The sequence below is a fragment of the Lithobates pipiens genome, unplaced genomic scaffold (assembly GCF_037356315.1).
Source record: "Lithobates pipiens isolate NorthernLeopardFrog02 unplaced genomic scaffold, aLitPip1_a1.2 Scaffold_22, whole genome shotgun sequence".
In the NCBI taxonomy this organism is placed as follows: domain Eukaryota; kingdom Metazoa; phylum Chordata; class Amphibia; order Anura; family Ranidae; genus Lithobates; species Lithobates pipiens.
The window spans coordinates 118,450,371-118,522,459 of record NW_027507784.1 but is presented as its reverse complement, the minus strand read 5'-3'; the positions used below and the strand labels follow the sequence as shown (position 1 = coordinate 118,522,459).

Sequence of the window (72,089 nt, the reverse complement as noted above, 5' to 3'; positions counted from 1 at the left end):
CTGTGCTGTCCTTATGGAGATTAACCCCCTCTATTTGTTCGGTTTACCATTAACACTGAAAGTGAAAGTAAAAGAAAATCCTAAATTTTGGGTTGTCCCCAGAAAATTAATTGAAGAGAAATCCTCCAATGGGGACACTGGTTCTGGAGACCTGGGGCCCCCAAGGGATTTCCTGAATTTGCACGGATTTCCTCTAACTTCCTGTTTGGCAATGGGGCAGGAAATTAAGGGAAATCTCCGCAATGGGACACAGATGGCAAAAAATAAACTAACAGGGGTTATGCCTCTCCCTTACTCTATCCAAAATGAAGAAACAAGTTTTGTCTATAGTTATACTTTAATTACACCAGTGGTCAGTGGAGAAATACCCTCTTACATTATTAGAGAAGAGCTCCCTTTACACTGGTGGTCAGGAGAGATATGCCTCCTTTACCTAAATAGTAAAAGAACAGCACCCATTACATTAGTGTTCAGTGGAGAAGAGCCCTATAACATTGGTAATCCGGTTTCTTACCTGAGAAATGAGAAGCTCCACTGCTTCTGTACCTCTAGCTTTGCCAAGTGAGGATGAATGGGACATCAATATGCCCAGCACAGCTTATGCACTGTAATTCACTACAGAGAACCTTTTGTTTGCCCCTGGGGCAGCAAACTCTCGCCCAGTCATGGTTTGTTACAGAAGTAGTCCATTTATCTTAATGAGTGAGGCTTTCTCATGTGCCGTAGTGCTTGGATTGTCAGCTCCAAATATTGGCAGGCGATGAGCAGACTGATAATATAAATTAGAGCCTTCTTTTGGTTTGTACTATGTTAATCATTGGTATCTGTATCAATTCAGTTGTTGTTTAAAAGAAGCATGGGCACAGAAAGCTAATTATTCTGTATAGCTGGTTAGATCATCTGCTAATTTGCATACTGTATATACAGCCCCCAAGCAAATTTGCCATTTGATATTATTGGAAAGTTTTTTGCGTAGGCTTAAGTTTTATATATTCAGTATTTGAATTGTGGAGAATGGGGACCAGATTTAAAAAAAAAAATGTATGGAGAGCAGTGCCATCTGCAGGTAAAATTCAGTACTATATTTGAATAAAGGGCAATACGAAGTTGCAGTCAAAGAAAGAATTATCAGTTAGTTATAATGTCCTTTATATATACACATTTACACAAAGATGTATTAAAACACATTCAGAGATCAATCAAAACAATCTATCTGCATATATTATATTTGTATTAATAGAATACAGGAAAGACAAAATGCATGGAATACTATGATGTTAGAAAATGGACAATGAACTTTTTTTCTAAGAATGTTTGGCATCTTCCTAATGATGTATAAATGGACACATTCTGATGTCAAAAGTAAATGTTTAACATTCAACATTCCCTAGTGTGCTCTTTTTCATTAACTTTACATGACCTTTAATTAATAAAATGGTGGTTTAAATTATAGCCGCACTTTCACTTTGAATTATACATTTCAATTTGTCTTCCCAGCGTATAAAAGTAATGCTAATATGATGGGTTATATCTGCTGAAGAGAAGCCTCCTTTAAGGCTACACGTCCCCTGCTAACTAGATTTGCAACTTGCTTTGCCGTGGGCAAGCTCCACACTAATATTATTTGATAGATATGCTCATAAGGGCAGAGACATTCTGATGAGAACAGCGAGGTGTGAAAAAGGTCTTTACGTCAAATTGGAACAACAACCATTTAACGGGCGTGGAGGCCTTCAACACCATCTGTCTTCCACATATGATACAGTTTTAACATCTCCCCTGGCTTTTTGACAATTCACACCTTAAATCACGTAAATTGAAGGATTAACACCTATGAAGGCTTTTGGACACCAAAGATAGGGGTAGTTCCACAACTTTCACATCTCCTGTTCAATAACATCTGCCTTCCCAATGTACTTCAAGAGTAACTCCAATTGTGGGGAAAGAAACAATCCCCTCGGGGGGATCAATGTACATTGTAAGGATTTTTACAATTACAACTTTTTTTTTTTTTACAGATTTCTACCCATTTCTGCTCTGAAGAAAAAGCTGTACGTTCCACCAAGTTTTGGGATACTGATTCTGAATGGGAGTGACCATTTCGTTTTTGTCAGCTGGTGGTCTGAAAAGCTGCAGTGTCGGTATCCTATTAAATGTTATGAACCCTTAGGTGAATCTCGTCAAAAATGACATTCTTGTTGCAGAGAGTACTTAAAATCCACCTTGTATCTTAGTACAGAGTTCTCCACACAAGCAGGAAATTGAAATTATAATTCTGGGGTCATTGACTTTATAGAAAATTACAGTGGCTGCAGTTTGAAAAGCAAAAGTACATTTTAATAACATTTATTTACAACATATCTTTGTACGATTTATGTAGGATAGTGTGTGTCGCACATTTTCTCTGTACCAAAACACAATGGGGGTTTTTTACTAAAGGAAAATCCACTTTGCACTGTAAGACCCCTTTCCCACCAGGGCGTTTTGCAGGCGCTATAGCGTTAGAAATAGTGCCTGCAATCCGCCCTAAGACCCCTTTCACACTGGGGCGTTTTTCAGGCGTTTTTCATACGCTTTAGCGTTAAAAAATACGCCTGAAAGAAGCCGCAACTGCAATCCCAATGTAAAAGCCCGAGTGCTTTCACACCAATATCCCTTTCATACTGGGGCGTTTTTGAGGCGCTTCAGCGTTAAAAAAAGCGCCTGAAAGAAGCTGCAACTGCAATCCCAATGTAAAAGCCCGAGTGCTTTCACACCAAGGCGCTGCGCTGGCAGGGCGTCAAAAAAAGTCCTGCAAGCAGCTTCTTTGCAGCGCTTTTGGAGCGGTGAATACAACGCTCCTAAAGCGCCCCTTCCCATTGAAATCAATGGGAAGCGCCTGTAAAACGCCAGAAAAACGCCTGAAAAACGGCGGGTGTGGGTGCTTTTAACCCTTTATTTGGCCACTAGCAGGGGTTAAAAGCGCCCCAATAACGCTCGAAAAAACGCTGGTAAAATGCTGCTAGTTTAAGCGGCGCTTTACGAGCGTTTTTCGGGCGCTGACATTGTGAAAGGGCTCTTAAAGCACTCGGGCTTTCACATTGGGACTGCAGATGAGGCTTCTTTCAAGCGATTTACAGGAGCTTTTTTTAACGCTAAAGCGCCTGAAAAACGCCCCAGTGTGAAAGGGGTCTAAAGAAGCTGCACCATTATGTGTAGTGTGAGGACGTCAGGAAAAAGTCCTGCCAGTAGCTTCTTTGCAGCAGTGTGTTTACCGCTCCTCCGCCGCTGCTCCCCATTGAAATCAATGGGGCAGCGCTGTAATACCGCCGGCAAAACGCCGCTATTGCAGCGTATTGCCGGTGGTTTTAACCCTTTCTCGCCCGCTAGCGGGGGTAAAAGTGCCCCGCTAGCAGCCGAAATGCGCCACAAATCCGGCGATAAAACGCCGCAAAAAATAGCGCCATTTTACCGCCCGCGCTATGGGCGGTGTGGTGTGAAAGGGGTCTAAGTGCACTTGGAAGTAAAGTCGCTGTAGATCCAAGGGGGACATGCAAGGAAAATAGAAAATAGCATTTTAGCTTGCACATGATTGGATGACGAAATCAGCAGAGCTTCCCCTCATTTCAGATCTACCCCTTAGATTTAGAGCGACTGCACTTCCAAATGCACTTGCAGTGCAAAGTGGATTTGCCTTTCGTAAATAACCCCCAATGTCTTGATACATAGAAAAGAATGCAATAGATACATCTAGCTCATCCCTTTAATATGGACTAAGTCTTGTGTAGCAATTGTACACGCCATATAATAAAAAACATAAATGGTTATAACCCTCAGCCATGAAATATGAACAAAGCATATCTTTCTATAGTGTGTACTTGTACAGAGTCCAGAGCCCCAAGTGTCATTTCTGCCTGCTGCCATGTTTTTCTGCTATCTGCATGAGTCACTTCTGACAGGTTTTCCTGACATAAAGAGAAAAAGTGGGACAGGGGAGGGATCTCCAGCACACAGCCTGTGATTTACAACCTTAGATGTGTTCTCCTCACCGAGAGCTGCAGTGTGTAATTTCAGCTCTACGCACACTGCTTTCTGACAGCTCAGACAAGCTGCAAACATTCTGCACTTTGAACAGATGTACAGTAGAAAAGAGAACTGCAGATAGACATGAAACAAATCCTCCTCCATAAGTTGTACCTGTATGTGTTTCACCTAAAGCCTATAACTTCACTAGGTATACAGTACATATGTAAGGGTTTACAACCACTTAAGGAGGAACTGCATTCTGCTCCCATAATTTGCAATAAAAACATCTTTGCCATTCTGAAGCTGCCAAGTGGCTGGAGGAAATACTATTTTATATATACTGCAATTCTGTCATTATCAAATATGCTGCATCTCCCTCCACTGAGTCTGGCTGCAACCATTTTAACTGTGGACAACTGAAGCTGCTGCCTGTTCGCTTCCTGGATTTACACAGAGGGACACCTCCAGCTCTGCAGCCCTCATTGGCCCTCTTATGACTCATTCCCACCCCTCCTGGCAAACTCACAAGAGTGAGAGAGATTGTGCATGATGTCATAAGCCTAGGCTTTTTTACCAGACAAGAAACAGGAAGTGGGCTGTATAAGGTATTTACTGTCAAAAAAATATATAAATTTAAAAAAATTATTAGAGATAACTTTTTTATTTAATTTACTATCCAAAGTTAAAACAAGGGCAGGACATTTAATAGCTGCAAAGTTGAAAAATATATGACTGAAAGTCCACTTTAAGTTTCTGGTGACCACATGGAAGCTGCGTAGGTAATGGTCTGGTGCTAGGTTATTGGACATAGCAAAAAGGAGGTGAAAGCGCAGTACAGGAGTGAGCAAATTGATTTGCACAGGTCAGAACTCACAGGAAATTTGACTGTTAAAGTACAGTTCTACAATTTGCACCTATGGACTTCCCATCTAATAGCTTTAAAAGCTCCTAGAGGGCAGGGACATATGTGAATGTACAGTATTTAAAGCGCTGTGTAATAAAACAAGAAAAATAAGGTTTGGTAAAACAGGTTCCATGGGCTGATAATTTACAGAACTGCAAGTGCCAGATGGACAGTAGGAGGAACCAGAGCATGGCAAGGCATCTGATGCTCCAAAAAGGTTTGAATGCCAGAGAGGCTTTGCAAAGTTACAGTGTTGGAATGGAGGGGAGGGAGGAGAAAAGAGCTGCTGAAGAGGCAAGTATATACAATCTTATAATAAAGTGACCTGCTGAAATGAACACTTTTGGGCTCAATGTCGCCAGGCATTATTTTCAAAGAGCATCTGACATGAAAATGTTGCATTTGACCTGCAGTTCAAACATTTTATACATGCTGCATGCAAAGCAGGCCAAATGCAGCCTTTTGATTGCCATGTTTACTGCTCAACTAAAGGCAATAGGATTTTTTGCTGACCTGCAATTCTTTGGTTTACCTGTAAAATCCATTTGAGTGTAATCACTGTAATCACAGGGTATTTTTATATCCTTTACAGTAAGTTTATGCTGCCATCTGCAACCTCTCCCCCCAAGGCATAACACCTTCCAGCTAGACAAGGCTTCGGTTTTTGTAGCAAGCCATGAATAATAAAAAGGAAGAGGGGTGGTATATACCTGTGTCCTGTGAAATTCCCAGAAAAAGTATTTTACAGGTAAACCAAAAATATAATTTTCTTTATTGAACATCCCAGGATACAGGAATCTTCATATAGGAATGTCCCAAAGCACTGAATAAGAGGGGAAGGGCAACAGGCCAACTGTCCCCAAGCAACTAAACCAAACAGGTTAAAACATCACAGTGCAGCCTGCAAAACTCACTGGCCTCAGTGGTTTAAACATGCACTTGGTAAAACACTCCTGTAGAGTAAGCCGCCCCTGAAAATTATGGAACTTTGCTCTTTAGACCATAAGCTTAAGAAATAAGCAGAGATCCATTGAGGAATGTTATATTTGGAAGCTGAGCAACTCTTCCTTGGGCAGGAAGCGCGAAAAGGGAATCCGGATGGACAAACTGCAATACCCGACCACGTAAAACCTGATAGCACAAACCACATCCAAGGTGTGTGGAGCCTTGTCAAAATCTAAGGCTTAGGATAGAGACAACACAATGGGGTTGATTTACTAAAAGGCAAATCCACTGTGCACTACAAGTGCACTTGGAAGTGCGGTCACTGCAGATCTGAGGGGAACACACAACGGAGAGGAAAAAAAAAGCATTTTTGCTTGCATATGATTGGATGATAGAAATCAGCATCTCATACTAGCACATTATATGACACTTACATGCAAACAAAGCCTGTGCTGTCCATCTTTGCCGGTCTTTGTTCCGGGGGCCGCAGCCACATGACATGCATCACATTAAATATTTACTTTTTTTGGTTGCAACATGACAAAATGTTGAAAATTTGGGACCAGAGCATCTACTGCAACAAAATGAATAATTCATGGTCCTGCACAAGTTTTTGAACCTGGACACCAGAAGATCCACATCCAGGGTTCCCCATGTTCAATACCTCTGGGTGAAAAGTCCACTTCCTGGGGACAGTCGATGGCTAAAAAAATCTGCCTGCCAATTTCCAAAGCCTGGAATGTGGACAGTGGAAAGTGCAGGATTATGAAATTACACCCAAGACAAATACGAGATGCACTCCATTCTGAGCTGCCCCACTTCTGCCTGATCTCCTTAACTTATTTATGTCCCTGCTGGGGAAAGGCCACCACAGACACCAATTCCATCCAGAACTTCTGCAGAGAAACCTTGCTGAGTCTCAAACCCACAAACAATCCACGATGGCTCAAAAGTGATATGGTCCAGAAATATTTAGAAAGAACAAAAGGTGGATAAAGCACCTGGACCAGATGGCATCCACCCACAGATCCTAAAAGAATTGAGCCCTGTAATTTCAAGGCCATGGTTTCTAATATTTAGGGACTTGTTAACCACTTCAGCTGGACCACTTGGTTGGCCAAAGACCAGAAAGTTTTTTGCGATTCGGCACTGCGTCGCTTCAACTGACAATTGCACGGTCATGCGATGTGGCTCCCAAACAAAATTGATGTCCTTTTTTTCCCCCCACAAATAGAGCCGTCTTTTGATGGCATTTGACCACCTCTGCGGGATTTATTTTTTGCGCTATAAACAAAAAAAAAAAACAATATTTTTTACTATAATAAATATCCCCCAAAAAATATATAAAACATTTATTTTTCTCAATTTAGGCCGATACGTATTATAATACGCAATAAATACGTAATACGCAATAAGATACGCAATAAATGAAAAAGTTGCGCAAAAGTTATAGAATCTACTAAATAGGGGATAGTTTTATGGCATTTTTATAAAAAAAATTTTTACTAGCAATGGTGGCGATCTGCGATTTTTATCGTGACTGCAACATTATGGCAGACAGATCGGACACTTTTGGGCCCATTCACAATTATACAGCGATCAGTACAATTAAAAATGCACCGATTACTGTGTAAATGTGACTGGCAGTGAAGAAGTTAACCAGTAGAGGGGCGCTGCAGGTGTAGGTGTGTCCTAGGGAGTGATTCTAACTGTGGGGTGGGATGGGCTACGTGACACGACACTGATCACTGCTCCCGATCACAGGGAGCTGTGATCAGTGTCCTGTCACTAGGAAGAATGGGGAAATGCATGTTTATATCAGCATTTCCCCGTTCTTCCTTTCCAGGAGACAATCGTGGGGTATACACACGGACATCAAGTCTGCGGGACCCGCAATCACACTCCCGGCAGTAACTATAGTGAGCATAGGATTTATCGAAATTGATTTGGAGGTTGGAAATGGTCTGGAAGTCTCTCAAGTCCTTCAGTAGGTTTGTGTGTGTGATATGAGGTTCTGAAAGAGAGTAGTATGTCGTCTGCAAAAGCTGTGACTTTGAATTCATGTTTAGGGGGTTGAGATTCATTTAACGTTTGGGTTATTTCAGAGGCTGTTGAGAAATGGTTCCAAAGGGAGTACATAGAGAAGAGGTGAGAGGGGGCAGCCCTGGCGTGTTCCATTTCTGACAGGGAAGGCATTTGACAGGCAGCCATTGACTTTCACTTGTGCTGTGGGGTTTGTATAGAGCAGGGATATGAAATTAGTGGACCTCCAGCTGTTGCAGAACTACAAGTCCCATGAGGCATAGCAAGCCTCTGACAGCCACAAGCATGACACCCAGAGGCATGATGGGACCTGTAGTTTTGCAACAGCTGGAGGTCCGCTAATTGCATATCCCTGGTATAGAGCGTTAGGATTAGGTTGAGTATATTGTCCCCGAGGCCTATCGACCGTAGGGTCTTGGTCATGTAGTCCCAGGCCACCCCGTCAATTGCCTTCTCCGCGTCTAGTGAAAGGAAGAAACCCTTCTGTTTAGATGAGTTTAGGTAGGAGTGAATGTTGATGGCTTTGATGGTATTATCTCTGGCTTCTTGGCCAGGGATGAAGCCAACCTGGTCTGTCAATATTAGATGTGGGATGAGTGGGAGAAGGCGACTGGATAGAATTTTTGCAAGAGTTTTGGTGTCTACGTTAAGGAGGGAGATTGGGCGGTAGTTGGAGACTGAGGTTTGATCCTTCCCTTTCTTTGGTAGCACAGTTATGTGGGCTTCTAAAAGGCGATGTGAGGGGGTTGTTGTTGAGGTGATAGAGTTGAAGGCGTCTAAGAGGGGGGTGTTAAGTGTGTTTTGGAATGTTTTGTAGTATACAGCAGGAAAGCCGTCTGGGCCTGGGCTCTTTCCTGTTTTCATTTGTTTGATTGCTTATGAAAGTTCTTCCCCTGAGATAGGGCTTTCAAGGGAGAGGGCTAGGTCTTGTGGTATTGGCTTGGGGGCACATTGTTTCAAAAATTCTCTGAGAGTGGTCCTAGGTTCTTGGGAGTTTTGGTGTAAGTTCGAATGTGGGATGTTGTACAAGTTGTGATAGTACTGCTTGAAGCAAGAAGCTATGTCTATGTTACTTGTGGCGAGAGAGCCATCGGGTTTCTTGATTTGTCTTATCGTATTCCCTGCTTTTTTCACCTGCAGGGCTCTGGCCAAAAGCACTCCACTTTTGTTACTGTGTTTGTGAAATAATTTACATGCCAAGGCAAATTTCTGTCTCATTCTGGTTTAGTTCATCCAATAGGAGTGATTGCGCATGTGTGAGTTCCTGTAGGGTGTGTATAGCTAGTGTCTTTTTATGTGTTGCTTCTAGGGTTTTAATTTGATTTATTAATCCTTGGATGTGGGCTTGTCTCTGTGGTTTACATTTGGCGGTGAGTGGTAGGATTTCCCCTCTAAACTTACATTTGTGTGCTTCCCGTTGGGTAATGGGGTGCGTGGCAGGTGTGTTTAGTTGGAATAAAGAGTCCAAGCACAAATGTATGTGATCTAAATTGGATTGGTCTGTCAATAACGAGGCATCTAGACGCCAGATTTTTGGGAAGGTGAGCGAAATGGAAATGGGGTGGTGGTCTGAAAAGAACATAGGTTAGATCATGGCTTTAATTAAGAATTGTAGGTCCTGTTGAGTTCTGAAAAAGTAGTAAATCCTGGAGTATCTGTCATGTGGGGCAGAGAAGTAGTAGTTCTTTTCTTTTGGGTGTAATGTACACCATGAGTCATGTAGGAGTAGATTGTGGATTGGAGAACGGATCTGGCGCAATGCTCAGTAGTGAATGGATGAGGCCCCTGTGGATGAATCTAGGATGGGGTTTAGGGAGGCGTTGAAATCACCCCCCCCCCCCCCCCCCCAAATATCACCATTCCCGATTGAAATGAGGATAGGAGGGAGGCTACTTTGCGAAAGAAGGGGACATGCTTCACATTGGGAGCATAGATGTTGGCCAGGGTGCTTGGTCTATGATGTAGGAAGCCTTTGATGAAGAGATAGCGGCCTTCCGGGTCTGCCAGAAAGTCTGTTATCTCAATAGGGCAATTTATGGCAAATAAAATAGAAACTCCCTTTGATTTGGCTAGCAGGTTTGATGCATGGAAAGCTTTAGTAAAATGAATGTTGTCTAGTGTCGGTATACAGTTTGATCTGAAGTGTGTTTCTTGCAGTTAAATGTCTGCCCTGTGGTTTTTCATCGATGAGAGTACTTGTGAGCATTTTTCAGACGTTTAGGCCTTTTGTGTTAAGGGAGAGAATTTTAACCTTGAGGGGAGTTTATGAAGTTTCTGGAGGCATGGTTTAGTTAAAGTTGTATTAGGACGTGTCCTGATGGCGTGAAGTGGGGTATAGCGTGGTGTGTATAAGCCCTACAGAGAAAGGGGAGAGGGAGGGGGGATGATTAGGGAAGAGGTGAAGGAGAATGGGGGGGGGGTGATTAAGTGGAGAGTCGGGAGTTAAGATGGTATTGTGAGTGATGGCGCAAAGGGTATGGGGAAAGACAGTACCGGATGATGAGGTAGACCAGCTACTCTTCCTGGGTCCACAAGGGATTTCCGGATGTAGTCAGCAGAAATTCAAAGAATCTGCTGTGTGGGAAGGTGGAAGGTTCAGTTGTGGCGAGTCTAGCCCCGTCTTGAAGGGCTAAGGATCATAGGTCAGAGGATAGGCGAAATGCATTATGGAGAGGGTGGGAGGTATCGACATATACACTAGGCGAGAGGTGTTATGTTGGTGTTGCGGTATGGCAACTCAGTGTATATAGTTGAAAGGCATCACTAGTTTTGTCATTTAGTGAGGAACAATGAAATATAGCCGAAGAAAAGACGTAGCTTAAAAGAAAAAAAAAAAAAAGAAAAATCGAGGAGCAGCCCAAAGTGGTGCTTTAACAGTTAAACTGTATGACATCATTATAGGGTGCCATTCTGTGTTACCTGTCTTTGGAGGTGCATCAAGGAGTTGACGTGTTGATGTTGAGACATGTAACAAGCCCTGTATGCTGGGCTTAGGTATCTAGGGTTTTAGCTCGATAGTATGTTGATCCAGTAAAGTGGGGGAAAATAGGTTGGGAATGGTGTTGTAGAGGCTCCTGCAGCGCCATGGGTGGACGTGTGGAGTATAGCAGCAGCTCTTACAACAGTATGCTATTCCAGGACAAGAGGGAGTCTGGTGAAGTTGAATAAAATCGTGTTTTGAAGGTAGGGTGATGTAGGCAAGTATGGTGGAGAGGTAGTATTTGTGATTCAGACTATGCAATAGTGCGCAAGGGCAAGTGTCCAACATGCCCGTGTGCGCATATGCAATCTCTCCCCTTCTTACCTCTCCCCTCTCTTACCTGGAATTTAAAGGCTTTTTTTAGGTCCCTCCATCTTATCCTGTGTGATTACTGATATAGCAACATCAGAAACATACACGTAAAATTTTTTGTGCAATTGGTATGATAGTGTCCGTATTAGCACTTCAAGCTTAGATTAAAAGTGATGATTTGCTGAAGGTCGGTAGGCTCAGTGGTTGAAATGGTGACCTGGCTCCACCTTGTCTTCTTCGGCCTTGCTAGGCAGGATTTTCGCTTCAGGTAGCGTCAACATTGGGTTGGAAGAATGAGGGTCTCTAAGCTTCTTGCAGTAGGGGTGCAACCAATAATATGGGTCCTTGCGTAGGCCCTTGTGTATATAAAAGGGTGTGGGTTAACTGCAGTTCAGATTATTATGTGAGGGCGAGGATTGTCTATCTTAGGTGCAGATTGCACCTTGTAAGGCGAGTTTTGGGGTGGGTTTTTAGTGGTCCATCTATTGGCTCCTCTAGAGTTGGGGGCAGGTGTATTGCCCCATTTGATTGTAGGTCCTGTAGTGTTATGGCGGGGGGCGCTATCTACAGGTAGAAGGTACCTTGTGGGGACAAAGGCTTTCAGCTTTTGGAAATGGGAAATACCAAGGCTTGAGGGAATGACATGTCTGTCGGACAAAGTAATCTGGGTTCCGGTCTCCCTTAACCATCTTAGTCGGTATAAATTCCTCTTTTAAGCTGGCGTTTGGCCTCAAAACGAGAGCCAGAGGATCAAGCGGCCATTCTCTTCCAGCGCCAAGCCACCCGGATTTCTTTTTATAAGGTGGCAAGTAAAACCTTGGACAGGGGGGTGGCTGTGGACATGGTATACCTGGATTTTGCAAAAGCATTTGACAGTCCCCCACATACAGGGCACGTGTAAGGTAATGTCTAAGGATCAAATTTGTAAATGGATAGAAAACTGGCTGAAAAGACAGAATTCAGAGAGTAGTCGTTAACGACTTTTACTCTGAATGGGCTAAAGTTGTCAGTGGTGTAGCCCAAAAGGTTCAGTGCTGGGACCCTTACTTTTAAATATCTTTATTAAGGATATAGGATTTGGGATTATAAGTAACATTTCTGTCTTTGCAGATGACACTAAGCTATACAGTGGAATAACATCCTTACAGTTACAATTTACAAGCAACCACACTGCACTGTCCAATTGGACAACTAAGTGGCAAATGAGGTTTAATGTTGATAAATGTAACGTTATGCACTTAGAGGCCAACAATATGCATGCATCATACATACCGGGGGGGGGTGGGGGGGTTGGGAGTACAACCGGGGTTCAATAATAGCATGCAATGCAAAGCTGCGGTTTCCAAGGCGAGCAAAGTCCCTTTTATTGAGCGGTATAGACTTCAGAGAGATATTTTGCCCCTCTACAAATTATTCATAAGACCGCATCTGGAATATGCAGTTGAGTTTTGGGCACCAGTTCTCAAAAAAGATATCTGGGAACTGGAGAAAGTGCAGAGAAGGGCAACCAAACTGATAAAAAGACATGGAGAAGCTCAGCTATGGAGGAAAGATTAGAGGAACTGAATCTATTCCCTCTTGAGAAGAAGATTAACCACTTACAGACCAGACCATTTTGCTGGCTAAAGACCAGACAACTTTTTGCGATTCAGCACTGCGCCACTTTAACTGACAATTGCGCGGTCATGCGACATGGCTCCCAAACAAAATTTACATCCTTTTTTTCCCCCCACAAATAGGAGCTTTCTTTTGGTGGTATTTGATCACCCTGAGGTTTTTATTTTTTGCACAAAACAAAGAGCGACAATTTTGAAAAAAAAAAAAACACATTTTTTACTTTGTTATAATAAATATCCCATATATATATATATATATATTTTCTCCCTCAGTTTAGGCCAATACGTATTCTACATATTTTTGGTAAAAAAAATAAAAATAAATAATCGCAATAAGCGATTGATTGGATGGCACAAAAGTTATAGCGTTTACAAAATAGAGGATAGTTTTATGGCATTTTTATAAAAAAAATTTTTTTTTACTAGTAATGGAGGCGATCAGCAATTTTTATTGTGACTGCGACATGGCGGACACAATCGGACATTTGACAAATTTTTTGGGGCCATTGTCATTTATACAGCAATCTCTTCTATACAAATGCACCGATTCCTGTGTAAATGACACTGGCAGTGAAGGGGTTAACCAGTGGGTGGCAATGTAGGGGTTAAGTGTTCCTAGGGGTGTGTTACTAACTGTGAGGGGGCTGGGCTTTCTTTTAGTGAACACTGATCTCTGCTCCAATCACATGGAGCAGAGATCAGCGTCACTTGTTGCTAGGCAGAATGGGGAGATGCCGTTTACAATGGCATCTCTCCGTTCAGCCACCCCATGAGACGATCGCGGGTATGCCCGCAGCGATCGAGTCCGCGGGACCTGCGACCGGACTCACGGGGGTCCCGACCAGCACGCGTGCGCGCCGCCCCGCCAGCATGCTCGCAATGGCAGGGCGGCATTAAAGATTGGACGTACCTGTACGCCAATATGCCTGCCCGTGCCATTCTGCCGACGTACATCGGCGTGCGCCGGTCGGGAAGTGGTTAAAGGGGATATGTACAAATACTAAGGTGTTCCAATTGTGAACTTGGCGTTTTTTTTTTTAAAGAAAATAAGGGTCATCTTCTGATCTCTTCCTCAACAATCTAAACTTATGAGGTTGGGACCAGATGCTGTGAGAGGAATGGGGGAGTCATTGGTAGAGCTATGAGCCATAAGTAGATGAAAAGCAGAGCTACTTAGCTCCTCGTTCTGGCAATCTGTTTGAATTAACTAGGTAACTTAAATAATTATGGCAAACCCATACATGTTGAGCGTCCCCTTCTCACCCTCCTTTTTTTCTTACGACCCCCCTTATATCCATTGTTAACTCCCTCCTTGAGACAGTGTACAAGATAGAGTTTAACTCTGGGTTGTGTCCAGAGATTGTTGGCATTGCACAGAGATGAGAATATAGCTAATGAAAACCGTTTCTAGTTTACAAGGTTATTTATCATTGCACTTTAAAAACGTAATGCGCTGAGGAGAGGACTACTGGGTGTGCCTCCTCTTCCCCTTGATATTCCCTTACTTTGCTCCCCCCCCCCCCCCCCCGATAATTCTTTTTGATAAATGACTTTGTTATACTGTTGATGATATTTTGTATTTTTTTTCTGAAAATAATAATTATTATATTCAACCTTAAAAAAGGTCATCACAAGAGGACAAGGGGGCACTCTTTACACCTAGATGAGAGAAAAAAAAAAAAAAAATCTTCAAAATACAGAAAGGTTTCTTCACAGTAAGAGCTGCGAAAACGTGAAATAGACTCCCTCCAGAGGTGGTTCTGGCAAGTTCAGTAGATTTTTTTTAAAGCAATCTGAACGCCAGAACCACCTCTGGAGGGAGTCTATTCCACATATCCACCGCTCTTACTGTGAAGAAACCTTTCCATATTTGGAGATTTTTATTTTTTAAAGCAAAGGGCCTGGATTCTTTCCTAAAATGTACAGAATATAACTGGGTACTAACATTTATAGGTAAAGTTGATCCAGAGAAAATCCAATTGCCTCTCTGGAATCCGGAAGGAATTTTCCCCCTTCTGTAAAAATTGGAGAACTTACTGGGGTTTTCTGCTTTCCTCTGGCTCAATTGTGGGTGAAGGATTGTGTATATGGGATTGTATTTTTATTTATTGGTTGAACTAGATGGAATTGTGTCTTTTTTCAACCTGACTATGTAACCAAGCAGTTAAGAGCACTTGGAATTCCTCCAAATTTCTTCCAGTTTTGGTCCTGTCCACCAGTAGGATTCTTCTCTTATCATGCGACAGGCCCAGACCTTAAAGTGGAACTTCACTCTCAGTCAACATTGACTAATTGTAATCCCTACACTGCTAGCATTAGTAAATGAATGGTAGTGTATATTATATTTACTTGTCTTAATTTTTATTTACATGTCTTCATTTACTTGATTTACCCAGGGCCAGCCCAAGACCTTGTGCTGCTTGGGCCCAGCAATAAAAATCTGCCTGCCCCCACCCAAAAAACAAAACCACCAAAAAGGCCCCACAGTTATTTTATATCATTACAATTAAAACCAAAATAAATTAGGAAGTCAGATTTACATGCAAACAGTGGTGATGAGGTTCAGACAGAGGTGTGGCTTAGACACAGGCAGTCTTCACCCATCATAGGGAGCAACGCTTCACATGCTGGGAGGGGAGAGAGCGCGAGAGAGGGAGCTTTGGGGGGGGGGGGCAGAGTCCCTAAACCTTTCCCTTATTTTGTAGACACCAAGTTTTGCGCAAACCAATCAATATATGCTTATTGCAATTTTTACCAAAATTATATAGCAGAATACATACTGGCCTAAACTGAAAACCGCGGAGGTGATCAAATACCACCAAAAGAAAAGGGGTGTGTGTGTGTGTGCCGCCATCAATTTTGTTTGGGTACACCACACTACCATGCAATTGTCAAAGTGCCGCATCGCAAAAAATGGTCTGTCATTAAGGGGGTAAATCCTTCATGGGCTGAAGTGGTTAAACGGCAATGTCATGCGAACACATCATCATCTCCCTAGATGCGACTATTTCAGGGTTTCAAACCAAGAGATGTTCTCAAACAGGTGTTATTGCTTCGTGGCAAATGCTTTTAATAGCCTATTTTGGATGAAAATATGATATAATTAAAAGTATTGCTTCAGCATACTATATTGAAAGAACACAGATAGTATAGCGTGAAAAAAAAAAATTGCTGTTCACAGATTTATTAGAAAAAAGGGTAAAACAGTTCCATATATTAAAGCAGTGTACATTCAAAAACAGAGGGGGGAGGGGGAGTAAGCACTCTTAAAATCATTTATGGTATAAAACAATACAACGTAAAGACATGGACACAAGTAGAACACCAGGAAAACCTTATTTTGAAAAAGAATGGATGAAGGTTAGAACTTCCATCACCAGGTCAGAAAGGGTAGAAAATTTCTCCAGTCAGGGACACAGACCGCAAGAGAAAGTTTTTGTTGCCGTATGCCTCCCAATTGAGAGGGGTACTAACTCTTCCCAACTTTATCCAAAACGAAGTATTTAGCTGGAGTTCTACTTTAAAATGAGTAGTGCATTTGTTTGCATTGCATTATTCATAGGACAGGCAGAGAAGACCAGATGATTTATGTAAAGATTCAAATTGTCCATCAGAATTGATAAGCAAGGTTTCCTTGTTTGCCTCTATAATTCAAATGTATTAGGTTGATGTCAGGGTGGCAAAAACATTAATTTTTTCCCCCCCTTGCTATACAAATAAAAGGCAGGTCCGGTGTATTTTTGAACTGCCAAAATGTGGTTATAGAACTAACCAAGAACCATGGCAGTGAATTCAGTGTATTGTATTGGCTGAGAGCCAGCTACCATCCAAACACGTACTCCATAGCTTTAGATACTAGACCTTCATCTTTTTTAGGCGTCTGCTTGTCAGATAACACCTGCAAAAAATAAATACAGAATATCTTAAAATAACTACAGTATTTAGACAGGCCTATGGTTTTATACAAACTTATTAAAACAGCTTAGATATGAGAGCTCTAATAAACGGCATGCAGGACCTAGACAGCAAAAAAAAAAAAAAGGGGGGGGGGGGGGGGGAGGTAGGAAGCATGGCAAACAACTTCTAAAAACACCCATAAGGAAACAGTTTAAAAGAACCTTAATAAAAACACTCAGATGGCTGCATGACGCTACATGCTGAAGGGAACCCGGGCAAAAGAAAACGACCAACTACAGAAATGGATTATCCAGCCAAAAGGTTTTACTCAGTAGGTAATCCAAGTGACATGAATATCCTGGGTTTAGTCAGGCAAGCACTTCTGTACTACAATATTGAAAGTTTTGGTCTCCCACAGTAAAATACAAAAAATAAAAACACCTTTGGTGGGGGGGGGTTGGGTGGTGATGCATAGATGGGCTTATAGTAGGTCTGATGCCAGAAATTCCATTAGATTTTTGATACACAAAACATAAATAAATATGGTTTAGAGAAATGAAGTCTTGCATTGGGCAGATTAAGTTGGTTCAAGGCATTCATTAAATCTGCCACCTTTCAATGGGAGGCTGGCAGATTGGAAGGCAAAAAGTAGGGGGCAGACACTCATTTGTATCCCTTTGGAATGACAGATTGGACCCAGGAGGTCCAGGACATATCAAATCCAGACTGACCAAAGCGACAGACATCCCTCACACTTAAGAGTGGAGGTGCCCCTTCATTGTGAGGAAAGCTTCTAGGTAGCTTGATGGACTTGAGAGTCCAAGGTGTGAAGCCTTGGTATAGAGGTAGACACCTGGAGAAAGTGAAAGGATTTTTTTTTTTGCAGAGAAGTAGTAGCAATAGGAATAGGAGACTTGGGCTTTTTCTTGTGGTGTTAAAGCACATCAGCTTGAAGCTGGAAAGCACAAGAAGAACTCACAAATCTAAGAGTAAACCTTGACAGGAATAGGAAGAAACCTGGCCCTTATAGTGCTGATAGCCAAAGCTGGTCTAGATCCAACTCCGGAACTGCATGAGTGTAAAATTAGGGTAGAGGCCAGGACACCAATTGAAGTAGATGTCTATCATCAAGAAAGCCAAGGACGCAGCCTTTAGTAATTGTGGAAATGACAAAATTCTGAGATGCCAGTTTTTCAAATCCTGGGCTTCAGTCACGCCATTAAAGCCAGCCACCATGGTAACTCTGTCTTTAAAACAAAAACATCCTATCTGGTTAAGTGCATGTAGCATTTGCCAATCATATCCTTGGGGCAGTGTGCAGCAATGAAGTCACCTCTATGCCCTCTTCACGTGAGAAGCAGACAAAGAAGCAGAGTCATAGGTTAGAGTGTACCGATCCCATGGAGTCACCAGAGCATCTACTGCTTCCCAAACGATACAATCCCTATGTTGATAGAAACTGGTCTAGTTTTGTTGAAACTGGAAGTCAGGTCCACATGCCGAATCCCCCACCTGCACAGGTTATGAACACAACTCTTGGTATAGGGTCAAATTATCCTGGTCCAGATGCCTACCAAATGTCTATGCCTAGGGAACACAGTGGGCAAAGCAGGAATGTGAAGTTCTGCCCATGACAGGACCAAATCTACCTCTCTAGCTGCATCAAGACTTTTGGTTCCCCCCTTAAGTGTTGATATATGCCACCAATATGGCACTTTTCATAGTTTCATAGTTCGTAAGGTTGAATAAAGACACCAGTCCATCTAGTTCAACCTGAGTGAGTGTCTACAATTGCCCCTATCCCTGTACATTGCACACTCACATCAGTCCCTACCCTCAAGGAGCCCACAATCCAAGGTCCCCATTCTTATACTAGGGCCAATTTACCAACCTGCATGTCTTTGGATTGTGGGAGGAAACCGGAGTACCCGGAGGAAACCCACGCAGGCACAGGGAGAACATGCAAACTCCAGGAAGGTAGTGTCGTGGTTGGGATTTGAACCAGCATCCTCTTCTTACTGCTAGGTGAGAGTGTTAACCACTACACCACTGTGCCACCCACTTTTAAGACCTGCCAGCAGGATATGCCAACACTGAAGAGACAAATTTCCACGACACAAGCCTAATGCAAGAACCAAGTCCCCTGGGATCCTTCCCAGCCCGACATCTGTCATGAGAATCTTTCAGAAGACAGGAAAGACTTCCCAGATTCCTGAGTCATCAGGTCAGTGACCGGAGCCTTTGGTGCTCCGTACCAAATGAGATCCAAGAAACCCAAGAGTAAAAAAAGCACTGGTAGAAGCAACAGCCTGATCCCTCTGTTCCAGAGGGGTGCATCCTGAATAAGAACCAAAATAGGTCCCAATTTGGGAAAAATAGCAGGGCAGGGGTAAGCTCATCAAAGGAAAAAAAAAATGGAGCAATGAACAGTCTCACAGCTGATGGATCATAAGCCACTAATGCCATGGGCAAATCAAATACAGAATCAGTGGAAGATGGTGCAAGGGCCCCTGCTGGGTAAGGTACAAGTGTCAGTCAGCATACCCGGATAAATTGAACCATGAAGTCTTGCACTTACTCTAGTAAAAATCTCAGTCAAAAATGTCAGAAGAGCCAATAAAAAAAAAAAAAAAAAAAAAAAAAAGAGGACTGCAATGACAATATAGACTCAAGTAGCTGAGGGCAACAGGATTGCAGGCTGCAGAAGTCAGCATCAGTAGGCATACTGCAAGCCGTCCAGGAGCCATTAGTAGAGTGAGCCAGGGTCAAACATTGCAACAAAACTGCCCCCGGTGTCCAGCATTAAACATGTTACAACTGAGTGGAATTAATACAATGTAGGGCTCAGAGTAAAAAGGCAAGGTCTCATGCATTAATGAAATTGAAAAATCTGGCGAGGTCAGACAGCCAAAGTCACTGTAGGCGGGCAACAAAAGCAGATTGAAAATTAAAGTTTCAAGTGCCATGTCAAACAAGCAGGAAACAGAATTTTAAAAAAGGTCCTAGGGGCATATGTAAAGGAGGTAGCTCCCAATGTTCTGCCTGAGAAGCCCACTCACAGAGTGAGTCTTCAGAGACAGGGCAAGTGGTTATGCAATGATAGCAGTTCTGGACCTGCAAAAGGCTCCCCAACTAACCTATTTCAGAATGTATTCTCTAAAGCACCCAAGGTGAAATCTAGTGCCCAAAGTCCATTTCCAGGCTACCCCCACAATGTCCACACCAGCAGGGGCTGGGTGTGGTATTCCAAAAGTAAGGCTGCACTGGATAGCTGCAATGTAAGAGAATCTATAGCAATGATAAAAGGAAAGGCTTTATTTAAAGAGAAAAATCTGGGGAAAAAAAAAAGTAGGACAAAAAAAAAAAAAAAATAGGTTAGTATTAAACATAGAGATGAAGAGAATATGCTCATCATACTAGGGCACTAGTAGAAAAATGAGGCATGATGGTAGTAGGAGGGGTTATCCAGGGCTGGCCTACAGTTTTTTTTTTGTTGCCAGTGTTTAGTCACCCCATAGGCAGGAATAGAGCCTGAAGGTGAAAAACTTGCTGCGTCCCTCGATGGGTGAAGGGTTTTGTTTAACGAACGCAGGAAGAATACATAAACAATTTTGGGTCAAAAATATAAAAAAGGTATAACCACATAAAAGATAGATAAGGGATGTTATGAAAGTTCCTAACAAAGTCAAAAGAAAATTGTATAGTACTACTGGTTTTTCCAATTTTTTTATTTTTTAACAAAAAAACTAAATAACTAACACAAACCGCAAGGTATTTCTTTAAGGCCTCATGCACACGAGACGCAGGTGAAAACTCTGCTCAAAAAAAGCTGAAACGCGTGTTTTTCCGCATTTGCGTTTATAAAGATATCATGTAGACCCTCCCCAAGCTCTCAAAGCATGTTTTTTTAAACTATTTCTGCTATTTTGATCAGAGTGAGCAGCAGCAGCATAGAGAGCAGTTTTACACTTGCATTTGCCTCTCTTTCTGTGGTATATATTTTGAAATGGATCCCATATTGAATATATGTCAGGAAATGCTCCTGATGTTGCTCTTGATGAGACAGCAACGTTGGCGCAAATTTCGTGAGAGGTCCAGAGTCAGAGCTCAATCGATATTGGACCCATCCGTTGATGGGACAGCGAATGTCCGTTGGATATTTCACAAACATGTATGTGCAGCTGCGTACCTACCCCGACAAGTTTTTTAATTTTAGCCGGATGTCCATTGTCACATTTGATCTGCTCTTAGAAAAAGTGCGACCTGGTCTGACATTCGTGGACACCAATATGAGAAACCATGTGTCACCAGAGGAACGTCTGTTGGTAACGATCAGGTATGTGTACATATTTATAAAATATATTTATCTTTAGATGTACAGATGAATTTTTTTCTCTGTCCTTTATTTTTTAAAAAAAATAATGTCTATTTATAGCAAATTATCCAATTTTTTAAAATGTCTAAAATTTTCTTGTGGCAATTTTTAACATGTTTTCATTATTTCTCATATAAAAAACATTAAAATAGTTAATTATTTATTTATTTTTTAATTTTAATATATGTTTATTCATTTTTTCTAGTTTCAAAATTGTTTTATTTAAAAGCAAATCTATGTTAGATTGTTTATAATTGTTTTAAATTTATTTGGCCAATTTTTTAATATATTTTTAACATGTTAAAAATTGCCACAAGAAAATTTTCGATATTTAAAAAAAATTGGATAATTTGCTATAAATAGACATTTTAAAAAAAAATAAAGGACAGAGAAAAAAAATTCATCTGTACATCTATAAATATATTTTATAAATATATACACATACCTGATAGTTACCAACAGACGTTCCTCTGGTGACACACTGTTTCTCATATTGGTGTCCACGAATGTCAGACCAGGTCGTACTTTTTCTAAGAGCAGATCAAATGTGACAATGGACATCCGGCTAAAAATTAAAAAAAAACTTGTCGGGGTAGGTACGCAGCTGCACATACATGTTTTATATTTTTATCGTGAAATATGTATTAATATATTTTAATTCTTTGCTGCTGTATATGGTAGTATAATATTTGTTAATGCCTTATTAAAATATCCAGAATCCTAACCCTAACCATTCATCCTAACACTAACCACTAACCCTACCCCTAACAGCTAACCCCATCCCTTACACTAACCCTAAACAACCCTAACCCTAATCCAACCCTTAATCCTAAACAATAACCCTAACGGATAACCACTTACCATAACACCCAACCCTAATGACCAAATTACATTGCCGCAGATGGTCACAGTTGACTTTGAGGCCATGTATCTCTGATGCAGAAAAGTGCATGACATGACATTGGGGTTCCTGGCAATAATTGGCCCCAAAAGTCGGGTCACAAAATGTAATTCTCTGATGCAGAAAAGTGCATGACATTTTGCGACCCGACTTTGGGGCCCCCTATCTCGGGGTCACCTGGTGATAGGAACTCCAAATTTGGATATGTTGTAGTGCTAGATCCACAGTGTCTGCATACCAAATTTCCTTGCAATAAGTGGCGCCAAGATATGGGCCCCCAAAGTCGGGTCACAAAATGTCACTCAGATCATATTTTAGTTTTCAGGTCCAAAAAATTGGGTTCCTTTAAAAAACGCATATAAATGCAAACCCGGCTAAACGCGGGTGCCGCGTTTTGCGTCTGAAACGTGGACATTTTTACGTCTGAACCCATTTGCTTCTGGAAAAAACGAGGTTAAAACGCAACTGCATAAAAACGGCAAAAAACAAGACTGTGTGCATGGACACATAGGATAACATTGAATGAGTTCAGGGGCAGTTGAAAAAAGTGTCCAACTGCATCTGAACACACGTTTAACTGCGTCTCGTGTGCATGAGGCCTAAGTCGCCCTACCTGAGAGTCAGTGGAGGCTGTTCTCAAAGCAAATGCCAATTGTCTGGCTGTAATGCTGACTTTTGACCCAATATGTTGGGCCACTGACTCACAAAAATGCAGATAAGACTTCTGACACTTTGCTGATGTCAACAATTGTTCTGTGTCAGTGGTTCCAAGGACTGAAGCCAGATGTTCAACAACCAGACAAATAGCAATTACAGAAGTCCTCAAAAGTAGGTCTTAAACCTAAAAAGGGAGGAAGAACAAACCAATAGTTATGCAACAGTATGCTACACACTCAGAATATACACGGATTCTTCATTACTGTTGCTTGCTTAGGGTTCTATAGATAGTTAATCAAAAAACCTCAAAAGTAAATCAACGAGATACCATCGTCCCAACATGTATATGAAGAAAACTGGGCATAGCCCAGGACAACCAAGAGGAAATGATCTTGAAGAGATAGATTTCCTATTGGTTCAGTGGGAATAGGGACTATTGCGGTATCAAAAATTAATGTAAGACAAACATTAAAACACAATTACATTTTATTATAATTTGATCCATAAGAGATAATACAAAGACATTGCTGTAGCAGAACCACATTATAAATCCAATCACAGGACCCAATTGGTTCAAATTCTAAACAATTAAATATTTAGATATTTTACGGAGATGCAGAGATGACGCATAAATCCGACCGGTTTCGCGGTACTAAGAACACCGCTTCCTCAGGGAACGTCACTTTTACAAATCTAGTATGAGAAATATATATATAAATATGCAGCAATGCCATATACAGTGTCAGTACAGTTTTTCATAAGAGAAAAGATGACAATAACAGTAGTATTTAATAAGCGATACATCAAAATTACATTAAAAACGCAGTGTTGGATCATGACTCACCCCTGGAACTCCCAACCCACAGCAAGCAAGCGACCTATTGCGAGACACCCTCAAAACAGGGTGCCCCCCCTCCGGGCGGACATGGGGGGCAAAGTGGAGAGGCTCTACACAGCACGTATAAGGACTGAAAGAAAGGGGGATGTAATAGTCTATTTAAATAATGTCCAGTGAACAAAAATATATATGTATCAAGGACCATGGGTTGATAAAATAGTATGAAAGAATAAGTATAGAAGTAAACAGATAAGATCTTTTATACCAACAACAAGCACCCAGTGGGCCATGGTCACTACAGTAGTGTGCGCCTCAAAAGATCGCTATTATTAAGGCAAAAAAACATACCCTCAATAGAGTGGATAGTTAAGTCAAATACTTCTAAGATGTCACCAGGTATGGTATATAAGAGATGTCCACAGTTTCAATTACAAGTTTTTTTCTGATTCAGAATAGAAAATAAATGTAATCAATCAATGACAAATCATTAAAAACGGCCAGGAAGAAACTTGTACACATAACTGGAACATATGTGAGGTCAAGATAAGAGGACAGTACCTGGAGCTTGAAGGTCCTACGTGTTGCTCGTCTCCACACAGGCAGCGCTCTGACGATTTGAATCTCGAGCGCGCCCTTTAAGCCCCCGACCCGGAAGTAGTCAGAGCGCAGTGTTGCGCTCTTTAATACTGTCCCCGTGTCACGGCGCATGCGCAGATCCATTCGTGCGCACGGCCGAACTATTCCCCATAGACAGAAGACCAGGGGGAGTGTCAGGGGGCGTGACTGGGCGGGGATCTGTGTAACACAAGATCCCCGTTCAACATCGCCTCAACCAGGCAGGGATCAGTCCGGGTCTGGCAGTCTGCGCATTGTGTTGCGCTCCCATATATAAGGCTGCAGATGGTAACTGCAGCTAAACGAGAGGTGTGAAAATCACACCAGAGTGCCACATGTCCGCCCGAGGGGGGGAGAATAAACTCCTCAGGTCCGTCCAGCTGCAGGACGGGAAAGAACCGATAGGGGAAAAGCAAAAGCAGGGTCATGATCCAAGACTATGAGAATACAAAATTCACTGCTGTAAATGGGCCGGGGAGTGTCGCAGTGCCGCGGGCCCACGCCACCAAGCGGGGCGGCCACAAGGGTCACCCTCACCTAGCGGCTCAGGTCAGCAGCAAGCGACAGTCACCAGACCACATCAGCTGAACCATATCAATAAATGAAAATCCAAATAAGAAAAAATGTCCTCAGAATAGCACCTGTATCAGCTAGGTTCCACATTTAAAGGGGAACCCAAGGTTTTTTGCTTTGGATTTGATTTAAAAATTGTTATGTAGTAATATAGTAACAAACAATCAGTGTATCCGGGCGGGTATTAGCGTCTGGCGGCAGAGAATTCTAATAATGAAAAAATAATCAGAGGGGGAAGAGGGGGGGGGGGGGGGGGAGGGGGTAAAGAAAAAGAGAAAAAGAAGAGAAAGGCAGAAGAAAAAGTGGGAAGACAAAGAGGGAGAGAAAGGAAAAGAAAGATGAAGGGGAGAAGAAAAAGAGGGGAGAGGTAGGTAACATTTCCCTCACAAAGACCCTCTTCAATCCAGTGCCCTCAACCCAATACATAATTTTAGGTTATTGCATACAATTTTAAGGGAAGACAGTATACAATGTGCTTATGTACCGTATAGCATCCTTAAAGAAAACATTTGTAAGAATGGGCTTCATTTAAGCCAGGGGGGGTAAGAGCATTCAACCGCTCTATCCATAATGCCTCACGTCTCAAAATGGCCTGATCCCAGTTACCCCCTCTGGGGTCCTGTGGGATAACTTCAAGGACAAGAAATTTTACTAAGTCAAATTGGAATTTGTGGTGTATACCCACATGGCGGCCTACCGTGGTCATTTTCCCATTGGTTGAATAGTAGAGGTGGTCACCCAGGCGCTGGCGTAGTTCCCTGATGGTCTTCCCTACATAGAATGCTTTGCAGGTGCAGACCATCAGGTAAACCAGCCCCCGGGTGCCACAATCGGCATGGTGTAGAGGCCGAAAAGTCTCTCCATTCGGTAGTAATGTAACCCCTCCTTCTTGGATCCATGGACATTTGGAACATTGGCCACATTTATAGGTACCTTTAGGTCCCTCCGGAAACCCAGAGGGCGTTTGATAGTGGCTTTTTGTTAATTTATCACGGAGAGAGGTGGCTTTTTTAAAAACTAATTCCGGGGTAGGCTTGACGTAATTTCCTAGTATGTGATGTTCAGTCAATAAGTGCCAATGTTGAGACAAAACATGCCGAAGTTGTTGGTGGTGAGCAGAGTATTTTGTTATTATTTTGGTGGTAGAGGGCTGTTGTATACGGGGAGGGCCATAGAGCAATGACTGACGACTACGGGAAGATGCTTTATTAAAAGCCTTTCTAAGATTAGTGAGGCTGTAGCCTCTAGCTAGCAGGCGGTCTCGCAACAAATTAGCCTGTCTGTGAAAATCCTCGTCCTCAGAGCAGTTCCGCCTCAACCTCAGGTACTGGGCAAAGGGGATACTGCGAACCAGAGGGCGGGGATGTGCACTGGAGGCATATAGAATCGTGTTTCCGGCAGTGGGTTTGCGGTAAAGGTCAGTAGTAAGAGAACCCGAAGGATGTTTCAGGATATTTAAATCTAGGAATGAAATATTGTTATTGTTCGCCGTATAAGTAAACTGTAGATTGTATTGGTTTTTATTGAGGACGTTGATGAAACTGTCAAGATCCAATCTAGTGCCGGACCACACAATGAATAAGTCATCAATGTAACGGTACCAGCACAAGACTGAATCCAAAAAAGGTTGCAAATTATCCTCCCCAAAGACAAATCTTTCCCACGCCCCAAGGTAAAGATTAGCATAAGAGGGGGCGCAGGAAGTGCCCATGGCCACCCCCTGTTTTTGTAAGAATAGCTGATCATTGAATAGAAAATAGTTTCTCGTGAGGATAAATTTAAGCAGTTTCAAAATAAAACAATTGAGTGGCCAGGAGGCCGAGACCTGTTCCTTTAGGAACGTTTCAACCATCCCGACACCCTGCTCGTGGGGGATACTCGAGTATAAAGCCTCGACATATATATTTTTGTTCACTGGACATTATTTAAATAGACTATTACATCCCCCTTTCTTTCAGTCCTTATACGTGCTGTGTAGAGCCTCTCCACTTTGCCCCCCATGTCCGCCCGGAGGGGGGGCACCCTGTTTTGAGGGTGTCTCGCAATAGGTCGCTTGCTTGCTGTGGGTTGGGAGTTCCAGGGGTGAGTCATGATCCAACACTGCGTTTTTAATGTAATTTTGATGTATCGCTTATTAAATACTACTGTTATTGTCATCTTTTCTCTTATGAAAAACTGTACTGACACTGTATATGGCATTGCTGCATATTTATATATATATTTCTCATACTAGATTTGTAAAAGTGACGTTCCCTGAGGAAGCGGTGTTCTTAGTACCGCGAAACCGGTCGGATTTATGCGTCATCTCTGCATCTCCGTAAAATATCTAAATATTTAATTGTTTAGAATTTGAACCAATTGGGTCCTGTGATTGGATTTATAATGTGGTTCTGCTACAGCAATGTCTTTGTATTATCTCTTATGGATCAAATTATAATAAAATGTAATTGTGTTTTAATGTTTGTCTTACATTAATTTTTGATACCGCAATAGTCCCTATTCCCACTGAACCAATAGGAAATCTATCTCTTCAAGATCATTTCCTCTTGGTTGTCCTGGGCTATGCCCAGTTTTCTTCATAGGGTTCTATAGAGTTATCAAATATTCACCACCATCTCAAAAATCAGACTTACCTGGTATTCACTAGTTGAAGCTTTATAAGCAGCAGCAAGAGGTCTCATTGTTGATCTTGGTGTAGACACTGCTTGGGTAGGGGTACCTAATGTTTTAATTGGTGGCGTGAAGATACCGTTGACTGAAGACAATGAGGTCTTTTCACCGCTTTCCATTATGCTCTAAAAAATGTGAAAATATACATATCACATGTGGTCATTGGCAAAGTGCATTTTACTGTAAATGACTATTACAGAATGAGGAATTTTTTCTCAAACAGTTATTAATGTCCACATGCGGCTCTAAATGAACAGTAGACCCAAGGAGGGAGAGTTTATAAACCCATCACCAGCTTCAATGTGTATGGGAAAGCACACCAGATGGAAATCCAACCGGCTTACCAGACAGCTGTGAAAAGAAGGCATGTAATAGACAGACCAAGACCACAGCTCTGTTCTCCAGCTTTGAATAGCGGGTGTGTAGAATACAACCCAGACATACACTCATACAGCCACATTTTCTTGAACTCCCATATGAGATGTTGAGACATCCAACCAAACAGCCAGCAGTAACCAGTGAAATAATGCAGCCAACAGTGAAGTCCATATGACAATATAAACATTTTATTTGTAATAACTTAAAATTTTTAGTACAGGAAAAAGCACATCATGGTGTCCAAATGGTCATGGCTCTCGGCATGCTAGTGTGAGCCCGTCTGACATGTTTCATCCAACAGGATTTAGTCAGAGGCCGGCATTGTGGTCTTGGTCTGTCTATTACATGCCTTCTCTTACAGCTGTCTGGCAAGCAGATTGAATTTCCAGGTGGTGCTGTGTGCTTTCCCATACACACCGAAGCTGGCGACTGGTTTATCAATACTCCCTTCTTGGATCTACTGTTCATTTAGAGCCACATGTGGACTTTTATTTTATTTTTCTGATCAACAAATTGTGCTGGGGGGGGGGGGGGGGAGTTTTCTTGCAAATAAGGGCATCTTTGAGGGAAGGATGGTGGGGGGGCGTTTCCCACCCCCCCTCTTATTTAGCTTTTCCATGATTGCCATTATAAATATGCCAATTTACACAGCCAGCCAGAATACATTAAACTGCACCTCTACTAGGTAAATTGCCCATCAATGCTGAAAAGGGATTACTGCTGTAAAGAAATGAATAAATATAGTCCTTGGTTGTGGAAAATTACGTTCTTAGGCACATCATAAAACGTTGCATAGTAAGGGCATTTCATACTGTAAGCCTAGGTTCATGCTGACAGCCGGATTGAAATAGTACACGTTGAGCTGAATGCACACGATTTCATACCCACATCAGTCAGACTTCAGAGACACCTGTGAGGGTTCCTGCACAGATGTCTATTGAAATCGGCAAATGTAGTAAAGAAACCTCTTTTGGGAATTGGTGCGGCTCCACAAAGTCAGTGTCGCACCAATTCGGGCGTTTTCATTGCTGGCAATAGCCGCCGGTTTGGCATGTGATTTGACATACCAAATCGCATTAATGTGAAGCTAGCCTTAGCCTCAAAATATGGTATACCTTTTCCCTAATCCACTACAGCTTTGTCACTTTGTCTAGTTCGTAAATGCCTTGTCCCCACTTTCTCTAAGGTGACACCCATCACCACAAATAAAATGAAGGCTTACCAGAAAGCCAGCAACCACCCTTATTCAGGGAGGTCACAAAGCACTTTGTTGTATCTGTGATCCACAGAGAAGATGTCCTGAAGTCTCTCCCCAGTAGCCTCAGAAGATACACACCAGGAATTTCACAGCTGATCAGGGTGTGGCGTTTTAGAAAAGCCTCAGAGGCGGACTATATTAGGGAGACAAAAGACTCCACCAGCATAATATTGTCTCTTTGCAGTTTATTAGTAGCAGTGCATATACACAGGATAGCAAAAAGTTCAAGCTGAGGACAAGTCTCAATTTGTTGGCTTTCTGGCAAGCCTTCATTTTATTTGGGTATCACGCTGCAAAGCATTTATTTGACCATCATTTCCAATGCACCCCCTCTTCACAGGAATTCTTCTGATTAAAATCAGTTGCACATGAACTTTTCCTCCCTTTTTTATTTGCACGGTCTTTGCACTTGTGATATTATAGTGCACATATGTTATGATTTCATTTTAAACTGTCCCAATTAATGCACTTTATTATACAATTTTTGGATGTATTCACATGAATTGCACTTTTTGCCCTAGCGCTGCACTTTTATTTAAGCATTTTTCTTTGCGCCCGATATCTGGGTTATAGTGCTTAGCTGCTGGCTATTTTATGTACCAAGCTCTTTACACTTATAAAAAAATAAAAAATAAAGTCCGATACAACTGTGTACAGAACAAACAAAAACACACAACTAAAACAACCTCACCTTATCTATGCACGGCTTCACACCAATCATGATGCAGTCACCAAATATCTTGCCATCCTTACTTAAAGCCTTCCTGGCTTGTAATTTGGACTGATATTGCACATGCATCCAATTTCCAGTATTGGACATCTGTAAAAGAAGGGGAAATTACTATCCACATATAAACACATTAATTAGCATTAGGGAAGGTGGTCCAAGGACCTAACACACACTTACCACATGTTTTATTATATTCCCATACTGTGCAAACTGCAACAGAATATACGATGCGGAGGCCTGTGGAAACCTAAAAGTCAAACAAACATTTTTCAAATTAAAAAAAGGTTTCATTCAAATACTGAAAAAAATAAATACATGCCAACATCAACAGGACTGATCTCCATATCAGCTCACTAAGACCCCTTTCACACTGGGGCGTTTTTCAGGCGTTTTTCAAGCGCTTTAGCGTTAAAAAAAGCGCCTGTAAAGTGCTTGAAATAAGCCTCATCCGCAGTCCCAATGTGAAATGTCAGCGCCCGAAAAACGTTCGTAAAGCGCCGCTTAAACTAGCAGCGCTTTACCAGCGTTTTTTGAGCGTTAATGGGGCGGTTTTAACCTCTGCTAGTGGCCAAATAAAGGGTTAAAAGCGCCCACAAAACGCTGCTGCCAATAGCGTTTTTCAGGCGTTTTACAAGCGCTTCCCATTGATTTCAATGGGAAGGGGCGTTTTAGGAGCGTTGTATTCACCGCTCCAAAAGCGCTGTAAAGAAGCTGCTTGCAGGACTTGGACGCTCTGCCAGCGCAGCGCCTTGGTGTGAAAGCACTCGGGCTTTTACATTGGGATTGCAGTTGCAGCTTCTTTCAGGCGCTTTTTTTAACGCTAAAGCGCCTGAAAAACGCCCCAGTGTGAAAGGGATCTTGGTGTGAAAGCACTCGGGCTTTTACATTGGGATTGCAGTTGCAGCTTCTTTCAGGCGCTTTTTTTTTTTTAACGCTAAAGCGCCTGAAAAACGCCCCAGTGTGAAAGGGATCTTGGTGTGAAAGCACTCAGGCTTTTACATTGGGATTGCAGTTGCAGCTTCTTTCAGGCGCTTTTTTTTAACGCTAAAGCGCATGAAAAGCGCATGAAAAACGCCCCAGTGTGAAAGGGGTCTAAACCTACAGTAGGTATTAGTGATGGCTCGGTCACAGAATGAGTAGATATCACAAAATCAATTATATGTACCATCACCCCTATGCACTAAACCATATGACTAAATCAGATCAGGCCTAAAGAATGGCCATTTTTTTACACCATTCAGCTCCTGATAGTACAAAGTACACGCGGTGCTGTCACATCTTCTGAGGCGCTCTGTAACGCTAGCTTTGACATATTAAAAAAAAAAAAAAAAAAAAAAAGGGAGGGATCAACTAGATCTAGATAAGTCGATTTTAAAAAAACATTGATTGAATGCATTTTGTAATTATATGTGTATTGGGGAAAACATTTGCATTACATATGCAAGATCGGGTTCCTTCATGGCAGTGCTACACAAGGGTTGAGCTTTTCTGCTCCTTTAGACAATGAAAGTCTGAGAAGACTACTCCCTGAAAATGCGCTGAAAGCAACCGATTTATTTTGACCAGTTGCTGAAAAGGAAGGCAGGGCCCTAGAGCGAACACTCCATTGATTAATTGACAACTAAGCGATTATGAAAAAAAATAGTTATCAACTATTTTCATAATCGAGCAGACGATTAGTTAGCCTGCATACAGAATGCATTGTTTACATAACAGGAAATACAGTGAAGCACACATACAGCTCAGTACATGTCAGTAAGTGCCTGAGATTTTGTGAATGTGCGAGGAGCAATGCCTCTTGGGACACGTAGTCCTGGGCAGGAAGGGAGTGGTTTTAAAAAGGCAGAAGTTTTTTTTTTTTTTACCTTGCTATAGGGGCGCTCTATACTACACACCTTCTGCAAATTCCTTTGACCAAGAAATTTTCTGTTCTGCTCCTTTGAATTTTCCTGCCACTGTGGTCAAAAACGAACATCGATTTGACCCCACTAACTATTAGAAAGATCGACCGTTCTTAAAATGTAAATTACATTGCTTTTAATGGCCAGCATAAGTGACAGCAGGCACAGGTAGCTTTGCTTTTATCACCTGCCTATGACAAGAGAGTCTGTCATACTTCTGTCTGAAAATCAACAAAACAGACTTTACATTTTTTCCTTCTTTAACCACTTCCTTCCCCACCCATTGTCTTATGATGTCCACAGATGAGATCACCTATCCTGTGTGGGCGTCATGATGTCCTCAGGCTTCCAGGAGCCTGATGCGAATGCCCAATGTCCGCCAGGCGATCGCTCGTTATAGAGCAGGACCATGAATCTGTGTGTGCAAACACACAGATCCTCATCCTTTCAGGGGAGAGGAGGCAAATAGTGTGTTCATACTAAGCATGAACACCGATTGGTCTCCTCCCCTAGGCAGTCCCATTCTCTCCCCCCCCCCCCCCCCAGTTAGAATCACTCCCTAGGTAAACACATTTAACACCTTGATCACCCCATAGTGTTAACTCCTTTCCTGCCTGTGACATTCATACAGTAATCAGTGCATCCTGCCTGTGACATTCATACAGTAATCAGTGCATTTTTATAGCACTGATCACTATAACTGTCAGTGGTCCCAAAAAAAAAAAAAGTGTCTGATATGTCCACTGCAATGTCAGTCATGATGAAAATAATATTAATAATAACAACCATAAATCACCTATTTTATAGGCGCTATATCTTTTGTGCAAATCAATATATGCTTATTGCGATTTTTTGCGCATGCGCAGTACACAGCGGACACTATCCGATGGGGGACCATATATGAGAGGAGACCGGCAGGGAAGCCTTCCAGCTTTACAGCCAGTTTCTTACTGTGCATGCGCTATGTGAATGGCCCGAAGTCTCCTGGGACATGCGTGTCCCAGAAGGTTGGGGGGGGTGGGGGGGTTTGAAGGACAGCGTGTACACATGCCCTGTGCACTAGTTTTGGACATGTGTAGAATGCACAGTGCCCACAACTGGTAAAGAGTCAGAGATGAATGTAAAATCAGTGTTGCTCAGAATATAACCCATTTTGTACCTGGAAAATCAGTGCAATGCAGAACATTAACGTATACAAGATCTGTTTAAAAAAAATCCCTCCTGTATTCATCCCTCATCATTTATAACAGTCAACCATTAACACATCACTGTTGGAAATCTTCCTTGCACCATCGATAAAGCATATTTAAATAGATATGACACAAAGCACATATATAGACATTATCGGATATTCCCTGTGGGAGGAAAAATATTTCTGGAGACAGAAATAAATAAATAAAAAATAACCCACACAACTCACCCATAGACTGTCACCCACGTATCATCCAAGTGGTCTTCAGATGTCAATGCATCACCTTGTGTATAAAATGGATCTAGCTGAGCAGGTGACAGGGTCGCTTTTCTACTCTGATTGATGGTTGCTGGGCTAAAGACGCTTGAATCTGTTTGCAAGCAATGAAATATTTTACACACAGGCAACATTTTCTAACTCGCTTTCAAAGACCATAATCACAACATTTGACAGTGTGCTTCTGGGGCCGCTCACATGCCCCTGGCAAACTTGTCATGTTCGGACAAGCAGTGGTGCCTGTACAGTCATGAATTTCTCAGAAATATGACCTTCCTTCACGTAGCTCCAGCTGCACTCATTCATGCTGTACAGGCCACAGGGCTTAAGTGAATGAGCCCTTGATATTGTCATGTGTGCAAACCCGATTTATAAACCATACTTCTGATTAAGTCAGGGTTATATTGAAGCAAGCTATTAAGGGGCTATCTTTAATCAGCTTGACAGGGCTTTGCAATGAAAAAGAGGATACTTTTAGGTAATTTGAGAGCCATTAACTGAATGCCACCCAAAACGTATCTAGTTTGCAAATCCAGGAAAAACGTGTTAAACCAAAACTTTCTCAGAACACTGACAACTATTGTCACAACTGTGCATGCCCATGTTTTGTTTAAACGAGATTGTAGAACAAATCTAATCAAAATGGTTGTGTAATGAATAAGCAATTGCAGAATCCTGTTTTTTCCACTGAACTCTTGTATCATAAGGGTTTGCTCTACATAATCCTAAACACGGTCAATTTGTTTAAAAGAATTCTGCATGTTTTGTAGGATGCAACAACATGTTAAGTTTTACTCATAAGTTAGATGAGCATCAGGCCACATTTTTATAAATCAGTCACAGAAAAATAAAACACTAAAGCCTTCACATACAGAAATCAAAAATGTTTCTATTCATTATTTAACCTATGACATGCATAAATCGATAAAAAAAACTAAATATTTGTGGTCTTCACCCCTTGCCTTTAAAACCCACAGTAATTCTTCAGGTTTATTTATTTTTTAAAGTGAAAGAGAGAGAAGGAGAAGTTTACCTTTCATAGCATATAAAGTAGTGTAGCACAGCAAAAAGCGACATTGAATCAAATTTTAGATATATGGAGTGGAGCATAGTGACATTCATCTGAGTCACACGTGGTGAGGTGGTGAGCTGTAGATGTTTGTTACAGCTTTGATCTTGTAAGCGTTTACGTATAGCGGGGTGAATCAAATATATCCATACGGAACAAACCATGTTTGCCTTTTTTGCTTTACATAATAAAGATCGGAGCCATTTGTTCTCGGTGAGACAACAGCCTGCTGCTTCCTTTTTCCATGTGGAGCAAGGAGAGGAAGTGATCCATTCAATTAGAGGATAAGAAGTGGAGTTGTTTCATTTGGATGCGAGGAGATATTGGCTTTTTTTTTTTGATCTATCTTTTTTACACAGGTGTGCGGGCAATTTATTCTGATAGAAGACTGACATTGTTTTTTCTCACACTGGTTGTTGGATACACTGCTGAACTTTTCACAGAGAACTTGGGGGACTTTTGTTGATATTTATTTTTTCTTTGATTCAATGTTGATTTTTGCTGCACTACACTGATTTATACTTTATTTCTTTGAGGTGTTGTGAAATTACTTTTCCACTGGTTGTTCGGACAGCAAGCCATTAATAGCATATACATTTTATTGTTCTCTGCGCCAATTGATACAATTTCATTTTTCACCTTTCATATCACGTTACATCCATATTCAGGGTGTGACATGTTACAGATGTGCCAACTCCTGCTAGATGCAGACACTGTCTGTCCTAACAAAGAGTTAGAGATATCACGGCTTGGGTGTTACATTGTACGCAAAAACACTGCATCAGTTTGTCCCTCTTATTACACTTTGAAAGTGCTCAGAATAGTTTATAATAGACATGTGCAGAGTAAAATATTTCGTTTCGGAATTTCGTTTTCGTCTGAAAACTTAATTTATTTAGTTACTCCCGAAATTCGTTTTTATTTATTTCATTTTTCGTTCAAAAATTGCATTCGTCCGAAAATCCACATGAATCACGGTCGAATCTGTCTTTGAAGGCTTATGGAGTCTGTCGAATGTATAAAGAAGATTCGACAGAGCTAGTATATAGCATACTTTAGAACCCTATTAAAGTCTATGGGACTCCAACGTTCAAAATCTAAAGTGCTCATTTTAAAGGCTAATTTGCAAGTTACTGTCCTAAAAAGTGTTTGGGGACCTGGGTCCTGCCCCAGGGGACATGGATCAATGCAAAAAAAAGTTTTAAAAACGGCCGTTTTTTCGGTAGCAGTGATTTTAATAATGATTAAAGTGAAACAATAAAAGTGTAATATTCCTTTAAATTTCGTAGGGGGGGGTTGTCTATAGTATGCCTGTGAAGGGGCGCATGTTTCCCGTGCTTAGAATTGTCCCTGCACAAAGTGTCATTAATGCAGGAAAAAAAGTCCTTTAAAATCACTCGCAGCTATAATGAATTGTCAGCTCCCGTAATACAGAGAACACTCATTGAAAGTCATTGATAAAAAAATAAATAAATAAATAAAAAAGCGTGGGGGTCCCCCAAATTCAATTACCAGGCCCTTCAGGTCTGGTATGGATATTAAGGGGAACCCTGCCTCAAATTTAAGAAAAAATTTGACGTGGGGTTCCCCCTAAATATCCATAACCAGACCCTTCAGGTCTGGTATGGATATTAAGGGGAACCCCGCGTCAAATTTAAAAAAAAATTGACGTGGGGTTCCCCCTAAAAATCCATACCAGACCCTTTATCCGAGCACGCAACCTGGCAGGCCGCAGGAAAAGAGGGGGGGACGAGAGAGCGGCCCCCCCTCCCTCCTGAACCGTACCAGGCCACATGCCCTCAACATTGGGAGGATGCTTTGGGGGTCTGTGACCCCTCAAAGCACCTTGTCCCCATGTTGATGAGGACAAGGGCCTCATCCCCACAACCCTGGCCGGTGGTTGTGGAGGTCTGCGGGCGGGGGGCTTATCAGAATCTGGAAGCCCCCTTTAATAAGGGGACCCCCAGATCCCGGCCCCCCCCCCTGTTTGAAATGGTAAGGGGGTACAAAAGTACCCCTACCATTTCACAAAGAAAGTGTAAAAAATGTTTAAATAAAACAAACACACTTTTGAAAAATTCCTTTATTAAAAATAAAAAAAAGATTCCAGCGGCGGTAATCCACTCTTGCTATCCATCGACGGACGGTCATCTCTCCAGCGATGTCTAATATCATCCAGCGCAGCGCAGCATCCTTCTTCTGTCTCCGTGGAGGAGACACTACAGACATTCCGGCGGCTGACGTTTGTTATATACGGAGGGCGGGGCCACCCGTCACCTGACCCCGCCCCCCTCTGACGCAAGGGGAAACCCGGGGTTCCCCGTGACGTAGGGGTGACCCCGCCCCCCTCTGATGTAACGGAAACCTGCCTGTGTTACATCAGAGGGGTGCGGGTCACCCCTACGTCACAGGGAACCCCGGGTTTCCCCTTGCGTCAGAGGGGGGCGGGGTCAGGTGACGGGTGGCCCCGCCCTCCGTATATAACAAACGTCAGCCGCCGGAATGCCTGTAGTGTCTCCTCCACGGAGACAGAAGAAGGATGCTGCGCTGCGCTGGATGATATTAGACATCGCTGGAGAGATGACCGTCCGTCGATGGATAGCAAGAGTGGATTACCGCCGCTGGAATCTTTTTTTTATTTTTAATAAAGGAATTTTTCAAAAGTGTGTTTGTTTTATTTAAACATTTTTTACACTTTCTTTGTGAAATGGTAGGGGTACTTTTGTACCCCCTTACCATTTCAAACAGGGGGGGGGCCGGGATCTGGGGGTCCCCTTATTAAAGGGGGCTTCCAGATTCTGATAAGCCCCCCGCCCGCAGACCTCCACAACCACCGGCCAGGGTTGTGGGGATGAGGCCCTTGTCCTCATCAACATGGGGACAAGGTGCTTTGAGGGGTCACAGACCCCCAAAGCATCCTCCCAATGTTGAGGGCATGTGGCCTGGTACGGTTCAGGAGGGAGGGGGGGCCGCTCTCTCGTCCCCCCCTCTTTTCCTGCGGCCTGCCAGGTTGCGTGCTCGGATAAAGGGTCTGGTATGGATTTTTAGGGGGAACCCCACGTCAATTTTTTTTTTAATTTGACGCGGGGTTCCCCTTAATATCCATACCAGACCTGAAGGGTCTGGTTATGGATATTTAGGGGGAACCCCACGTCAAATTTTTTCTTAAATTTGAGGCAGGGTTCCCCTTAATATCCATACCAGACCTGAAGGGCCTGGTAATTGAATTTGGGGGACCCCCACGCTTTTTTTTTATTTATTTATTTATTTTTTTATCAATGACTTTCAATGAGTGTTCTCTGTATTACAGAGCCGACAATTCATTATAGCTGCGAGTGATTTTAAAGAACTTTTTTTCCTGCATAAATGACACTTTGTGCAGGGACAATTCTAAGCACGGGAAACATGCGCCCCTTCACAGGCATACTATAGACAACCCCCCCCTACGAAATTTAAAGGAATATTACACTTTTATTGTTTCACTTTAATCATTATTAAAATCACTGCTCCCGAAAAAACGGCCGTTTTTAAAACTTTTTTTTGCATTGATACATGTCCCCTGGGGCAGGACCCGGGTCCCCAAACACTTTTTAGGACAGTATCTTGCAGAATCTTTTCTCTCTGTCAAATCTTTTTTCTCTGTCGAATATTTTCTCTATATAATCTTGGACTAATAGAGGTAAGGTTAGGCACATTCGAACACAGGTTCTATAGACACAGATTGTTGTCAGAGTCATGTCGAATCTCCTATTCTATATCGAACTGTTGTAACAATGAAAACGAAAATAAAGCATTTATTTATGTCGGATCTTTCGTTTTTCGGATTTTGTGCTTTCGTTATCGTTTGTCAAAACGAAAACAAAAATAGCTGAAATTCGGACGAAAATGCATTCGGACGAAAACGAATGCACATGTCTAGTTTATAATCCTGTGTAGAACCTGCTCCAAACAACTAGACAGGTAAAAGGTTTTAAAGTCGGGCTGTTACTGGGGAAAAAAAATAAATAAATAATTAAAATCGAACACGGAAATCTTAATTGATTCAACTAATTTGTTATTAATTATAAACGCACATACAGATCCAACTTTTAGCTGATCTCCTTGCATTGCAACTCTGAATTAGTCAGTGGTAAATGTGGTATACACTATATACAATCACCCGACGCTAGTTAGTTTCCACAATCCATGACTTAACTTCACACAAATATGTTTTAAATTCAAACTGTAGCACTGACCCAAGTCTTTTTTTTTTTTTTTATTAACCTTTAAAAGTTAAATTTTTCTACGTTTTTCTTGGTTATAAAAAAAACGTATCTAGTATATTAACTGTCAGTCACTTTATAGTAGGCATGACTTTAGCCAGTCACGCAGACATACCAGAGTTTACATTTTGTTTTTTTACAACGTTAAAAAGACGGATGTCATCAAATTTGCCTACACTTAGCTCACTGAATGAGCCCAGTTAACCACATCTATATTTACCATCACTGTGCAGGCTGTCTGGTGACAACACAGACAATCACCACCGAATCTGACGGAACTCCCTAAGGACCCAGAAGCCGGCGGAGAGGCGAGTACCGATCAAAATAATTTTGATCGATCAAAAAAAAAAAAAAAAAGTAACGATTAATCTAATTTTCCCAGCCCTATTTTAAATGTTTTTTTACGTAAGCTATGTGAATGGGAACACAAACATGGTTGGATTGATCGGAAAACCAATAGGTTTAATTTCTGCATTAAAATGATTACATACAGATTACTATTCAAACAACTTACTTGCACCTGGAGTTGAGGGCATGGCACCAGAAAGAGGAGTATGTAGCGTAGAAAAGCTGGGCTGCTGGAAAATGAAGAAAAACAAAATACACTTAAGAGCTGACAAGAGTTCTTTACAGAATAAATGAGGGGAGGGTTCCTCAACCTACTATTGTTATGATGCACAGAACAGTAAACACCCACCTCCAAGCGTATATGGCAAATGCATCCATCATCCTCCCCCATGACCCAAGTGTTTCCAATTCAAGATCTTTCGATTTTTACTAAAACCCAACTTTTCCCCATTCTAAATAAACTTGCCACACTTGCTGACCAGGCCTTTTCTGGCACTTGTTTACAAGTTTAAATCAGTATTTTTTGATAGAAAATTTAGAACAGGTTACCCGTTTAGAGTTATCGAGGTCTAGCGCTAAAATTATTGCTCTCACTCTAACGTTCATGACGATACCTCACGGTGGTGAAGTAAACAAAAAATAAATAAAAGGGTGCAGGGCAATTCGTGCATGTGCAGTCAGCTGTGGAGCAGCATGCAGCACAGCCAGCTGCCCATATTGTCCTCATGTTAAAAGGCAACACCTACAGAATTTGTAGATTTTTTTTCTATAGGGTAAAGAACCTCTTTAACCACTTGCCGACCACCGCACGACGATGTACGTCCTATTTTTGAAGAGGGATATCTTGGTAACGGCAGCAGCTGCTGCCACAACCGAGATATCCATCTCTTCAGGCGGCGGTCGGCTGTACGATAACGGTGGTCTCCGCGGCGGATTCGCCGCGAGATCACCGCTATCGGCGGCGGGAGAGGTGCCACCCGCCCTCCCGCCAGCTTACCGGAGCCGTCGGTAGCGGCGGAGGCGATCGGGTCCTTCCGTCTGCTGGGCATAGAGACAAGTGAGGCTAAGATGGCCCCCACTCGTCTCTATACCATAGGAGGGCGGAAGCGACGTCAAAACGTCACTTCCGCCCATACCTCTTAAAGGTATTTTTTTTTTTTAAATGTCAGATTTTCTTTTTTTTTTTTTTTTTTTTTTTTGCATTTTAGCCCAAATATGAGATCTGAGGACCTTTTGACCCCAGATCTCATATTTAAGAGGACCTGTCATGCTTTTTTCTATTACAAGGGATGTTTACATTCCTTGTAATAGGAATAAAAGTGATCCATTTTATTTTTTTTTTTTAAAAAGTGTAAAAATAAATAAAATTAAAATAAATTAAAATAAATAAGAAAAAAAAAAAAAAATTTAAAAAACACCCCGTTACGACGAGCTTGCGCACAGAAGCGAGCGCATATGTGAGTAGCGCCCGCATATGAAAACGGTGGTCAAACCACATATTTGAGGTATCGCCGCGATCGGTAGAGCGAGAGCAATAATTCTAGCCCTATACCTCCTCTGTAACGCAAAAAATGCAACCTGTAGAATTTTTTAAATGTCGCTTATGGAGATTTTTGAGGCTAAAAGTTTGACGCCATTCCACGAGCGGGCGCAATTTTGAAGCGTGACATGTTGGGTATCAATTTACTCGGCATACCATTATCTTTCACAGTATAAAAAAAAAATTGGGCTAATTTTACTGTTGTCTTATTTTTTTATTCAAAAAAGTGAATTTTTTCCAAAAAAAGTGCGCTTCTAAGACCGCTGCGCAAATACGGTGTGAAAAAAAGTATTTCAATGACCGCCATTTTATTCTCTAGGGTGTTAGAAAAAAAACAATATAAAATGTTTGGGGGTTCTAAGTAATTTTCTAGCAAAAAAAACTGTTTTAAACATGGAAACACCAAGTCCAAAAAAGAGGCCTGGTCCTTAAGTGGTTAAAGAGGAAGTAAACCCTGATGGGTTTACTTCCTCTTTCATTCCCTGCAAAGCATAATGGACTACTATGCATCGCATAGTAGCCCAATATGTGTCACTTACCTGACACAGGAGCCAGCGAAGTCACCGCTGTCCCCTATAGTCCGCCGCATCCATCTTTTCGGTGGGGTCTCGCAGCTCCGCCGCTGTCATTCGGCAGAGCCGCGATGACGTCACTCCCGTGCATGCGCACGGGAGCCGACACGCGCGGCAGCTCCATTGTTGGAAATGCCGCGTTCAGTGCGCCTGCGCGCCGCTATCTACGGCGCATGCGCCTTAGCAGCGGTGCCTGTCTTCAGGCAAATATCTCCTAAACCGTATAGGTTTAGGAGATATTTCTTGGACCTACAGGTAAGCCTTAATCTAGGCTTACCTGTAGGTCAAAGTGGTTTGTAAGGGTTTACAACCACTTTAAGCACCCAGCAGTGGGATTCACTTTCCAGGTATGCAATTTCTGACAAAACTAAAGTCAGAAGTTTTTTTTTTATCTTAATGCATTAGGACAGAAAAGCTTCAGCGTGCAGCAGCCTCCCTCATACTTACCCAAGTCCCAGCTTAATCCAGCGATATTACACGAGAGGCTCGGCTGTCCCTCATTGGCTGAGACAATAAGGAGAGAGGGGGCGGGGGCTTAGCCATGGCTGTCGTAATGGAAACAGAGCAGCGACTCGGGTGCCCCCATAGCTAGCTGCTTGCTGTGGGAGCAGGAGCCGGCAAGGGACCCGAGGAGGAGGATCCGGCCTGCTCGGTGCAAAACCACTTCACAGAATAGCATGTTTTTCAGCCCAGGCACCGCGTCATGACAAAGTGCCTGGACTGACACCCTTCTCAGCAAGCCACCGAGATCCTGAGACGGCTGTGCTGTCCACAGCCCAGCGATCCAATGAGCGAGCAGAGAGCTGTGACCGACAGTCTACAACCCTCTTCTCACAGAACTCTGAAAACTGAGCGATCAGCAGTGTTCAACTGCTCGGTTCTCAGTGTGGAGGCAAAAGAGGACAGATGCAGCATCGAACCGATGCCGCAGCCACCAAGGCAAGTATGGTTTTCCAAAGAGAATCCTTTACTTCTCTTTTAAAGCCACTTTGTGACATGTGAACTGAACATGCTTTCTATGGAGCCAGTTCACAGTTTAAAAAAAAAAAAAAAAAGTTGCGTAAAAATTTGCATCTGAACTGGTGAACGAAAACACACGAACTCCCAAAAGAACAAAAAAAAAAAAAAAACAAACACACAACCACACCACACACGGAAACTGTCTGGACATATGCAAACCAAGCCTAATGCATATAAAATACAAGGCAATGCTTTTAAAAATGCATGCAAAATGTACAGCTCTGCATATGCATTTTCCTGTGCAGTATGGTGTAAAACAGGGGTTGACAAATTTGCTTTGAATTTAGGAGCCAGTTAAAAAAGTTAGGAGCCAGTTTATTTTTATTTTTTTAGAGTGGTATGGATTGTCGCGCTCCCGTGGTAAGGCCACTCATTTTCACCCCCTATCCCTAACTCACAATGGAGCACCCAGTCAATAACTCCAATGAAAGGCTGTTACATCAGGGTTATGGGCTGACCAGAAAGAGTAAGGCTGGCAACGGGTGGCACGTGGAACTGGCAGGTGACACTGGCAGGCACGTGGAACTGCCAGATGGCATTGGCACGTGGCACTGGTTTGGAACTGGCAGGCTGCCCTGGTTGGTGGTGGCACTGGCAGGTGACACTGATTGGTGGCACTGATTGGCAATGGCACTGATTGGCGGTGGCACGTGACACTGGTTTGGAGGTGGCACTAGTTGGCCCTGATTGGCAGATGGCACCGATTGGCGGTGGCACTGGTAGGCGGTTGGAACTAGCAGGTGGCACTGACACTGGTTGGCGATAGCAGGTGGCACTGGCAGGTTTCACACAGAGCACTCTGTTACTGAAATGTAACAGAGGAGCTGTCAGAATTTAGCTTAATGTCGGAATGGGCGGGACCCGGCCGGGGTGTGAAACTTACAAGTAACAGAGAGGCGGATCTGTCAGATTTGCGCTTAATGTCGGGGTGGGCGGGACCCGGTCGGGGTGGGTGCGACTCAGCAATCAAACACCAGCCAACTACTGGGCTGCTTAAGAAAAGGGGCGGGCCACATACATGTAGCGGCCCGGCCAGATGCCATTGGCTGGTGTTTGATAGCTGTCGGGTACCGCCCAGTCCGGCCGGGTCCCCCCCCACCCCGACATCAAGCTGAAATCTGACAGACCCTCCTCTCTACCCGTTGCTTGTCAGTTTCACACACTTAGCGCGGCGCCGCTGAGTGTGGAGGAGGGAGGAGGACGGCAGTCAGTGTTAATGCGCTGCATGTCTGGGGCATCAATAGTGAGTGGGCTGGTGGCAGCCAGGTTGCGATTTCTGATTGCATTGGCGACCTGGCGCCTGGGGTTTGTCGAGCCCTGGTGTAAAAGGACCTGCAATACTTGCCTATGTTCTATTTGAAGCTGTTGCCATGACTAGAGGTTGACCGATATTTGCCGTTTAATTAATCGGCATCGGCCGATTGTGCTGATAAAAAGGCCGATTAGAACTACAGCGCGACTTGGAAATGGCTTCTATAATAGAAGTCAGTGTAAGTTGCCTGAGTCTTCATAGAAGCACTTGTTTCCTCTCTGGGCAGTCTGCCGAGAAAGAGCAAAAAGATACAATGTTTACACTTGAATGAACTCATCTCTGTGTGTAGAGTTTAACCATTTAAAGACTAAATATTTTCTGACACTTGTTGCTTACAAGTAAAAGTCCTGTATTTTCTGCCAGAAAATCACTTAGACCCCCAAAAAATTATATATATATTTTTTAGCAGAGATCCTAGGGAATAAAATAGCGGTTGTTCCCTAGGCAATATTTTATGTAACACGGCATTTGCGCAGAGGTCTTTCAAATGCAATTTTTTGGGGAAAAATACACTAAATGTTTTTTTTAAACATCCTGCCAGTGCATCGCCTCAGTGTGAAAGCACTCTCTTTCACACAGACTGCAGGGGAGCCGTTTTGCAGGCACTTTACAGGCGCTATTTTTAGCCCAAAAGGGCCTAAAAAAAAACGCCCCAGTGAGAAAGGTGTCTGTTAGGTTTTATGAGATGAAGGGGGATAAAAAAAAATAAAAAAAAACCCCGGCATCATATAATCGGCCATCATGATTTCTAAATATCGGCATCGGCCAGAGAAAACCCCATATCGGTCGACCTCTAGCCATGACCACTGCCAAGTTTCCCCATCTTAGATAGCATCTCTCTTACAGCAACCTATGGAGCTGCCTTTGCAAGTAGGTGCTAGAGTGGTGTCTCCCTGTATACATCAATAGAAAAACATATAGCCTACACCAAGCTAGCAGACTGGCTTGAGACTGCCCGGTCTCCTGTTAACTCTTTCTTGTGAAGAACAATGTTCAGAGAAGCAACACTGGGAGAGCAGGGGCCAGAAGAATTAAAAAAGTTATGAACTGCAAGTACTGGGGTAAGTATATTAAATAGCTTACTGGGGAATATTTGTGGGTTCAATATGTTAAGCCAGGGCTCGACAAAACCCGGGCGCCAGGTCGCATTTGCGACTAGAATTAGCGACCTGGCGCAGCACAGCTGGGGGTATCCTGTGTCCGTGGACCCCCCCGGCGTGATCGCGTCGGGCCGTGCCGCCGGTAATTGAGCCCGCGGCTTTGAGGGCTTCTGTGATCCTATGGTTCCTTCTGGAATCTGGCGCCCTCTTGTGGTGGCAGTTGGAATTACAACCAGCAATGCTAATGGAGCCATCTCATTCCCTTTACTTAGAACCCCTAAACACACACACACACACACACATTTTTATTTTTTTAACACCCTAGAGTAAAATGGTGGTCATTGCAATACTGTCTGTCACACCATATTTTCACAGCGGACTTACAAGCGCACTTTTTTGGAGGAAAAATAATTTATTTAATAAAAAAAAAAAAAAAAAAAAAACAACAGTAAAGTTGGCCCAATTGTTTTTTATATTGTGAAAGATAACCTTACGCCGAGTAAATCGATACCCAACATATCATGCTTCAAAATTGCGCCGCTCATGGAATGGCAACAAACTTTTACCCTTTAAAATCTCCATAGGTGACGTTTAAAAAAAATTCTACAGGTTGCACGTTTTGAGTTACAGAGAAGGTCTAGGGCTAGAATTATTGCTCTTACTCTACCGATCGCAGCGATACCTCACATGTGTGGTTTGAACATCGCTTCCATATATGCGTTCGCTTCTGCACGCAAGCTTGGCGGGACAGGGCGCATTTAAAAAAAAAAATTCTTATTTTAACTTTTTTTTTTTTTTTTTAAAGAACAGTGAAAAAAAATCAAAGTGTGTCACTTTTATTCCTATTACAAGGAATGTAAAAATCCCTTGTAATAGAAAAAAGCATGACAGGTCCTCTTATATATGAGATCTGGGGTCAGAGAGACCTCACATCTCATATTTACACTAAAATGCAATTTAAAAAAAAAAATCGTCATTTGAAAAAAATAAAACAAATAAAATGTTTCCTAAGAGCTATGGGCAATGACTTGGAGACAGGTGGGGGGCTCGGGGCTATCTTCCCCTCACTCGTCTCCATACTGATACTACTTTAAAGATTGCTAATGAAGAAACCAGTTCTGAGCTCCCTTCCACAAACAGCACATGATCTAATAGAGAGGCATCGGTGATGTGACATCAGCTGAAAGGAAAGGTCACCGTTCAGTCATATCGGTCGATGGGCCAGCTCAGATCATCAGTCCTCTAGTTCACTGTGGCTGCAATACGACTAATAAAGCTTGATCTGTTGACTAAGTAGGGGGCTTATAGCTACATTAAGCAAAATCGAGATGGTAGTGAACTTACCAATTTTCTGGAATTAAGAGGTGTTGACCCAAGACCTGGACTTGAGATGTCATCATAAAGGCTTCTAACTGGAGGAGCACCGCTCTTATCTTTATGAGATGGTAGTACAGGCTGATGAGGGGAGCCACCTAAAAAAAAAAAAAAGTTATGAAAAAAAAAAAACACACACATTTATACAGCAATTAGAATGGCACAAAGACTCCCTTCCTCTCATGTGACAGAGGGAGGAGCGGTAAGGAAGGCAAGCAGTATGTAAAAAATTGACCTCCCTCTATATATATATTCAATCATGTGCAATACTACAAGCATGGAGGCCTAGCATCGCTTTAGTAAAATTTTGTCCCAAATAAGGTGCAACATGAAGAGTAAAGTGGGTAAGAGAGGAAAAAAAAAAAAAAACACACACACACACACACACACACACACACACACACCATAAAATAAATGTAATCAATGCTTTGGCAGTTTGACTGGCCGAGCTCCAATGACATCACTCCAGCACAAGCACGGCCCCCTAAATGGATGGCACACAGTCCAATGAGAACTCACACACGCTGGTGAGGTCACTGACTGCTACTATAGTAAATATCTACTAAATAGTGCATGTTTAAGAGGTATTTACTGTACCCATAGGTAAGCCTCATTTTAGGCTTACCTGTGGGTACAAGTAAATAAGGTAGGCTTTACTACCTAAATGGTGTACTAAAAATGCTAATACTCTACAAATTACATAAAATGAAGCCCAATGTGGGAATTTCACCAATACACTGTATACGTGATATTAAAGCTATATGTAAATGGAAATGTGTATCCGTTATCCTACATAGTAACTATGCACAAGTGTGGTAAAAAATATAATGACTATGCACAAGTGTGGTAAATGATATGATAAAAATTACAACTAATCTATCACAACTAAAAATGTAGGTGCTTTGACAAAAAGTGCTTTAGCTCACGTAAATGAGCCAATACTTATATTCTAAAAAGTGACAATCAAAAGGACATTGTGAAGATACCAAGTGAAAACATCAAAAAAATCAAAAAAATCATATAATGTCCAATCCAAAATATGTTATAATGTCCAAAAAAATAACAATATTTGTTCAGAGTCGCATCATCTAGTTGCTGAAAAAACGCATAAGACTTTTATCAGATAGGAAGGTGAAGCAAGGTGACTGGTGAAAACAAGGGTTAAATTCCTCTCCGGTGCGCCACTCTGTGTTAGAGAAAAAATGTATATATGCGCTCACCAGACATTAAACCCTCAATGGGTTAACCAAGCAGTCACAGTATGAGCCACTGTGCAGCTCTCTCGAGGCTCTGCCACCGCTGAGCTGTGGGGATATTTTACACTCTTCCTTCCGTGAATGGTCCGTTTAGCGTTTGTACATGAAGGAAAACAGAAGTACAACCATGGTGCAATATTGTTGTAAAAACGTACTATGTTTATTAAAAACAGTTTTACTCACAAATTCCAAAAAAGATAGATCGCTATGAAATATACTCCGCCGGCGTTACTGCTTGAATAGCAGTGTAAGGTGCACGTCCTAGGCCACGCCCTACGCGTTTCGTCAGAGCGACGTCATCTGGAGCTGACGTCGGAGATGACGTCGCTCTGACGAAACGCGTAGGGCGTGGCCTAGGACGTGCACCTTACACTGCTATTCAAGCAGTAACGCCGGCGGAGTATATTTCATAGCGATCTATCTTTTTTGGAATTTGTGAGTAAAACTGTTTTTAATAAACATAGTACGTTTTTACAACAATATTGCACCATGGTTGTACTTCTGTTTTCCTTCATGTACAAACGCTAAACGGACCATTCACGGAAGGAAGAGTGTAAAATATCCCCACAGCTCAGCGGTGGCAGAGCCTCGAGAGAGCTGCACAGTGGCTCATACTGTGACTGCTTGGTTAACCCATTGAGGGTTTAATGTCTGGTGAGCGCATATATACATTTTTTCTCTAACACAGAGTGGCGCACCGGAGAGGAATTTAACCCTTGTTTTCACCAGTCACCTTGCTTCACCTTCCTATCTGATAAAAGTCTTATGCGTTTTTTCAGCAACTAGATGATGCGACTCTGAACAAATATTGTTATTTTTTTGGACATTATAACATATTTTGGATTGGACATTATATGATTTTTTTGATTTTTTTGATGTTTTCACTTGGTATCTTCACAATGTCCTTTTGATTGTCACTTTTTAGAATATAAGTATTGGCTCATTTACGTGAGCTAAAGCACTTTTTGTCAAAGCACCTACATTTTTAGTTGTGATAGATTAGTTGTAATTTTTATCATATCATTTACCACACTTGTGCATAGTCATTATATTTTTTACCACACTTGTGCATAGTTACTATGTAGGATAACGGATACACATTTCCATTTACATATAGCTTTAATATCACGTATACAGTGTATTGGTGAAATTCCCACATTGGGCTTCATTTTATGTAATTTGTAGAGTATTAGCATTTTTAGTACACCATTTAGGTTTTAGCGCCAAAGCTTATTTTACTTTTCACATTTCTAATCTATTCCCATCTAGAGGGATAGGTTTCAAGCACAGGCAGCTTTAACCCTTCACAGTTCACTTTATTATAATCATTTTAACATTCACTTATTTAAACTTGTCTAGCAAACGGGTAAATTTGTCCATAGCGCAATCTTATCTTTTCTTTTTGCCAGGCTTTACTACCCCTTTAAAATGTAATGAATTGATATATTTTATATGAATTCACCCTTTCAATGGGCCCCTTTACCCTCCCTGCATTTCAGGGGTTAATGTCTCCCAAGTAGAAATACCTTGCTCTGTAGGGTCCCTCCTGCACTGCGACTGGTCCCCAGCAGCTGCCTCTTTAAGCAAAGACAGACTGCAAGCACAGACTGGAGTTTTAGGCAGAGGAGCAGGGAGAAAGGCAAGTGACAGAGCCAGCTCTGTACCCCTCCTAGATACCAGCATTGCAAGGGTAGATTTTGGATATTCCCGGAGCTGGGCCTTCAAGAACTTCTTATGGAATAACTTTTTAAACATCTGCTGGATTTACAAACAGGTAAATCTAGGTGCCGTACGCAACCTCTTGGATTGCAGGCTGTTACTTACAAATTTCATTAAAGCCAGAAGGTATAGCCATTTGTATAAACACACACACACACACACACACACACACACACACACACACACACTTCCGTTCTTACTTTTGTCCATTCACAGAATGCTTTATATTTTCAAGGAGTACACAGAATACAAAGGGTACTGTGAGTGGGCAAAGGAAAGAAGCAAAAAGAATGGCTTGCGTAAAAGGAATGCCGCAAGTCTGTCAAAGCAGCTGAAGTACACCAACAGCTTTATTTCCTTTAATGAAACTATAAAAAATTGTATAGAACAAGCAGTGTTCAACGAGATTACACCACCTAAGATTTAACCATTTGTAAACCAGCACATTTCTAAAACCCTTGGTTTCCAGTCATGTTGCTGCTGCCTGCATTATGTGCAGTGGCAAAAGGGTGGGCTTTAACGCCCACTCACCGTGTATATGCATCACTGGGTGACTGATGTATGTACCAAGAGAATGCAGCACAGACTGAGCTGTCAAAGACAGCTCTTGGTTCCCAGTAACTGGTAGGACTGGCTCCCGATCATGTGACAGCCAATCACAGTGGTCACATGATCATTGATCTTTCCCACCACCTTAGAGAAGCAAAAGGGATTTTTTTTACAGATTTATATTTACCTAAGTGGATGCAGCATTGGTCCAATGCTGCATCTGTCCCCTGGTGCCTCTGCACTGAGAGATCGAACACTGCCGACCACTCGGTTTTCAGAACTCCATGAGCAGAGAGCTGTAGACTGAGTCACAGCTCTGTTCTCCCTCCTTTCTCATTGAAGCACGGGGCTGTGGAGGTGGTGGAGCAGCCATGTTAGGTTCTCCGTGACTCACTGAGAAGCTGAGCCGGGTGCCAGTCCAGGAACCTGGCGGATCGAGACTCCGTGGTTGGGATGACGCGGTGCCTGGACTCATATAGACATCAGCAGAGAGCGGACTTCAGTACGTTCTCTGCTGAAAACTGGCCACAGGAGTGCAAAATCACACTCCTGTGATCCCTAAGAGAACTACAGCTGAACGAGCTTTGGCTATACTTCTCCTTTAAACGTATAGGCTCTACAAAAGGATGTCAGGGTAAGATTGTGGCCAAACACCCAACTTTTCTGACCGCTAACACCTAAAGTACTAAAACTGATAACACATTTTTTTCACAAAGCATACAGTATATTTTTCCTTCTACATTTTTGAAGTATGTATGCACTGTGCTAAATGCTTGATCACATGCAACTGGCGTTCCAAAGGAAAACAGCAGACTTGTCAGAGGTCCCAGGCAGACGGTTTATAAAAGCGAAAGAGTGTCACCTAAGACAGCTAAAATAAGTAAACAAGGGCTGCATCATCAGTACAAGCGACCTTTCACAGCCAATGTTTATTTTAGGATGTATGCATTACTAAGCTACAAGAATGCCATCAGTGAACAGCTGGAGGATGTTGCATTTGAACCAGCTTTAGCAAACACTGCTCCCAGTAAACTGGGGAAGTCTCACTCTACAGCAACAAACTCCAAGGCGGCAATTCATGGCAAAGCAGAATATTCAATAATCTTTGTAGCAGATTTTTATATGCAATGTTTGGAAGAAAATTCTATACATTCTATTAGAGCTGCATAATCATTAAAAAAAAAAAAAAGGGGGGGGGGGGGGGATCTGGATTCCACCCCCCAGAGGTTGGCATTCTTTCATATAAACAAGCGGAGAAACTATCTGCTCACTCAGCTGTCAAAAGAAAACATCCAGGCAGTCTGCCAAGTTTTTTTTTTTTTAACTTGCAACATTGTAAAGGAAGCTTCCCTCTTAGATCAAAGGGATGGCACATCTGTGTAAATAATCTGGGCAGACTGCCAAGTTTTCAACAAATGCAGGAACTTTAACCACTTAAAGTCTAAATCTTTTTGGGACACTTCTTTCTTAAATTAATTTTCAGCCAAGGAAGCTGCCATCTTTGCCTGTTTAATCTACAACTGCCATGATGCTGCACATGTGATCAGTTATGACACCAGCCATTGGATGGTTTGACAGTTTGGTTGAGAGCACAACCAATGGTAGTATTAAATTTCCGGCACGTGTCGGAAATGAAACAGTTTTATGGATGGGTTTACTACCGCTTTAAGTTAAAAATCAAAAAAGTTAGTCCAATTTTTTTTGTTTTAATGTGAAGATGTTACGCCATGAGAATCCTGAGAGAATCGTGATCTATCTTCTAAGCAAAAAAATGCGGGTCTCATTTTAGCCAGAATCGTGCAGCTCTACATTCTATGACTTGCTGCAGGAACTAAAGCCTGTCTGAGACAAGGTGCTGCTTCTACAGGTGGCATGTTACCAAACTAAATCAACTACCGAATCCTTCTGCATGCAATTCCTTTAACCGGAAGTTGCGGTCACTTGCTACAACCCATATAAAAAACAAAAAAAACCCCCCCAAAAAAAAAAAAAAACACACAAGTTGTTTTGTTCTATGATCTCATACTGCAGTACTAGCCAGAGCTATGCCTTCAATATATGCACTCCCCGTTTGTGAAGAATTGGAACATACTCTGCAATGCCTAGTGGCCAAACACACAACATATCACATGTGAGGATTAACCAAAGAGGGGTATGACTATAGTAACCCACACAGGAACTATGAGGAGCCTACTCAGACATACAGGGGATGATTTAACAAAAATGGAGAGTTCAAAATCAGGTGCAGCTCTGCATAAAAGCCAATCCGCTTCCAGGTTTTGTTAAAGCTTAATTGAACAAGCTGAAATTAGAAGCCGACTGGCAACCACATACAGCTGCACCAGATTTTGCACTCTCCAATTTTTAGTAAATCAAACCCACAGTAACCACTTTAGAACAGTATTATCAGAGCAGATCATTATCAGATAATGCAACTAGAACTAGAGTTTATGCTGTCATCTTTTACATCACATGCAATGTCGAATGATGATCTGACAATATTATTTTACTTAAAAGTGGTTGCAAACCCTTACAAACCACTTTTTACCACAGACAGGACTAAAACAAGGTTTACCTGTAGCTACCGTGGATATTGACATCCCCTGTATCAGCATGTGCCGACATCATCGGCACATGTGCACTGAAGCAACGGCTTGTTCATGCCATTTCTTCAGCTGATGTGCCTTTGCTGGCAGCTCCCGCGAGTGACGTCATTGCGGCTCCAGCCAATCACACCATACCCGGAAATAACTTGGGGAGACATGTCGCCAGCCAGAGCAGTGTGCTGGAACTGCTGTGGGGGCTTTGATCTAAGGAGAGTATTTCATGAGCTAGTATGCCATGCATACTAGCTCATTATGCCTTTGTCTTGAAGGTTTATTTTTATTTATTTTTTTAGTAGGTTTACAACCACTTTAAAGTGGTTATGAAAGGTTTTTTTTTTTTACTTAACCACTTTCAGACCGGACCAATTTGCTGGTCAAAGACCAGACCACTTTTTGCGATTCGGCACTGCGTCGCTTTAACTGACAATTGCGCGGTCGTGCGACGTGGCTCCCAAACAAAATTGACGTCCTTTTTTTCCCACAAATAGAGCTTTCTTTTGGTGGTATTTGATCACCCCTGCGGTTTTTATTTTTTGCGCTATAAACAAAAATAGAGCGACAATTTTGAAAAAAAGCATTATTTTTTACTTTTTGTTATAATAAATATCCCCCAAAAATATATAAAAAAACATTTTTTTCCCCTCAGTTTAGGCCGATACGTATTCTTCTACATATTTTTGGTATTAAAAAAAAATCGCAATAAGCGATTATTGATTGGTTTGCGCAAAAGTTATAGCGTTTACAAAATAGGGATAGTTTTATAGCATTTTTATTAATAATTTTTTTTTTTTTTTTTTTTTACTAGTAATGGCGGCGATCAGCGATTTTTATTGTGACTGCGACATTGTGGGGGACCCATCGGACATTTTTGGGACCATTGTCATTTATACAGTAATCACTGCTATATAAATGCAGTGATTCCTGTGTAAATGACACTGGCAGTGAAAGGGTTAACCAGTGGGTGGCAGTGTAGGGGTTAAGTGTTCCTAGGGGAGTGTTACTAACTGTGGGGGGGTTGGGCTTTCATTTAGTGTACACTGATCTCTGCTCCAATCACATGGAGCAGAGATCAGCATCACTAGTTGCTAGGCAGAATAGACAAATGTTTACACAGCATTTGCTCTATTCGGCCGCTCCGTGAGACGATCGCAGGGATGCCCGCGGCGATCGAGTCCGCGGGTCCCGCGACCGGACTCACGGGGGTCCCGACCAGCGCGGCATCGAATATTGGACGTACCTGAACGCCAATATGCCTGCCCGTGCCATTCTGTCGACGTACATCGTCGTGCGCTGGTCGGGAAGTGGTTAAATGCATTCTCTATTAATGTAAAAAAAAAAAAAAACAGTCCCCTAAAGCTCCATTCACACCAAAGCAGGACTTTTTTTTAAACATTTGTTAACAGACCAAAGTAAATGCATTGTGCGCCTACGCATTTTTGGAAAAGGTCGGGGACTTTAAAAAAAAAAAAAAAAATGCAAAACTGCTTTTTTTTGGTTCAATAGGCTTTAATTGAGAAGCTGCAGAAAAGCATGCAGTGCGTTTTTACATTTTTAAATATGCCCAACAAATTTTTTTATTTTTTGGAAAAAGGGAAAAAGCACTGCAGAAACATTCAAAAGCAACATGCATAAATGTGAATCGAGCCTGAATACTTATAACTGGCCTTTGTAGCAAGGAGTACATGGAAGGACGATGCATGTAAAAAAAAAAAAAAAAAGCTCATGGGAAATGTCTCCGGGTGTAGTAAGCCTGGATTGCCCATGCTCCGCTGTCTCAGTTTGACAGGGCTCTTTTGTCTCTCTAACAGCCCTGCGATTCCCTGGGACTCCTTAACTTCTTCCTCTTTTTTTAGCTCCTGCTCCGCCTTATTTGTTTCCCTATCTAGTGATCAGTTACTATGATGGCCCGGCTGTCAGGCATAGGCCCGGCTTATATGGTTACGACATATACAATCTTTACTTTTGGTACTGAAACTAACCTTAAAGTGGAAGTCCATGCTAAAACTAAAATCCCTTCATCTATAGACACCCATGAACTAACACGAACCTACCTAGAAAAAAAAAAAAATTTAAAAAATAAAATTACTATACATACCTTTTCCAGTCCCAAGCTGAGCTGCCAGCTGTGGCTTCGCTGTCTAGGCGGGTGCACAGGACACGTCTGACAACGGAAGCCTCATAGTATAGTTAGAACTACTGTTTAATTCTGATGTTGCTAACATTTATGTGTTAACCTTAATCCATTTTATACTGTATGGCTCAGTACATTGGCCACGTGGGCTTTTCATGCTTCCATTTTTCACTGTCCAATTGCTGGCTGTTTATTCGACTAAATAAAAATTCCTTGCAAAAAAATAAATTCTCTGCTCACTTACCAACAAACAAATTAAACTGACCCAGTCTAACAGTTCACGTTAAAACCAGGGGATAATTTTGCACAAGCTGCAGCAGCCACGTCACCCCAGTGTCCCAACTCTTTTTTTTTTTTTTTTTTTTTTAAGAGAGTCCGAGTTGTAGCACATATAATGGATCGATTAAGGGCAGGAATGCCTGGAGGTAGTCCACTCCTCCTCAAAAAAGTTAAAGGGATGTATTAGACACCCAGCAATAGTACAGTGGCAGCAAAGGTAACCAGGGCACCCCTTACCAGTTCACCAACTATACAAAAGAAATGGCAACCACCCAAACCTATAACTGGCCTTCACAGCAAGGCGTACATGGAAGGGAGACGCGTTTAGTTTGCACATATTTGCAAATACATGAGTAAGCTGCAGTGGTCACATATTTAAAAATGTGTGCAAACTAAGCCTTGGTTTTAACTTGAACTGTTAGACAAGGTAAATTCTGTTTATTGCAGGCTGGCAGGCGAGTTGGCAATTTGTGTTTGTTGTTTTTGACCCCATCTTGATCCAGCGTTGCTCTCGCTCCTCACACAAAGTCAGAGCAGCAGCAGGAGCCATTGGCTTCAGCACCAGCAGGGAAACCCCAAAATAGGAGGTTCAGGCCACTGGGCAAAACAATTGCACAGAGCAAACAGGTAGAACATATTTATCGTTTTTTTTCTAAAAATAAACAAACAATCACTTTAACCACTTAACAACCGCCCATTGCCGATTAACGGCTTCAGGGCGGTTGTTTTAACTCTGAGTGGCCGTTAATTAACGGCCTCCCAGAATTCTGCTCTCGCGCGCCCCCTGGGGCGCGCACTCGAGAGCATCCGTGACCGCCGGGTCCACAGGACCCGGCGCATCACGAATCACGGTAAACGGCCGCTCAGCGCGGCCGTTTACCACGTGATCGCTCCGTCAAATGACGGAGTGATCACTTGTAAACAAACCGGCGTCATGTTATGACGCCGGTTCCTCCCTCCCCCTCTCTGTACCGATCGGTACAGCGGAGGGGGAAGAGATCGGTGTCAGCAGCGATGTGGGCTGCATCTGCAGTGCCCACATCGCTGCGCACCGAAATTTAACCCCTCAATTCCCTGCCAACACTCTGCAATACCCTGCCATTACTCTGCAATACCCTGCCATTACTCTGCAATACCCTGCCATTACTCTGCAATACCCTGCCATTACTCTGCAATACCCTGCCATTACTCTGCAATACCCTGCCATTACTCTGCAATACCCCCATTACTCTGCAATACCCTGCATTGCCCTGCATTGCCCTGCAACACCCGCCAATACCCTGCAATGCAATACTCTGAGATACCCAGCCATAGTCGGTGATACCCTGCAATACCCAGCCATAGACATCCCCCCCCCCTCCCGCCGCCCTCCGGTGCTTCTATCGAATCGCTAATACGATCAAAGACAATCTTTTTTTTTTTTTTTTTTTTTTTTTTCAGGCTTCCCAGCTTAGAGGTGAGATGTGGGGTCTTATTGACCCCACATCTCACTGTAAAGAGGACCTGTCATGCCATATTCCTATTACAAGGGATGTTTACATTCCTTGTAATAGGAATAAAAGTGATCAAAAAAATTATTTTTGGGGAAAAAAATGTCAAACTAAAATAAATAAAGTAAAATGAACAATAAAAAAAAATGTTTTTTTTTAAAGCGCCCCTGTCCCCATGTGCTCGCATGCAGAAGCGAACGCATACGTAAGTCCCGCCCACATATGAAAACGGTGTTCAAACCACACATGTGAGGTATCGCTGCGAACGTTAGAGCGAGAGCAATAATTCTAGCCCTAGACCTCCTCTGTAACTCAAAACATATAACCAGTAAAAAAAAAATTAAATTGTCGCCTATGGGGATTTTTAAGTAGCGACGTTTGGCGCCATTCCACGAGCGTGTGCAATTTTGAAGAGTGACATATTAGGTATCTATTTACTCAGCGTAACTTCATCTTTCACATTATGGAAAAATTGGGCTAACTTTACTGTTTTTTTTTTTTTTTTTAAGCCCAAAACTGTTTTTTTTTTTCCAAAAAAAAGCATTCGAAAAATTACTGCGCAAATACCGTGCGAGATAAAAAGTTGCAACGACCACCATTGTATTCTCCAGGGTGTTTGCTAAAAAAACATATATAATGTTTTGGAGTTCTATGTAATTTTCTAGCAAATAAATGATGATTTTTACATGTAGGAGAGAAATGTCAGAATTGTCCTGGATGCTCCAGAACACCTGATGGCGCTCCCTGCATGTTGGGCCTCTGTATGTGGCCACACTGTGTAAAAGTCTCACACATGTGGTATCGCCGTACTCGGGAGTAATAGCAGAATGTGTTTTGGGGTGTAATTTGTGGTATGCATATGCTGTGTGTGAGAAATAACCTGATAATATGACAATTTTGTGAAAAAAAAAAAAAAGTAAAAAAAATCTTGATTTTGCAAAGAATTGTGGGAAAAAATGACAACTTCAAAAAACTCATCATGCCTCTTACTAAATACCTTGGAATGTCTTCTTTCCAAAAAGGGGTAATTTGGGGGGTATTTGTACTTTTTTGGCATGTTAGGGTCTCAAGAATTGAAATAGGCCGTCAGTACTTCAGGTGTGATCAATTTTCAGATATTGGCACCATAGCTTGTGGACTTTCACAAAGACCAAATAATATCCACCAATTTGTACTTATTTTTACCAAAGATATGTAGTGGTATAAATTTTGGCCAAAATTTATGAAGAAAAAATTACTAATCTGCTAAATTTTCTAACAGAAACAAAGAAAAATTCATTTTTTTACAGAATTTTCGGTATTTTCCTTTATAGCACAAAAAATAAAAAACCCAGCGGTGATTAAATACCACCAAAAGAAAGCTCTATTTGTGTGAAAAAAAGGACAAAAATTTCATATAGGTCCAGTGTTGCATGACTGAGTAATTGTCATTCAAAATGTGAGAGCACCGAAAGCTGAAAATTGGTCTGGTTATTAAGGGTGTTTAAGTGCCCAGTGGTCAAGGACTGATTCACACTCAGGCTCGGACTGGGACAAAAAATAGGCCTGGGCATTTTAGACCGATCAGCCCGGGGGGTTCACGGCAGCGGCGCTTCGTGGGGGCGGTTGATGATGGGATGTGGGGTTCCAGCACCTTGCACCTCTGGACCCCTTTACATTACACGGTGCCCTGCACCTATGGACCGCTTTACAAGCACCCTGAACCTCTGGGCCCGTTTACATTACACAGCACCCTGAACCTCCAGTTCTGGACCCCCTGCATGTTACACAGACCCCCCTACAGTGCAGATGCCCTCTCTACAGTGCGGACCCCCTCCCTACAATACAGAACCCCCTCTCACTACAGACCCTCCTACAATACAGACCCCCCTACAAATACAGAACCCACTTCATTACAGACCCCCCTACAAATACAGAACCCACTTCATTACAGACCCCCCTACAAATACAGAACCCACTTCATTACAGAACCCCCCCCCCTACACTACAGAACCCCCCCCCCTACACTACAGACCTGCCCTTCAGACCCATAATGTACCTGAGTCTCAGGTCCCGAGATCAGCACAGGACTGCATGTCGAGTCCCCTCCCCCTGTGTAGACATAAAGGAGGAGGGGTAGGGGGAGGAGGCTTCACTCTGCTCGGCTGTGGGAGACAGCCGAACCGAGACTGATCAGAGCTGCTTCCACCATGCTAGAGAGAAGGTGAATAGTTGTGGGTTCCGCCGCCCCCCCTGTGCCTACGTGTGTCACTCTAGTGCGGCTCCGAGGCTAGAACGCACCCACCCCCACTGCAAACAGCAACTACAGCTCTCAAAGAGCCTGTCACTGGCGGCCCGCCCCCACTTATTACACCGCTGGCAGAACATCAGCGGCCGGCGTTAGAACCCGCGGCCGACTGCATTTCCCAGACATGCAGCCCAGCGGCCAAATGCCCGGTCTGCCCTATGGCCAGTCCGGGCCTGTTCACACTGCATTCCAACCACATTGCCCTTGTGATCAGCTGCGGGTGTCAAAACAAACTTAACATTCCTGCATTTACCTACACTGGACCGCATGTTACAAAAACCATTTGTGTTGCAGCTCCTAAAAAGGTGCACGTACATCTTTGGTGCAATTTGAGCCCATTCAAAATGAATGGGCTCAAATTGCAAACAAAAAAAACACTGAATCACATGTCAGTTGCACAGGAATGTGGCGAGGTTCCTGTGCAATTTACATGCCGTTCATAGTGTGAATTGAGCCCAAGCTGTAGACACCCTGTAACTGATCTGTTTGCCATCCAAGCCACACATTTCTGTTACTGCCTAGCACAGCCTCTCAACCTTTTTAACATGGTGGAAACCTTGAAATAAGATTCAAGTCACAGGAAACCTTGTTGAGAATATAGTACATATATAAACTCAAGGTATATTCACATGAGCAGTCAGTTGAGTACCAGGAAGAAGGACCAAGCTAGTGAAGACTGTGGCCGCCCATGGCCAAGAGGGCTTCTTTTCTCAATGGAAGCATGCTCCATTGTCCATTACAGGGGTCAAATAGCATTAGTAATTTTGAAAAGCATTTTCCACTACCTCCAATCATAGGGGAACGCAGCTCCATTACTCCCATGGATGGCCGTGGCTGTGGAGTTACTGGTGTTGGTATATCTCCCATTAGAAAACCAGGTAAAAACTGGGCACCGACTCCAGGTTTTGGAGATGTTGGTGATCCTAACGTCATTGGTTCAACTGCAGAGAAAAAATAAAAGCGAATTACTAGACAACCAGCAATGATTTAAATTTAACAGCCAAAGTAAGCTACCTGAGAACTTAAAGTAGAACTATTAGGTAAAACCTTTTTCTCAATTTGGATAGAACAAGATTTTTTTTATCCCCCCCCCCCACCATCTGTGTCCCATTGCAGAGGTTTTCCTTCACTTCCTGTCCCATAGTCAAACAGGAAGCAAGAGGAAATCTGTGCAAATAAAAGGGAATTCCTTGGGAACCCCCAGGTCACCAAAATTAAATGTCCCCATCCTATTAGACCCCTTTCACACCGAGGGCGTTTTGCAGGCGCTATAGCGTTAGAAATAGTGCCTGCCATCCGCCCTCTAACTGCTGCTCCATTCATTCCAGTGTGAAAGCCAGAGGGCTTTCACACTGGAGCGGTGCACTGGCAGGACGTCAGGAAAAGTCCTGCCAGCAGCTTCTTTAGAGCGGTGTTTACACCGCTGCTAGCCATTTAAATCAATGGGGCAGCGCTGCATTACCAACGGCTATTGCGGCGTATTGCCCCTTTCTCGCCTGCTAGTGGGGGTAAAAGCTCCCCGCTAGTGGCCGAAATGCAATGCAAATCTGACGGTACTACACCGCTAAAAATAGCGGCGTTTTACTGCCGACGCTATGGACGCGGCAGTGTGAAAGGGGTCTTACTTTTCTGGGGCCAACCCAAAACTTGGAATTTTCTTTTACTTTCAATGATAATGGTAAACAGGACAAATAGAGAGTGAATCTCCCTAATAGGGACACAGACAGCAATAAAACTGACAAGATTTCTAAACCCTCTCTCCTCTATTAAAAACTGCCTCTTGAGGGACAAATAGTGTGCCCCAAAACGCAATTTGGACCTCAATAACACTTTGGGTTCACCACACCAGTTTTATATCCATGCTGTAGGTGGTCAAGACAGTTATACCTTCTATCCAAGTTGTAGGGATACAGATATTGCAGTCATACCCCATTTAGAAAGCCAGCAAGCTGAGTCTAGCATTAAAAAATGTTAGAAACCAGTACTGGAGGCCGGCCCTACAGAGCTTGTTGAAAGTTGTTTAAACACCCGTCATCGCCAATGTGAAGGAGGTCTTAGGCTCCTCTCAAACATACACCGTTTCAGGTAGGTCTGCTACAATGATTCAGTTCCAAAGGGTCGGGTGCTGGTCCGGCTTGTACCGCGAGATAACCGGAAGAAAGATTGGAGGACCACACACACACCCCGATATGCACAAGATCTAAAGATTCTTCCTAAAGTTTTTTTTTTACAAATAAAAGGATTTCAAAATGCAAAAACACACCCAAACAAAAACAGGGTGGAGAGCTAGTGTTGATGCATTTCTTGCCAAGGGGCGCTTTTTCATAACTTATGATTAACCACTTGCTGCCCGCCATATAGCAATATGACTGTGGCAAAGTGGTTTTTGTTATCCTGATTGGGCATCATATGACGCGATTAGGATAACAAACCAGAGCGGCAATCGGGGGTGCTGTGTGTCAGTCCGACACCCCAGCTCCAATCAGGGTATGGAGCCTCAGACAGTGGCTTCTTACCATGTGATCAGCTGTGACCAATCACGGGTGATCATTGCGTGAACCAGGAAGTGCCGGTAAACAGCTTTCATCGTTTCGCGCTGACAGGGAGGTCTGCGCTGATAATCAGCACATTGATCATCAGTGCAGCACCCCCCCAATGAGTGTCCATCACCTGCCAGTCTGTGCCCCAGAAAGAACGCCTGCCAGTTCCCACAAAAGTGCCAATCAGTGCCCCGTCAGTAATGGCTGTCAGTGCCCTTAAGATGCCACTCATTAATGCCCATCAGTAGCTCCTCATCAGTGCTGCCTATCCAGTGCTCATCATCAGCTTGTTTTTTTTTTTCAAAATTGTTAGTCTTTTTTGTTTATAGTGCAAAAAAAAAAAAAAAACTCAGGCTGAAAAGTGTCCCTAGCTCTCCACCCTGTTTGTATGGATGCTTTTTGCACTTTGAAATAAATCTTTAGATCGGGGGTCAGCAACCTGGAGCTGGCAATTGACCCGTAGATCGCGGCCAGGTGACTGGTAGATCTCGGTCTGGGCTTGCTGACCCACCATTCCAGAGCATCAGAGTGCAAGGCAGAGGGACTACTTGCAAAGTTGGAGCTGTAGTAGGGAGCAAGAGCCACACAAGCCGATGCATCCTCTGTAGTGCTAGCTCCTGTCCCATGCAAAGATACTAACTACACTCCATCTCTTATCTCGGCTAGCGGTCTCCAGAGTGGTGCCAGCAGTAGGAATATTAGTATAGCTCTAAATCATGAACAGCAGATAGACCTTAACGTGTGCAGGTCTTTTTCACTATGGACTCGACTTAACCAGCAAATTTTCATTCTTACCAGGAACCTTTTCACTTAATGGACATTTGTAGCAACACCAATTCTGTTTTAGAAGAACTATATGTTTACAGATAAGCTATGGATTAGCTTCCTGGTTACATCTTTCCATTTATAGCAGCCCCTTTTGGGTACATTTGGTCTGGGTATGTATGCGTGAAGCTTTCGGTACCGGTGTGATATATGTCAATATTGCATGTGTTTTTTTATATTAGTGGTTATCTGGGGAAATATTCTACAATTGATGTTATTGTCCATATTGTTAGACAGGTTTTTACCCACCATTTTGAGACTACAATAGAGCTGCACAATTAATCGTTAAAAAAAAAAAAAAAAATTGTGATCTTGATTCAACCCCCCTGACGATCCCTATTGCAGAATTTGCGGATTCTTTCATATAAGTGGAGAGACTTATCTGCTCACTCAGCTGTCAAAAGAAAACATCCCGGCAGTCTGCCAAGTTAACATGAAACATTTTTACTAAGGATGCACCGAAAATTTCTGCCCCAGCTTCTGACCATCTCCTGTATAAACATATTTTTAAAAACAGTCACTTTTGGTATCGGTTTTCGGTCTAGTGTATTTTTCATTTTCCGTTTTTTGGGACCACCAAAAAAAACCATTGGGTGCATTCCTATTGTAACTAACTCTTCCTTCTAAGATCAGAGGGATAAACTTGTGTGTAAAAGAAAAAAAAAAAAATCCAGGCAGTCTGCCAAGTTTTTAATAACGTGTAAATGCAGGAAGTTTAACCACTTAAAGTCTAAATCTTTTTCCTGACACTTGTTTAAGTTGAAATTAATATTTTTTGCTAGAAAATTGCTTGGAACCCCCAAACTATATATAATTTTTTTTTTTTAAAGGGGCATTAAGGTGAAAAAAAAGCCTGGCAGTGACCACCGCCAACCCCCCCCCCACCCCGTTTTACTTACCTGAGCCCTGGAACTTGACCCGGTGGGGGATGCACTGTCTCTGCAGGAGGTCCTCGGCTCTTGATTGGATAGATTGATAGCAGCGCAGCCATTTGCTCCTGCTGCTGACAATCAAATCCAATGACGCGGGCACCGGGCCAAGTCATACATTCAGTGAATATGGATGACGAATGCTGGACTCTGGAGCGTGCATCACCTAGGGGATTATCTGATGCATGGAGGAGCCGTGAGAGCCATCAGGGAGACCCCAGAATACAAGGTTAAGGGCCAAAAACCCCCTTACAATCACTTTGACCACTTACTGACTGCTCGCTGCAGTTTTATGTTTGAAGTTTTGAAGGGGGATATAGTTATGGCAACAGCTAGCTGCCATAACCCCGGTATCCACTTCTTCAGCGGGTGGTCCGCTACAAGATAAAGTGGTCTCTGCGGCAGATTCACTGCGAGATCACTTATCGTGGCCCCCCTCCCGCCAGGATCCGGCGCCCTCCGTCGCTTACCAGAGCTGTCAGCAGTGGTGGAGGCAAACCTGTCCCGTCTCCTGTCAGGTATGGAGACGAGTGAGGGGGAACATGGCCCCCACCCGTCTCCATACAATTGCTGGACGGAAGCAACGTCAAAACGTTGCTTCCACCCACAGCTCTTAAAGTGCCATTTTATTTAAATTATTATTTCCCCCCTGCATTTTAGTCTAAATATGAGATGAGGATTTTTTTGACCCCAGATCTCATATTTAAGAGCTTTTTTTCTATTACAAGGGATGTTTACATTCCTTGTAATAGAAGTGACAATTTTTTTTTAAAAAACAGTGTAAAATATAAAAAAGGTAAAATAGAGAATAAAAAAAATAATGTTTTAAATGCGGCCTGTTCCAACGAGCTTGCATGCAGAAGCGAACAAATAAGTGAGTAGCATATGAAAATAGTGTTCAAACCACACGTGAGGTATTGCCGCGAACGGTGGAGCGAGAGCAATAATTCTAGCCCTAAACTGCCCCTCTAACTTAAAACATGCAACCTGTAGAATTTTTTTTAAACGTGGCCTATAGAGATTGTTTTTATGGGTAAAAGTTTGTTGCCATTCCACGAGCAGGCGCAATTTTGAAGTGTGACATGTTGGGTATCAATTTACTTGGTGTAACATTATCTTTCACAATATTTAAAAAAAAAAAAAAAAAAAAAAAAGGGGTTATAAGACCGCTGTGCAAATACGATGTGAAAAAAAAAGTGGTTAAGGTTGCCTACCCCGACTTTAGATTTTACACATATCGGCGTGCAGTCATTCACGTTAGGACCACACTGCCAACTTACAACGTGGGGTTAGCAGGTGATCAGAAGGCCATATTTTTCTGTTTGGAGAAGGATTTTACATTGAAATTCGTCTCGTCCCTTAGACATGTTTGCAGTACAGCGTTGTGTATGCCAAAAGTGGACGGGTCCAGTGCCAAGTGTATTAAACATTTGCTGCTACTGCCCCTTTAACTGCTTGCCGACTGTCAAATGACGGCCAGGCGGCGCGGCTCTTGTGGCGGGAGGCCGTCATATTACAGCCTCCCATTTAGACAAGGAATGCACGCGATTGCGCATCCCTGTTTCTTCAGTGGCGTGTAACGGAGACACCGCTCGCCACCGAGGGGGGTGAACAGCCATTGGGTATGGCTGTTTACCACGTGATCGGCCGTGATGAAGTCACTGCCGATCACAGATGGTTACCCCCCTACGGTGCACTGCATGTCGGTGGCGGCGTGTTCCCGGGAACACTGGTCGTCGCCGGCTGTTTACCCATGTGATCGGCTGTGATAGTTTCACAGCCGATCACTATATGTAAACAAACCGCAGTAACGAGATGTTACTGGGTTCTCCTCCTCACACACCGATCGCGTGCGAGGAGAAGATTGCGGTAACATCTCGTTATCGCTTACAGTATACACCAATCACACTGATTGCCCCCCCCAATAAAGAGGACCTATCACCACCCATCATAGTACCTGTCACAGCCCATCAGAATACCCGAGTACCTGTCACAGGCCATCAGAGTACCTGAATACCTGTCACAGTCCAGTACCCGAATATGTTCGGCCTCTCTATGTGGCCAGGCTGTGTAAAAGTCCTACACATGTGGTATCGCCATACTCGGGGGGGAGTAGCAGAATGTGTTTTGGGGTGTAATTTTAGCTATATACATGCTAGGTGTTAGAAATATCTTATAAACTGACAACTTTGTGTAAAAAAAAAAAAAAAAAAAAAAAAAGCTTTTTTTTTCCCCACATTTTCCAAAAACCGTTCAAAAGACTCATTATGCCTCACAGATTATACGTTGGGGTGTTAGCTTTCCAAAATGGGGCCATTTTGTGGGAAATTCCATTGTCCTGGTCCTCCAGGGCCTTCAAAAAAGTGTAATAGCTGGTTGTGAAATGAGATGCGTCATTTTTGCTTGTAGAAGGTCTGAAGGTACTACATCAATGTTGGTGCTCTGTATGTGGCCAGGCTGTGTAAAAGTCTCACACATGTGGTATCGCCGTACTCGGGAAGAGTAGCAGAATGTATTTTGGGGTGTAATTTGTTGTATGCATATGCTGTGTGTGAGAAATAACCCAATATGACAATTTTGTAAATCAAAAAAAAAAAAAAATCTTCATTTTGCAAAGAATTGGGGGGGGGGGGAAAATGACAACTTAAAAAAAAAAAAAAAACCTCACCATGCTACCTACTTAATACCTGGGAATGTCTACTTTCTAAAAAGGGGTCATTTGGGGGGTATTTTTATTTTCCTAACTTGTTAGTGTCTCTAGAAATGATACACCTGATGTACTGAAGGCCTGATCAATGTTCAATGATTGGCACCATAGTTTGTAGACTCCATAACTTTCACAAAGACCAAATAATATACACTAATTTGGGTTATTTTTTACCAAAGATATGTAGAAGTATAAATTTATGAAGAAAAATTACTAATTAGCACATTTTTATGATGGAAACAAAGAAAAAAGCTATTTTTTTTCCCACAAAATTTAAGTTTTTTTTTTTTATAGCACAAAAAATAAAAAACCCACTAGTGATTAAACACTTAAGCCCCGGACCAATTTGTAGCCAAAGGACCAGGCCCCTTTTTGCGATTATTGATTGCACAAAAGTTATAGCGTTTACAAAATAGGGGATAGTTTGATAGCATTTTAAGTTTTTTTTTTTTTTTTTTTTTTACTAGTAACGGTGGCGATCAGCAATTTTTATTGTGACTGCGACATTATGGCGGACACATCGGACATTTTTGGGACCATTGTCATTTATACAGCAATCAGTGCTATTTAAATTCATTGATTCCTGTGTATATGACACTGGCAGTGAAGGAGTTAACCACTAGGGGGCAGTGTAGTGGTTATGTGTGACGTTGTCTTTTTTTTATTGTAGGGGGGCGTGGCCTGGCATGTGACATCACTGATTGTCTGTTCCCTGTTATAGGGAAAGGCTATCAATGACAGCCACATGGGGAAGCACGGGAGGTTTGTTTACACAGACCTCTCCTCGTTCTTCAGCTCTGTGACCCGATCGTGGGACACCAGCGGCGATCGGGTCCTCTGGTCCCGCGGCCACGGAGCACAGGGCTGGCGGCGCGCTCCCGACCCACGGCTGGGCACTTAAAGAATCACGTACAGGTACGGGATTGTGCCCAGCCCTGCCATTTTGCCAACATATATCGGCGTGAGGCAGTCCTTAAGCAGTTAAACACCCCTCAAAAATCTCTATTTGTGTGGAAAAAAAGGACGCAAGTTTCACATGGGTACAGTGTTGCATGACTGAGTAATTGTCATTCAAACTGTGAGCGCTCAAAGCTGAAAATTTGTCTGGTCAGGAAGGGGTGTAAGTGCACTGTATTTAGGTAGTTAAAGAGGATTTAAACATGTTTGTCAGCGCTGTGATTGCCCATCACATCAGTCACATGATCAGAAGCACCCAAATAGTTACTGTGCTGACAGCTTGCAGCGAGCGCCCCACACAGAAATGCTGTTCCTGATTTACACAGCAGCTGGGGAGGGGTGAAGGAGAATAGCAATAGGTGAGTCCTCCAGGATGGAGCCCCCCAGTGGCAGGCTCAGGAATGTCAGATGTGTACACAGGGAAGGTGATAGAATCCTCAGGGTAGTAGAAGTGAAGTGGGGATAGCCTGAACTATGTGGTGCGATCCCGGCCTGTGATTGGCGGAGTGCTCTTCTCCGTCCTCTCGTGCCCGGCCTGTGATTGGCGGAGCACCGCACACTCACGCTCCCCGGTCCGCGCTGTGTCCTCCATCCTCGGAGCGGCACGTGTCAGTGACAGGGGAGGGTCAGCACGAGGCGCGCTCCCGCCATACTGCTTCTGTCTGCCCAGTGCCCACCATTCAGCGGCGCTACTCACCCAGCGGCTCCAGCGAGAACGCGGCCATGCCCCTGTGTGCAGGAAGCACCGACTCACCCGACCACATTCAAAGCTAGCGACTAGGAGGGCGAAATCAGCTGAGCGCCGGGAAGTCCCGAACTAACGTCACTTCCGCGGTAGGACAAGAGGTTTAAATGATGCCGAGCGGCGCTAACTAGCGGCCATAATGAGAAGTGCATGGTGTTGTGCTGAGGGTGATTGTACACAGGAGGAATGTGTGGAGGTATGAAGCTGAAGTTGGCTCCTTATTCAGGGAGCTTCTTATTCAAGTTGGATCTTTATTCACAAAGGTGATTATTTACTAAACAATCATCTGCAAAGTTTAAAATAAAATCGTGAACTTTAACAACAATTCTGTCTCCCTAACTGCCATGTATTTAAAGGGATAATTCTGAATAAATAACATTTTCAATATGAGAGCCATCTTGGCTCACCCAGATGTGACTTGTTTTCATATAATTGGGCATCCTTCTATTAGTTAAAGTTCAATTTGGCCCAAGCCAAGTGATAGAAATCATAAAATATGGCAACATGACAGCCATACGTTTCAATGGGAAATTCTGAATAAGAAGCCCAGCTAGTCCTATATGAAATCCATCTTGGCTCACCCAAATTCCACTTGTTTTATACTCATTGGGCATCCTACTATATAGGAAAGTTCAATTTGGCCCGAGCCAAGTGATATAAACTATGAAGTATGGCACCAAACGTGTCTCCCATGCATTTCAATGCAGTGGCCTAGCGTGGGGGGTGCGCGGGGGCCATGGCTCGGGCGCAACATTTAGGGGGGTGAAATCCCACACCAGACAGTGTTTGTCACTGCCGTCTCCATCCCCCTAATGTTTACTTCCTGTGTCCCTGAGCTCAACTGCAGCTGGCACCCTGTAATTCGGCGAATGGGTTTGTGTGCTGCGGCGGGGCTGGCCTATCCGTGTTTGCAGCAGGGCTGGCCTATCAGTAATCTCAGCGGTACTGGTCTATCCCTGTTTGCGGCAGGGCTGGCCTATCTGCAATTGCAGTTGCTCCTGGAGTCCCGCCTCTGCCTCCTTCTGCTGTCTATACTTTCTCCAGGCTCCCCCCCTCCTCCAGACTGATTGAAGGTACAAGCTGCAGGTGAGGGGGGGGATACTAAGGATGAGCTCAGGCGTGTTAGCATGGAACATGTGCAGAGCCCGCCAGGAAGCCGGCGCAGTGCTGCGCTAATCAGTCAGTGAGACATTGCCCCGATGTGCAGCAATGTCTCACTGCTTGTGATTAGCGCAGCTCTGTGCCGACTTCCTGGCGGGCTCTGCATGTGTTCCATGCGAACACGCCTGAGCTCATCCTTGGTGGATATGGTCTGGGGAGAGGGAACAGCCAGCCCAAGAAATTAGAACGATAAGACAAGCAGTTAGAGTCAGTATAAATCTAAGAAAGGTCTTGTGTCAGTATAAGTGTAGTGTAATGTGTTGTGGACAGTGTAATGGGCAGTGTTGTGTAATGTAGTGGTCAGTGCAGTGTAGTGGACAATGTAGTGTAGTGGTCAGTGTAGTGTAGTGGACAGTAATGTGTAGTGTAGTGGACAGTGTGGTAAACAGTGTAGTGGTCAAGTAGGTCAGTGTAGAGTAGTGTCGTGTAGTGGACAATAATGTGTAGTGTAGTGGACAATGTGATGGACAGTGTAGTGGTCAAGTAGGTCAGTGTAGTGTAGTGGGCAGTGTAGGAATCAGGTAGTGTAGTGGTCAGGATAGTGGACAGGTAGGTCAGTGTAGTGGCCAGTATAGGAAGCAGGTAGGTTAGTGTAGTGGTCAGGTAGGTCAGTGTAGGAATCAGGTAGTTAGTGTAGTGGTCAGGTAGGTTAGTGTAATGGTCAGGTAGATTAGTGTAGGAATCAGGTAGTTTAGTGTAGTCGTCAGTGTAGGAATCAGGCTGGTCAGTACTATTGTAGGAAGGGAAGGGACTCGGGGAGTGCTAAAAGTCTGCAGGTTAGGGGGCCCAAATTACTTGCCTTGCCCCGGGCGCTGACAACCCACGCTACACCACTGTTTCAATGGGAAATTCCGAATAAGAAGCCAGGCTATTCTAACTGTATGGGGGATGGGTTGCCTGGGACAACTCACAGATCCATCTTCCTACATAGCATAAAGACAGGATCTCAGTGTCATCCCCTAAGAGAATGGATATCTGCTTTGCTTACTTCGGTAGATCCCCCTTCTGTCTCTACAGGGAACAATCACGGGCATTGAGTCCTCTGGACCTGCTGATTGGCTCCCCCGCTGGCCCATCGGCATGCACAGAAAGCCATGAAGGAGCCGGACGTACACCTACGGCAATTTGCACAGCCAAGCCAACCTGCTGCAGAATTTGGGTGGGCCAAGATGGTTTTCATATAGGAATAGCTTGGCTTCTTATTCGGAATATCCCATTGAAATGCATGGGTGACAAGTTTGGTGCCATGCTTCATGGTTTATATCACTTGGATTGGGCCAAATCGAACCTTTCTATATAGTAGGATGCCCAACGTATATAAAACAGGTGGAATTTGGGTGAGCCAAGATAGTTTTCATATACAAATAGCTTGGCTTCTTATTCTGAATCTCCCATTGAAATGTATGGCTGTCAGGGTGACAATTTTTATGATTTATATCACTTGGTTTGGGCCAAACTGAGCTTTAACTATATAATATGAAAACAAGTCGCATCTGGGTGAGCCAAGATGGTTTTCATAGAAAAAGTTATTTATTTAGAATTACCCCTTCAAATACATGGCAGTTAGGGAGACAGAATTGTTGTTAAAGTTCACGATTTTATTATAAAATCTGAAGATGATTGTTTAGTAAATAATCACCTTTTATGAATAAAGATCCAACTTGAATAAGAAGCTGCCTGAATAAGAAGCCAACTTCTGCATTCGAATAAGAAGCTGGCCTAATAAGGAGCTAACTTCAGCATCATTCTGTAGGTTGGATCAGTGATCAGCAAACTGTGTCAGACCAGGGATCTGTAAATAATTACACAGAGCTTCCATGGCCCAGCAGTGAGAGCTGAATAACACTGCGCAGATCAGCATATTTCTGCCTTGGGTACAGCACATATGTGTGGCTCAGCAACATGTGCATCATCATCAGACACCGTGCGTCGTGTTTATCCATTTAAATATTGGCCACTTTAAGCCCCTTCCTGCCCAGGCCAATTTTCAGCTTTTAGCTCTGTCACACTTTGACAATTGTGTGGTCTTGTAACACTGTACCCATGTGACATTTTTAGCATTTTTTTAGACAGATAGAGCTTTCTTTTGGTGGCATTAAATCGTGGCTGGGTTTTTTATTTTTTTCTAAACAAATGAAAAAAGACGACATTTAAAAAAAAAAGTTTTTCATAGTTTCTGTTACAAGATTTTGCAAATAAATAATTTTTCTTCTTCACTGATGGGCACTCATGAGGCTGCACTGATGAGCACTGATAAGCTGAAATGATGAGCATTGACAAACTGCACTGATGAACACTGATAGGCTGCACTAATGGAAACTGATAAGCTGAAATGATGAGCATTGACAAGCTGCACTGATGAACACTCATAAGCTGCACTGATGAACACTCATAAGCTGCACTGATGAGCACTAATAAGCAGCACTGATGGACACTGATGAGCATTAATAAGCGGCTCTGATGAGCACTGATAAGCTGCTTTGATGAGCACTAATAAGCAGCACTGATAAGCTGCATTGATGAGTACTAATAAGTGCCACTGATGAACACTGATAAGCTGCACTGATGCGGCTGCACTGATAATCAGGGCACTTTATCAGTGTAAAGACTGTACTAAGAGTCTTGCTAGTTATTGACTCTCCTTTCCTCTCACAGACACAGTGTGTGAGGAAAACACTGCTGATAACCGACAAGTCTGTTTACATGTTAAAGGGCTACTGTGATAGGCCTTTGACCATGATCTGTGATCAGCTGTACCCAAAAGACACAGCGGTCACAAAGCGCTCCTGAGGGGGGTGTGCAGGGGGCGGGGTTCTGGGAGGGCATCCGTGGGCGCCTTCCCAGAACAAGCTGACTGCACTGTAGCTGCCCTGAGGCTATAGAGCGGTATTGAAGTTGTTTAAAGAAAAGTTTCAGGAACTTTTTTACCCACTTTTTCACTAGTACCCTATTCAAATTAATGGGCTGCTGTATTTGTGATGTGTGTGCACAAACACACACAACATGGTGAACCCAGGCTTAGATCAGCCACAATGACGAAGACTGTACAAATCAATGACAGTTTGACATTGCATGTCCTTGCAGATGGAACAATTACCTGTGGATGGATGTGTGCACCTGGATGTGTACTCCTTCTAGAGGTTTACATCCATCCCTAACCAAAGGTAATCACTCTATGTTCAGTTTGCATGTGGACAGCCTGTCATTGATTTGTTTCCGGCTTCCTGTCCCTGGCTAATCGAAAACATCTGCCACAAAAATAGGCTGATCTGGGTAGTGTACAGCCCCTATCGACCATATGCATGAGACCTAAGGCTGGATTCATACCTATGCATTTTTAGTGCTTTTTGCATTTTGCAGATTTGCACTACAGAGCGTGTTCCATAGGAAACCATGTTAAATGGACTGTAAATCTGCAAAAAGCACTAAAACTGCATAGGTGTGAATCCAGCCTAAAAGATACAGTAAAATTCATTTTAAATGAAGTAATCAGATTATTACCCAACGGAATCCACCCCTTCTATACCTTTCTCTTGTAATCCCCACACCAGCACAATGAATTTAAAGGGTTAGTTCACCTTTACACCCCTTTCACACCAGGGCGTTTTGCAGGCGCTATAGCGTTAGAAATAGCGCCTGCAATCCGCCCTAAAGAAGCTGCACCGTTGTGTGTAGTGTGAAAGCCCCAAGGGCTTTCACACTACAGCGGTGCGCTGGCAGGGCATCAGAAAAAAGTCCTGCCAGCAGCTTCTTTGGAGCGGTGAAGGAGCGGTGTGTTTACCGCTCCTCCACCACTGCTCCCCATTGAAATCAATGGGGCAGCGCTATAATGCCGCCGGCAAAACGCCGCTACTGCGGCGTATTGCCGGCAGTTTTAACCCTTTCGCGGCCGCTAGCGGGGGTAAAAGCGCCCCGCTAGCGGCCGAAATGCGCCGCAAATCCGGCGGTAAAATGTCATTAAAAATAGCGCCGTTTTACCGCCGACGCAAAGGGCGGTGTGGTGTGAAAGGGGTCTTACAGAAAAAAATGTAAAGGTGAAAAAACACCAGACACTTGCCCTCCCCCTTTCCTCTGGGGTTCCCAAGATGTAGCTCCAGCAGGTCGGGGATTTGAAATCCCGCTGTTCTCCCTCTTCTCGGTCAGTGCTTCCAGGACGGACCAGATTGATTCATTGACAGCGCTGGCAACTGTGCTTCCCTTCCTGTGTGCTTCTTCCAGGGGGGGTGACAAAAAATACTGATGACA

The 72,089-nt window shown here is 42.9% G+C and overlaps 1 protein-coding gene across 1 annotated transcript; it reads right to left on the bottom strand.

The window, feature by feature from the left end:
• Positions 1-15,973: 15,973 nt before the first annotated feature.
• On the bottom strand, positions 15,974-66,801 carry NUP35 (nucleoporin 35). The gene is made up of 9 exons (XM_077448141.1): positions 66,636-66,801; positions 58,766-58,921; positions 45,634-45,761; positions 38,912-38,975; positions 33,019-33,160; positions 29,875-29,944; positions 29,659-29,787; positions 27,295-27,456; positions 15,974-16,703 (listed from the first exon to the last, which is right to left on the bottom strand). The coding sequence occupies exons 1-9, from the start codon at positions 66,700-66,702 to the stop codon at positions 16,626-16,628; spliced, it is 996 nt and encodes a 331-aa protein (XP_077304267.1). The 5' UTR covers positions 66,703-66,801; the 3' UTR covers positions 15,974-16,625.
• Positions 66,802-72,089: the final 5,288 nt, after the last annotated feature.

Bases quoted from the DNA above. Each gene is read 5' to 3' on its own strand.
- NUP35 (XM_077448141.1), bottom strand. From the start codon at position 66,702: ATGTGGTCGGGTGAGTCGGTGCTTCCTGCACACAGGGGCATGGCCGCG. The intron at 45,762-58,765 runs GTAGTGGAAAAT...TTTTTTTTTTAG, and splicing joins GCGTTCCCCTATGATTGGAG to GTGGCTCCCCTCATCAGCCT. The intron at 27,457-29,658 runs GTGAGGTTGTTT...CACATTTTTTAG, and splicing joins TGAAGCCGTGCATAGATAAG to AGCATAATGGAAAGCGGTGA.